General features: G+C 39.1%; 1 protein-coding gene across 2 annotated transcripts; it reads right to left on the bottom strand.

Annotated features, from left to right (window-relative positions):
- Nucleotides 1-1,053: 1,053 nt before the first annotated feature.
- On the bottom strand, nucleotides 1,054-23,955 carry INO80 (DNA helicase INO80-like protein). 2 transcript variants are annotated; one of them, XM_088862955.1, is made up of 22 exons: nucleotides 23,390-23,955; nucleotides 22,968-23,055; nucleotides 21,801-22,781; nucleotides 21,455-21,655; nucleotides 19,213-19,323; nucleotides 16,504-16,940; nucleotides 16,302-16,410; nucleotides 15,921-16,001; nucleotides 15,624-15,796; nucleotides 15,382-15,507; nucleotides 7,610-7,771; nucleotides 7,432-7,489; nucleotides 6,987-7,217; nucleotides 6,662-6,808; nucleotides 5,969-6,538; nucleotides 5,001-5,258; nucleotides 4,676-4,783; nucleotides 4,247-4,341; nucleotides 3,960-4,116; nucleotides 3,024-3,221; nucleotides 2,529-2,681; nucleotides 1,054-1,997 (listed from the first exon to the last, which is right to left on the bottom strand). In XM_088862955.1, the coding sequence occupies exons 3-22, from the start codon at nucleotides 22,752-22,754 to the stop codon at nucleotides 1,713-1,715; spliced, it is 4,614 nt and encodes a 1,537-aa protein (XP_088719081.1). In that variant the 5' UTR covers nucleotides 22,755-22,781; nucleotides 22,968-23,055; nucleotides 23,390-23,955; the 3' UTR covers nucleotides 1,054-1,712. The 2 variants fall into 2 exon arrangements, with proteins under 2 accessions (XP_088719081.1, XP_006843467.2); XM_006843404.4 differs by having other exon boundaries at nucleotides 21,801-22,693; nucleotides 23,390-23,942.
- Between the last annotated feature and the right edge of the window lie 40,578 nt (nucleotides 23,956-64,533).

Genomic DNA, 64,533 nt, shown 5'->3' on the forward strand with positions numbered 1-64,533 from the left:
TAAAGCCATCCAAAAAAATTTGAAATGAAAAAATCCTTTTAAGTCATAGATCTAAACATCTCACCAAAATGATCAGTCTATGTTAATTGGGCTAAAAAATATTTTCTAGATTGTGTTTTCAATTTTTCTTTTTTTTGTGATTCTTCATTAGAATGAAAATAGTGTATATTTCAAACTTTGGATCAAACAAATGGCAATAAGATAGTTTTTTAAAGTTGTTGCCTCATATTATTATACAACGGTTGCATGAAATCATTGCTTCTGCAAGACCAATGATTCAGTTCAATATGGCTCATTTGGCTGGAAATAAATAGTCAAGAATTATCCTGCAAAATTTTGGGATTGCAAATGCTTCTGACCAAGGTTAAAGGTCACCATCAACTCCTGAACCAGATCTTGTAAGGAGTCCAAGGACTCTACTTTTGCTGATTTTCAAGCCCATTTTTGGGAGATTACAAGGGCCACTATTCCTATAAATCGGCAAACAACCAATGGCTCCCCCCATGGGAGGATGCCCTCAAACTTAACTTTGATAGTAGTTCGGCAAGAAATCCAAACCCAACTTGCACTAGTGGGATCCTAAAGGACCACAATGAATGGACTTCTAAAGAGACAGAAGCAAGGTCACTGCCCCATCATGGATTTTTTTCCAAGTCAGGTACTGATTGAAGAGACTCGAATAATACCATCTGGTGGACCAAAGACATTGAAGAACGTCTGACACCTTCGAGAAATCTTTGATTAAATCAGAGATCTAACTCCCCTCCTGCAAGTTGAACCGTACCACTGCCACTGACAAACTACCTTAAAGAGGTAGATACATTGGCTAAGGAGGAAACATACAAATCATGCTCTGTAATTCGGCTTCAAGTTTGTAGAGTTTGAGCTCAGTTTGAAAATATGATACATTCAATTTTGAAAAGGAACTGAGAGAAAGATTGTTACGTTTTTAGTTCCTAGGAGGAGATTACCAGACCAGCCTTCAGACAGTTCAGTAACTCACTTATTCACATTCTATAAGACGAAAATTGGAACAGAGAGCTGTCGCCACCATTTGCAATTTTAACATTTCTGTTGCATTTTAAGTTATATTTATATACAAATCAGGAGAGATTTAAAATTCTCCTGATAAAAGAACCATGATTTCAGCCAGTACAGTACAGTAAAGGCCTGCTACAAAAGGAGACTGAATTTTGGGGAATGCCAAGAGTAGATTCGGATCAGCAGGGCTTACAAGGTGAGCCATTTGGTGCCACGTCCACAACACTGTTTATTTCTCCAGCAGCACAAGAACTTCCAAGGAAAGTTAACAATGCCTCATTATGGTGCTTCTTTTATCAAATAGCAGGGAGCTGCATATATATACCTCCCGTGAGAACTCACAAGCCAGCAAGCTCTACATCCCAACTCAGTGCAATACATACAAAGATGCCTCTCTCTCTCTCTCTCTCTCTCTCTCTGAGCTGTAGAATATCATACGCCAGAGAGCACATATGCACACCAACATTTACAGCTGCCCTGCTCTTGCTTCTTGTTACCCCGAATGCCATATAAACAGCTATTACAGAACCTTGCCCTCCACTTGATGATCCTTTGCATCAACCGATGCCCAACTTGGGCGTGCGTTCCGCTACTGTAAAGCCATCTTAGGAATGAGCATTCCCCCAGTTTCTGTTTGTTTAGCTAAGCAATACTTTCTCCCACTGTTCTTTTTATCTCGGTGAAGACAAACCGTGAGGCAATTTCTGGTCCTCTGCCTGTGCAAGAAGATTGGGATCATTGGAGAGAAGGAACTCAGAAGCCTCCAAATCTGGAGCTAGGGGAATCTCCACACTCTTTTTCAGCCTCTTGGGTGTCTTCCAATTCTGTTGCAATGGATCCTCGTCAAAATTGATTGGCCCAAATTCATCTTCTGCCATCGAGAAATCCGAGTTCTTGGTATTTCTCTGTTGATTACGCTGCTTTGGTGGTGTTTGCTTGTTTGCATTTGATTTTTTCTGAAAAGAATACTTATCATCAATGAATTTACAGTGAACTATCAACAAATTGTAATCTCTTGGGTTTATACTTTATATTAATAAATTATACTATCAACACTTCAAAAAACAAATTAAAAATCACAGCGAACTATTATACAAAAATTGGCCTAAGAAAACCTAGGGGTACTTTTCTTTTGTTCTCTTATAGTTTAGATATTTAGCTAGTGCAATTACTTCAGAACTGCATGCACTGGAATGATATGCATATACAAAGTGTAAATGGTGTATGTTGTCAACTGTGGAAAATCATACAGACAAGTTGGTCCATTGCAGTAGCAAACAACTTCTAATTATATTTGGAAGTTTAAGGCAATTGAACCATTATGGCACATCCGTAAGGAAATGGAGTGACCAATTTATGCAAAACACTTGAATGGGAAAATGGTGCTCTGCAGCAAATAAATATTTCCATCAGATGAGCAACTCTTTTTGAACTGGAACAAACACCCTGTCCATATAAATAAGCATTCTTGAACATTAGCCACATACCTTTTTATTTGTAGCCTTCCCATTTTCTAGCTCTGTTGCTGGATCAGCCTCCATCTGTGACTCGAAATTGGCATAATCTTCCCAAGAGGCATCTCCCTCATCATTTAGCCGCAATCCCTTTGTTCCTTGTTTCTTCTTTTGTCGATCAGTCCCCTATTTAGTGACGAAAAACAAAAGATCAAATCATATGGTATGGATGTCAACATGGTGAAATAGACCACCAACAACTAAACCAGTAACTCCAGCTCAGCTACCCATAAAACCAAATCACTTGTAACAGTAACTGTTGATGCAACTTAGACAGATTTCCTACATGGTATATATTTGGTTTGAGTTCCAAACCTCATGAGGAAAAAATGAGAACTATCATCCGAAAAAGAACAGAACCTAAAACCAAGGAGAGAGAGAGAGAGAGAGAGAGAGAGAGAGAGAGAGATAGCGAGAGCTTATAGAGATCTGACAACTCTAGAGCTTGACTACAGTGCAAGAGTATACCTGCACTGGAACTTCTTTCAATTTCTGCTCCAGCTGGGCATCATCGAGAAGCAAAGAGACAACATCCTCTGGTGCCAAAAGGTCCCCTTGAACATGGCCGCCAGTCATTACAAGTTGTTGCACCGTATTTTTCTGACTCGCTCTTAGCAAAATTTTCTCTTCAACTGTCTCTTTACAAATCAATCGATACACAGTTACCTGAACAGATGAAACAAAAGTGAAATGTTATCCTCTGATGGCTAGAACAGAAAACCTGATCAATATAACTTGAGAAGTAAGGACATAATCCAAAATCGACTCTGAACTTCAAAGAATAACACAACTCAAAATTTTGCATTATTTATGCAAAAAACATGCATAATCATGATAACTATGTCCCCTATTCTGTTGGGCTGGGAGATTAACTGAACATGCTGAAAGAATACGGTTCAGTTGGGGGTAAGTAAACAAAACACATTGACATTGGGATATAACAGAAGACTGCATAGTAGGCCTAGTTCAGATATGGATTCTTTCGTGGAAACTGGCGATGACTATGGAATTTAAGTGGCTCCCATTCTAATGACTTTGGCCTAGTATTACAAACGATTGCCAGGATAAACCCAAACAAAAGAAGACAGAGAAGTTATAAAGTAAACAATGATACAAGGAAAAGAAGATTGAAACAAAAGGAACAAATTTTCCCCAGTAAAAGAAAAATAAAACATATAAATCAGAACTATTTTTTTTTTGGGTAATTCAGTGGGGAAGACAGGCCCCTACCCGTTTTTCAAGTAGATTAGGAGTTAGCTCTAGTGAAGGTATTAGTGGGGTGGTATTAGTGGTGGGAATGGAAACCACAACGTGGTAACTAAGGCGTGGGGTGCTACCACCATGACCTTAGCCCCTTTCCCGGATCTAAATAATTGCAACTGACTAAACTACAGTTCCACCAACCTCCTTTGTCTGACCCAAACGATGCGCCCTATCCATGGCCTGCAAATCCAGGGTTGGATTCCAATCACTTTCATAGAATATAACAGTATCTGCAGCTGTCAAGTTAATTCCCAGCCCTCCAGCTCTAGTGCTCAGCAAGAATACAAATATATCGCTCCTACATAGAGAAAATTCAGTCAGAGGTAACCTAATGGTTTTGATGGCATTGAAGGTGAACTGAGTCATTCTTTCAATCCTTTTTTCTTCTATTAAATATGCTTTATAATCAATATCACAAATCTTGATACCTCGTCTGGAAGTCCCTAACCATGTCACGACGATCCATTATGGTTGAAGAACCATCAAGGCGAAGATATCGGTACTTCCTATAGTTCATGTAGTCCTGTATGTTACAATCCGTCAGTACAGGGACCAAGGATAATGAACAGAACTAAGAACAGCAAACAGATAAACAAATCTAACTATTCCATAAGCATGCAAGACAAATATCCATATATGGAACCCACTGACAATTTCCCCTCCAACTCTATAGAGCAATTGTATGACATGCTTTTTGAACCTATTGTATAACATATTGGACCTATCGATATGCATAACATATTGATAGATCATCATCATCCAAGCCTTATCTATGACATACAGATATAATAAATGATAGTAATTTTGCATATATGCACAAGGAACAATGGCAGATAAACAACAAAATGATAAATTACCTCAAGGATATTCAGCATTTTAGTCATTTGAGCAAATAAAAGTACACGATGATTTTCAGCCCGCAACCTCTTCAGCAATATATCCAGCGTCTGAAGTTTCCCAGAGTCCTTTATAAAAGTTCAAAATCAAATGAGCCCTATAGGAGAAAATAATGATCCCAAAGCCATATTGACCTCCTTACAAGCCCATGTATAAGTCACTACTATGCAATGCCAATGAAGAGCAATATACATCAATTAAAGATTAGCTGTCTTAACTATGGATACCTACAAGAGCAAAGTTATCATCCACAACTGATAAGAGGAGAAATGACGAACAACTTACAGTAAGCGTCTTTGCAGGGTCGAAGTTTCGTATTGGTGGAGTAGACCCAAAAATCTTGTAAGTCAGTTGAAGAATAGGCTCGACAGCTGGTAACTGCATGTCTATTTCTTGTATCAAAGGGTGAGGGAGATTGGGTCTTCTAGGACCGTTGGAGTCAGACGTGCGGGCAAAACCAAGAATCAGCCTTTTAACCCAAGGATGGTGCAGTTCTTCGAGCAACTTATAAACAAACCATCGATCAGAACAGTGCACATTAATCTGCAAAGGAATAATAAAATAGACCCTTAGGAAATTCTGGCTTCGGTAGCACTCAGCATAATTTCACCTCAAATTGACAGTAAAATTGAGAAAATGATGACTAGATCACATTTCAAAACATCCACTCAAAGGAACTCAAAATCATCTGTATTGTGCACAAATTGTGTAACGAAATATACAGCATTCTTAAGAAATTAACAGATAACTCAAACTGCATCACCTGCACTGTTCTAGCACCTTACCGGCAATATGGTGAAATTTCTAGGTGTGGTTGAATCAAATGATATGCCATATTTTTATTTGAATCTGTCACTACTTCCAGTGATAAAAATTTCTCAGAAAGGACAGAAGCTAATTGTGAAGTACATTGTCTAGCCAAAGAAGCGGGGGCTCTGAGACTTAATGGAAGTTTCTGTCTTCCTTACCTGAAACACGCAGAGTGGTCCTAAGCATTCTTTTTTTCTTATATACATAGTTTGAGGTTTCTCCCTTTTATTCAGGAAATATCATTTATGTCTATCTATCTATCTGCACACTCGAGTGCCACTAGATCTTTAACTTTATGGGAATGATACATCTACTTTAGATGTATCTGTGAACCAATGCTATCCGGTAAAAAGTCAAGAAAATCTATGAAACGAATCTGCAAATTCAAAGCCTTCCCAATCAAAGATTAGTGTGCCACAAAAAGAAACCAAATACAAACTTACTGGTGGAGCTCGAGTTGGTGGGATAAAAGTATATGTTGAATGAAGAAGCTTGATGTTGGAGAGAAGCCTGTCCTGGTGGGACATGACTAATCCCTCATATGGTTCTTGATCAGGGCCAGTAGCTAGTTTTCGTCTGAGTAAACTAGACTCTGAATGCGTCGGGATAAGTAGCATCCGTGCCACAGCTCTCACCTTTCCTCTTTCCAGGTTAGAATTTTGTTGAAGATCGCCACCCTCAACTTCCAAAAATAGCTCCAAAATCTCATTCAAAAACTTTCTATCCCATCTCATAATAGAAAACAGCAGCTTCTCTAAACTAGAAACCTTAGCCAAGAAAGAAACCTCTCCTGGTGACAAATCAATTAAACGAGTGAAGCCAAAACTACCACTGGTTGTGGGATGGCTGGAGTCTTCTGAGCACCCCCTTTGCAATAGTAATGACCTATGTACATTATCTGGAGAAAACATATTAAACAACTTCTCAAATGTTTCTGGTTCGATACTGGAACTTGTTGCCGAACAAGGGACTTCAGCATGTTGCACAAGCTCCTGATGGACCATTTTTGGTATCTGAAAAATGTGCAAAAACAACCAGGAATCAATAAATAAAACTGTATGAGCGTGTAACAAATAGAAAGTAGAGTGATGAAACCCAAAAAGGAGAAGCAAAAAAAAAGTGGGCAATAGATGTGCCTTGTAAGTTATAGGATTCCGACTCCCAGCATAGTATACGTCTTCTGGTTCCCCAAATGGTGGTGGTAGAAGAGAATTTGAAATCTCTCCAAAGTACAGATAAGTGCTTCCTTCGTTGCGCTCAAATAACTCAGGGTGGTTGCAAACCTAACACAATTTCAAAGCAAATCCCAGTACAAATTCAGAACGTGATAGATTGGATGCTCAAGAGAAGTTTCAACCAACTGAAATATCCTACATCCGGTCAAATAGTGAACTGGTTTATGTTCAGTCACATGAATGATGTCCATTCAGAAAACATACAGGGGAATAATTAAAACCATACCTTCCTCAACTGGATGACAATGTTCATAAGGTTTAAAATTTTCTTCTCATTGAGATGGCCACGTGTGCTATCAATCAACTCAGCAAGAGAAATCTTGTTCTTTATGGCTTGATAAAATGCCTGCTGTCGAGAACTCAATTTGCAGTACACAGTAACTTCCTTTTTACTGGTCATTTCAGTAATGACATCCTTTTTGACCCGCCGCAACATAAAAGGCTTTAATATTGCATGCTGTTATGATATACACATGGAATTAAAGTTTTGTCAAGAATTCCACAGAAGAAATTTTAAAAACTCATATCATAAATAAAAGCAAAAAGATAATTTCAACATCTTATGAATTGACTGATGATTCCATCGGAAGACACTGGTACACTATAAGCTAGTTGAAGACCCTTTTAATGAATATTACTACTAATCAGATTCCCTGAATTGTAATTCTTACCAATCTGTTCAGCTGATGTTCGTTTAGAGTACCTCCATGCTCAGCGTGATTCTCAATGCTGTCAATACACATGCAACAAAAGTCAATGCAGAAGAAACAAAAATTAAAAGCAGCAATGGGCACAACTCTCAAGGCCGTACTGGCAATAAAAGGCAAGGATACAAAATTGAAGCCATACCCTTTTGAAAACCATTCATTGAATTGCTCGTGGCTGTCAAATAAACTTGGCATTATAAAATGCAGAAGAGCCCATAGCTCGGCCATGTTGTTTTGGATAGGTGTTCCAGTTAGCAGCAAGCGGTTTCTACAGTTAAAACTTAGCAATGTCTTCCACCGTATACTGCATTGGGAAAGCAAAAGTTAATGAGGAAAGAAATTTATCACGAGCATACAATTGTAACAAAGGATAACAAGAAATAAATTGTAGAGATAACATTTGCACCTAACATGCTTAAATATGATGTTGAAATTTATGAGCTCAAGACAACTTAGAATGCCATAGATAGAAAAAATAAACATTGGATGGGTAAATCATTGGATGAATGATTTGTCTGACGTACATGACTTGCTACATCATATTTAAATAAACATGAGTAATGAGCAGATAATTCCCATAAACTGAACTACATAATGATCACACAGCCCAGTCGGTTACACCAATACACATTTAGCACCACATAGACGAAGTTAAAACAACCAATTACTGGTTTAGAAATAGCAAGTAGAATTCATTCAAAGGATGTCAAACAGACGAGAAGTTTTATCCTGGAGCTGTCCATGTTTATTCACAAGTTAGCCATCCTAACCACCCAGCTTACTTATATAAACAAAATTTGGATCATGAGAGTTAAATAAGATGTCCTCCCTCTATCACTGAACAGATTCCAGCCAGTCTCCATGGAACTGGAGAGTCTTTTTGAGCCATGTAATCATGTCAAGAGAAATGCCTCTAGGATTTTCTTTTTCTTGAGGAAAAATTTGTCATTAGCAATTGTTGGAGCATTAAATTGCTAGGTCAGAAATCAATTATGTAGATGTAGTGAGTAAATTACTTCCAAAAAATTAAATTTACTAGGTCAGAGGCCAAAGAAAGGATGTTTTGAGTTCATGCAAGGAAGACTGCTAGACATGCCCTAGCAGAGGATGGAGCATTGGGGCTAATGGATACAGGGACGTTTTATAAGAAAGACCAAACCACTTTGTTCATAGGCTAGGCAAATAACTTTGTACAATTAAATTTACTAGGTCCGAAGCCAAAGCAAGGATGTTTTTAGTTCATGCAAGGAAGATTATTAGACATGTCCTAGCAAAGCATGGAAGCATTGGGGCTAATGGATACAGGGACGTTTTATAAGAAAGTCCAAACTGCTTTGCTCATAGACTAGGCAAATAGCTGTGTATCTGATAAAGGAACCAAGGGGCTAGAGGAAAATGAAGCTAAATTAGAAAATATGATGGAGGAGATGAATGAGTGTTTTGTAGAGAATACAAATAGCCTGGGTGGAAAGCTGAAAAATAGAGATGAGACAGCTCACAAAAGTGGAAGGTCTGGGACTCATCAGTAACATAAGGGAGTCGACTGGCCAAATTCAAAGAGATAAGAGGTAAAATTAGAATCTGAACGAAATCTTGTTTCCAAAGCACCAACTAACAAACCATCCCACGGATTGGAATTGTTCGCATTGGGTATGTTAAGCATTAGAACCTTTTCTTAAAACGACCATGAGGGATGCTGAACTCAGGCTTGTCTTGATCTAAGTTGGACAAAAATAGGAGGATAGAACAGTGTGGTCTCTTGAGCATTTGACTGGATGTCTGGTGGCATATTGTTTTTCATGGTATGAAAATATCCATATGAGTCCCAATCAGAAAGGGCCAGTCTGAAGAACCTCCCCAAGGAATGTTCTTATGAATCCCTATAAAATATAGAACATGGAGATTGCTTTCTGCAATATAGTATGACCACGGACATTGTGAGCTTTTTCTGTATGTATATAATACTATTAAAGGATCTCCAAAAGCGCTATGGGGCATGGCTATTGACTTGTCCAATTGATCTGTGTGTAATGGTTGATATACAGTATGTTACTTAGAAGAAAAAAGATATTCAGTTTAGACCACCTTTAAATTTTTCCTTCTTACCTATACCAATAAAATGTTTTGCTAAATTCCACAAAATGAGAGTCTCCTTAGGGAAGAGATATTTTTCCTAAACACTCTCCAACTTCTTTGTTGTGGGCAAATAACCAATATCATGCTTCTTTTGCAAGCCATCCTCTTGAAGCCCCACAAAAAAGCAATTATAACCATCTCTATTTAAAAGTTTCCTTTGACAGTCCAATTCTTACCTTCTACAGCCACTATTTAACCAAGGAAAAGCACTAGGGACTATAGTTACCGGGATCTCCCAAGAAGGTCGACACTCCAGCACTGTAAGCTCTATTCTGTGCTCCGGGAGAAGGGATCTTGATTTCAGGTATTTTTTTTAAATTTCTGGATCTCGATTCCCAAAATTGGGGATCTCGATCCCTGTTAATGAGATCCAAAGCCCTCTCATCCAAATCATGGGTCCATGAGTAAGTGAAATCAAGCATCCACCAACGTGGAACCGAGTTTCTTTTACATTAGCATCGATATTCACCAGCACATTTCGAGGCTCCTGCACTGACCAACCCCCTCTTCCCCCACCCATCCTCTCTCCATTCCCTAGCCCATAATCTCTTCTCTCTCTCTCTCCCCCCTCCCTCCCTCTCTCTTCTCTCTCTCTCTCTCTCTGTACGTAGTGTATTTCTATAAAAGTTCTGAAATCTGAATTTTCATTCAATATAAAGATCAACCAGTTGAGAAAGAATCCCAATGCCCACAATGGCAGCCAAGGTTTGAAGCTTGGAGTTTTAACTGACAGTCATAAAAATCAACATCATAACATATAAGGTGCTGCGATATTACATTATGGCGAGTACCTAAATTTCTGCCATGTTGTATCCTAAATTATTTTCATCTCACTTGCTGGAAGCTCTATAAGCTTTATAATTTAATATAAATGATCTTTGCCTCCAATGGCCTCTCATTGACCATATCAACCATTACAGAGACCTTTTCAGGGTTGATGCTTCTTTGCCTCTAGACCCTTTTCTTTTCCTCTGAATGTAGAGAGCATTTCTCCAGTTGCATACCCAATCACATGTAAGTGAATGGACCCAACTGAAGGAAAATTAGAACACCGCATTTCCATCAAACACTAGAGCCTCTTTCATGCCTGAGGGTTGAAATTTGAATCATCATTTTGGGTTTTCAGTTTCACTTCTCGCTTATGAACACATTCCAATATTAACAAAAAAATAAAAAGTATTTTAAGAACAGGATTCTTTGCATTTAATGATACTTTGATTTTTGAATTTCAAAAAAAATTAATCATACCGTTTATCGGACTTCATTCCCAAGCTAGAGAACCCTACTTGGGTAGCCGATTCTAAGTTGGACGGACCTCGATCCCACATACTTTATCATTCAATTCTCAACAAATTTGGCTCGTGCTTCCTTCATATTAGGATCACAATCCCTTTAACTCATGGCGTAAATATCTCGATTCCTGTCCCATGGATCACCGTACATCTATGGATCCCGCATTCCCAATCCCAATCCGGGAACTGACCTTGCTCCTGATCCTGATAACCATGCTCGGGACCCTAATGCTCAACAGCTTCCCTTTGAAGCCCCAAGCCAAACCACACCCTAATGCCTCAAAAGCCAAATTGAGGTTCCCGCCACTATCCCAAAATTCATAGGGGTGAAAACTAATACTCATAAGGAAACCAATGAAATAGAAGATGGAGTATCTTGTTCTATCAGTAAATGCCCTATGGACCGAGATGCTCCACTTGCATAACTGCCAAACCTCCAGAACTCTTAGTAGAATTACCAGGAGATAAAAAAAACCAATAGAAGACGAGCAACAAAGATAGCATCTAGCTGGATTAGAGTAACCTAAAGGCAAGGTACACATAAGTTGATAGAGTGCAGCTGTTAAGATCCTCAGGAACCATAACAATTATAAGCTCGATAGCTTGTGCATCTCTTAACATCCTAGGAACTGAAAGGAGTGGATATGTGGAACTCAAGTTATTAAATTTTAAAAAATTTATTTTTCTTTTATGCAATATTCCTGAATTTCACTTAAATGGGACACTATATACTACTGTAAATCAAAATTAATGCCCTAGACACAACCTAGGATCTTTACTTTTACTACTAAAGCAAATAAAAACCATCCGAGAGCAGTCAGCAATCTTCCACTTATCCACAATGACTTTTAAGTACAAAATATGTTCCTGAAAATTTACAGAAAAATATGAAAGATGGCTCAAAATTAATTTAGTCAGCTGGGAATCTTACTAGAAGATGTATGGAGTCACCATCACCAGTCTTGATACACCCCACACCTGATTCCTTGACCTATGGTTCACTTTTAGTCCTTTAGGTCTTGCTAGAATTTATGATATAGGGAAGATTTACAGGCAATACCTTTCATTCTAGGGTCTTAGAGAGCATGGAAACCTAACCGGAGTTTGTAGGAACCCTTAAGAACAAATTAGGGCTGAGCTTGAAGGCATAGAATCCTCTTATGGCTCGGCATACTTCTCCAAACAACAAAACCCTAATTAGGCTTTCAATGCGGCACCTTGTCTTATCAAAGTTTGGGTTGCATGACCATATTTAGATGGGAGGAGAGAGAAAATTGAATTTTAATGATGAGAGATTTGGTGCATGGAGGAGAGAGAAATATCCTTTTTTTTTGAGAGAGAGGGGCCCAATGTGTTTAAATAGAAACAAATCTATTTCCTATATGGAGTAGGATTTCATCTAGGTATGCCTTATCTTATTTCCCCGCATTACCTTTAGGATAATTAGGAAATTTGTGAGGTGAGAGAAATTGAATCAGAGTCATCCATCCTACAAATTAGGCATCATGATTTTGGGTGAAAATTAGGAACCTTATCCCCTTATAATTTGACCCAAGTCCAACTTCTATTTAAATAATAACCACTTTCAGCATATCTAGATCTTCCATAAAAGTCAAAAGATCATATTTATTTTTAAAAATCCCAGTTGAATACGAAATCAAATTTATTTTACAATTAAAATATTCCCTATCCAACAAAAAGATGGCATATTTTAAAAAAAATGGGGAGTGCCACCCTAAGGGATCACATGGGCCCCACACATGGGTGGCACACACATGTGGTGGTTAAATCCTTGGTCCCCACATGTGCCTTCTCAAGTTCTGAAAATTTCAAAAATGCCCTCTTTATGAATTTTACAGCAGAAATAAAATGCTAACATTTTGAAAAATGTGTAAAAATTATAATAACATTTCTAATACCAAAATAAAATAATTTAGAAGTGGACTAGTACGAAAAAGTCAAAATTAGCCACAATAAGGGCACTCCCCTTGACCCAAGAACTGTGATTTACTACTATTTTCTTATCCAACCCAACTACGACCCATGACCGAGAGTCTCAATGCAAGAGTTCATGATTGGTTTGTCAAAGTTCGATAATAAACAGTAAAACTATGATCTTGGAATGTAGATTTCAACCCCTCCTATAAGAGCAAGTCTAGCACTTGTGTATCTACCCTGCGAATGGTTATTGAGGTTTTGGCCATTGCTCTCAAAGGCCTACAATTGCACACAGGTGACCACACAGTTCTCCTGGCCTACAAACATCATCCCTGGACATATCTCCAACCTCAACTACGGATGACCCACTATAAACCCTTCTCAGTAGTGCCACATGCCCAGATATAAAGGTTTCGACATAACCAGTGTCATAAACCACCCACTGAAGTGCATATTCCACTATAAAATATCAATCAACACAAATTCTTCCACTGAAGTGCATATTCCACTTTAAAATATCATTTTTACAAGTGCTCACTAAGATTATATCTAAGACATTCAGCTTCATAATCCTGATGAAGAGGAATTACAGTTACCTCTCTACCTTAGAAAATGACCAAACATGTGGCAACATCCAAGATGTACATCATAGTCGCCCAGTGAAAAAAAGCATCATTGTAACGGCATTCACTTATTCTAAACAAGAGAACCGTGTAGAAGAACTTCAAAAGGCATAAGTATTGATAAATACACCATCAAACCCAGCTTATGATGCCCAGATACATTTCAGTGCCAGTTTCATACCATGTCAACACCAATATTAATACTAGATACTGCTAGGATACTTGTATTTATAAAATTACATAGTTGTAAAAATTGTGATATGAATAAAATATAATATTATACAAGATATAAAATATATTTAAGTGTTAGACATGAGACTCATAACCATATCCATATCCTAGATTTTGATGGATGACGAGTTGCACCTTTGCTCTCTATATATGCGTCCACATCCATACCAGAATGTTTACATCTTAGGACCCATCAATCAATAAGCAGTGTCCCTAGGTTCCAAAACCATCCTTTGTGTAATGGGTGTAAGCTATTGAGCCAACTTGTGAAGCAATCAATCATCAAAAAGAATTAGGAACACAAATTCACTGAGTTGAAACCATTGGAAGTGATCAAGAACAGTAAATACCTTAACAGTTATGATAACCTTAAGGTAACCTTTAAAAAAAACAGGAGTTATGGTAAACTTTAATAAAGCATATCAAGGTCATACTCTAGACATCTTTTTCTCAAAGAAAACCGTTTAGCATCCTATTCATTTTCCATCATCATTAAGGCTATGCCCAAAATGGCGTCAACACAAAGTTAGAACTTTAGAGAGATGGTCTAGAATTTAAAGGTTTTAAAATTTGCCGGACTACGACAAAATATATGAAATACAAGTTTAGTAACACTAGGAGTAGAGACAAGGAAGTAGTTAAGATTGACGCCCAGAAATTACCAAAAAGATCACACTTTCGATATTTTGGGTCGATAATCCAGGAAAATTGAGAGATTGAGGAAGACATCGCACATAGAATTACAGATGGGCAGGCAAAGTACTGATGTGCAACCAAAATTTTATGTGATCGCCGCACACCAATGAAGCTGAAGGGCAAGTTCTATAAGACAGCTGTGAGACCAGCTTTGCTCTATGGGGTAGAATATTGGGCGGTCATAAAATAATATACCCATAAAATGAGTGTAGCAGAGACGATACATTCGAAAAAATTTAGGTGTGGCACCAATAGGTGATAAGATGAGAGAGAGTAAACTTAGGTGGGCTGGCCATATGTGGCGCAGACCCAATACAGCACCTGTTAGGAGGTCCGAGTTAGCTCAAGTAGACGGCTCAAAAAGGGCAAAGAGTAGGCCCAAAAGAACATGGTTGAAGTAGTGAGAAAAGATATGTGGACCTATGGTCTCACTAAGGGTATGGCCCTTAATAGAGCAGAATTACGGACTAAGATTCGTGTAGCCGACCCCAATTAGTTCGGAAAAGCCTTTGACAATGATGATGATGAATATGGCCATTCCCAATTGATGGAACCAAAGCCCAAGTAATCACCAAGATCTAATTATGCTTGAACCTCCTTGCTTCATCTTCTAGCATTCCTGCGCTTATCTAGTTCATCTGAATTTACAACCTTATCAAAAATGGAATCACTAAGGCCACGTTTACAACTTATAATTTTGCATAAGGTGCTCAATTTGATTGGTGTCATAGTATCACAGATGCCAATTGTCAAAAAGGACTCAAAATTATGCCACTAATATCAATAGCACAGTAATATAAGCATATATTCCTTTCAAGAAGAACTTGCTTGATGGAATTAATTCCCAAAGTTATCCATTTACATAAAAAACTGACTCGGCAAAATGTAACACACAAACATTATCTAAATTATAAAACTTTCCTACAGCTAGAAAGAATAAATTTTCTTAATTATTCTCTTCATAAGTGCTATCATATTGATGCAATTAGTAGCAGTACCTTTGTGCACTTTTAATGGCTTGGGCTTCATCTAACACCATATATTGCCATTTCACACGCCGAAAGTACTTCTCATCAGACACCAGCAGCTGGTAGCTTGTAATCAGGATGTGAAAACCAGCCTCCCTAGAAAAGTTTCCGAAAATAATATGAATCAGTATCAAGGGAAGAATACTAGGCACAAACAAACCAAAACAAATTTATTAAATCAAAGAGCCCAGATATTAAAAAAAATATCTCACCTACGATATAAACGCTTGGGATTAATGTTTTTCCTTAGTATTGTTCTATCTTGAAGTCCGCCCCAATAAGGAAGCGTTTTGAAATCAGGACAGAAACGGCTAAATTCATCCACCCAATTACTCAAGACAGAGGCAGGTGCAACAACCAAAAATGGTCCCCATATATTCTTCTCCTGTATAGAGTAAAGTTGATAAATACAACCAGAATGATACACAATAAGAGGTCATTTGGCATTGTTGGCATCTCTGGAAGAAAATAGAAGAAACAACGCATAAATTAGCAATTCTTTATGAGACCTCAGCTAGATGAGCCAGGAATGCAATTGCTTGAATCGTCTTCCCCAAACCCATCTCATCAGCTAGGATTCCATTCAAACCCTGCAAGCAACATTTCCAAAAACCACAATTCTCAATAGTAGAAGGGATTATTCAGCATAGTTGATGTATGTCATCTCCACAAGCTCCTGCTAACAATAGATAGCAGTGATGAACAAATCTTGAACTTTAGCAAATAATGGCAAACTCAAGTGCAAGCGTGGTTCATGTCCAACGTCCATTTTTTTTAGTATAGATGGTGGTGATGACATGTAAAACAACCAGCACTACACATAGTGCACTATGCAATTAAAAAATAAAAAAGAAACCCATATAGCCAGGAAACCTCAGTCCCAGTTTTACCTGCTCATAACAATTAACTAGCCATTGCAGACCCTTGAGCTGATATTCCTTCAGACTTCCGTTAAACAATTGTGGTGTCTGCACTGATGAGGTTATAGGCATTGTAGAACTGAAAGCACAAAAGTTTTTATTAGGCTTAACCATCTGAAAAAAACAACATTTAATGAAGAATATATAGATTCAATCAAATCTATGGACTCACGGATGAAGGAGGTCTATGTTACTAGATCCTGCGATTGAAGTATCATCGGATAACCCCTGGGGTTCAGCAGCTTCACGCAGTTTCAAGCATTCATTGTCAAATGCACTTGTCAATTTCTTCTGCTGAGATACTGCACGGTGAGCAGCCTTAAATGCTTCTCTTTTCATCGCAGCCTCCTCAGGGTCCTCTTCTTCTTCTGAGGGCTTATAATCTTCCAAGTTCAATAAAGAATTTTCTGGATCTTCATTATCTCCATCTACTAAGGCTGAAGGGTCTGATGCTTGGGAAGTTGATTTATTCTGCATGAAATGACTGTAAAGCTCTGTTTGAGTCAGCAGAAAGTTTAGCCTCTGTTGTTGCCTCTTTGCTTCACGAAGCTCCTCCTCTCGTTTCAGGGCTTCTGCTGCATCTCTTTCTTCTTTCTTTCTAAGTTCAGCCTGTAATCATGAAGCAAACTCAATATATTTATGTAGCTTTTAATATTCTGTTTGCATAATCAAATGACTCACACTCTGATGCAAAATCAAGTTGAAACACCCAGATAATTTATAGCACAAACATAGGTAACTTTCTGAAGTAGAAATTCAGAAGTTAGCTTGCAAAGACTAACCAAACATTTCTTGCTGCATGGAAACACTGTGAAACAGCAGGGACATTTGCATTCTTGAAGCAGAAAAGCTTAACATAAAGAACATAACACACTCTAGCAAGACACTTGCATTGATATAGCCTACTTTCACCAAAAATCATGGACTTCTAATAGAATATAGAAAAACAGATCCTACCCAGGAACCTCACCAAAAAAGGAGGCCCAAGAACTTGAAGAACCATTGTCTTGCCTCAGCACTCATTACATCCCCCAACAAGGCCAAGATAGAATGGTATGGGAACCAGCTAAATCTGGCATATTCTCTGGGGTTCTCTCTGCAGCCACTGCACACAGAGTCAACCAACCTTGGTGGTGGCCAGCACAGCCTGGTTTGCTCCTGTTCCCCGTAAAAACCAGGCTCTTAGCTGACTGATAATTCACAAGAAGACCCTGACTGTGGAGTGACTTCAGCTATAGAGGTTAGCACTAGTCAAATGTTGTACTATATGAAAAACGAGTGACCATCTATTCCTACACTACTGATTGGCTAGCCAGCTGTGGTCATTCCTATTAAAAATGTTTGGAACTGATTGGGCGACCCCAGGTTGCAGGGTTCAAGCCGACAGCTCTTCCACAGCAAACGTTTCACCTCCCTCCCAGCGATGGCCCTCCTCCTGTGGAAAGCATCTGTAGTGCCCCTAGTTTGGACAATTTAGATCGAGTGTAACAGGAGAATTATTAATGTCAGAAAGCCCATATTATAGCCTTAAAAAATAGGCTAATCACAACAGTCAATGCTGGGCCGGGCTCTGGAAGGAGTTTGTTATTTTGTTTCTTTCTCTTCCTCCAGTTTTTGTTGAACTGGCATGCCATATTGAGATCCAATCCCAGGAATCGCTAGAGCCCCGCAAGGGACCCCCCCAACACCAGGCACCATGAAATTCAATTTTGATTCATGTTCATCCATCAATCAGGGAAGGGCCAGAATAGGAATTGTGTATGGCAGAGGGAAGCATCCACACTCTTTATCTTTTTTCAGGGCATTACGGCAACAGAACTGCAACTGTTGCCGAGGCGCAGGCCTTGTCTGCATGGCCCAAGTTGTTAAATGAATCATGGGGCTTCTCCCTGCAGGTTGAGGGAGACTCTGTGATTGTTATTAATCAGCACACAAAAGCCCTCTCCTGCCCTTGGTCAAAGGAGCATGAAATCAAAGAACTCAGTCAACCCATGAACATCTCCTACTGCCATGCGTGGAGACAGGCAAATGCCACTGCAGATGGCTTTGCAAAACAGGGAGCCAACCACATTAGTCTGTCCATATCACAAACTACGCCCTCATAAAAGTAAACCAAAGCCCGGGATCTCTGGAAAACAACCCTTTGTGACTATAGAGCACACTCCAGTTGTCCAATTGATTCTGTAAATAGATCCTGTGCTGTTACTCTATCTTTTTTTTTTACCCAAACAGATGTACCGAGTGTTAATTTTGTTAGTGACAACTGCCACTTGTTTGTGCCATGAAAGTTTGCACTATATCTATAATAAAGCTGACTTCTATCAATATAAAAAAAATAAAAAATTCCTACCACGAATCTATATCAGTACATGCAAATATCTGAAAATATATCAGTTATCAATAATAAGAGGGAGTGAACAGTCCAACAAAATAATCAATATGACTAAATTCTAGAGATTTCCACAAGCAAAAAACCCCACAAGCTAAAAAACTAGTCAATTACATCTCATAAATTTGAACAAGAATTAAATGTGGTGCTTCACAGATAAGTCCAGATGCAAAAACTTACAAAGCATAACTAAAGTGGGGAAACATTGCAGAGTTACAAATTTTCAAGGTCTCCTGCTTAGAAAGGTAAGACACATTGTTTCTATAAAGTTCTACTCTATGTCCAACAAACATTCCATTTTCTTTTTTTAAAATCAATGTCCAAAAAATATTCCTTCAGAATAAAATAGACTGAATTTATTCATTTATTTTTTTATTAAGCAATAAGTGTGCACCGAACGAGTCCCTTTTATAGCATGACTCATATTCAAAAATATCACCATGAATATAGGCAAAGTGACTATATCTGGGTTCATGTAAGAAGGAACTGAACCTGCTCTTTGTCTACTCTTTTCCAGAACACCAACATATCTCTAGCCATTTTCCTGGTGCGCACAGCTGCTCCCTTCATCATTTTCAGTGATCTGGTAATCTTTGCCTTTACCTGACATGTATAATCTAAAGAAAATCAAACACCAATCAAGCTAAATATAAGAAAGAATAAACTAAACCCATTCAAAACATTCTTGCACAAGTTTTCCTCTGTGCAAGCATAAATATCGACGGACATGAACATGGGTAGAAAAAACTAGGATAGCAAGCATTTTTGCTAGCTGCTTGATGTCAAAGAAGAGTAAACATATCGAAAATGGTGTGTTCATCAGAATCATTGATTAGTTACCCACACGTGCCCCACACAACTTATATATTAGCATATGGTATCAGAACCTTTACATTACTAAAAGTTTCTCTCCATAGAAACCATCTTAACAAACTTCTACGTTCATAACATATACAAAGAAGAAAGCAAAAATAATATTAGACCATATAAAGAGCTCACATTTATGAATTATATGGAATATTTACTAAAAGTAGTCATACTCATAACATAATGGATGCTGCATGAAAAAAATATAAGGCAAGATCATATATATTACATCAATATTTTCAAGGTCAAGCTAAGCCTGCTTGACGCATGTGATGATTTTCAAGCAGGAGCAGCAGCATCTCAACTTGTAAGCCTACAAAATGCTACTCTGGAATAAGACGATGAAATCAAATTTGAATCCCTCGACTGATTCTCAACTTTTTGTTGGCATTTTCCTTGTTTCAAAGTTTTCTAGATTGTGTTCACGAACTTGAAAATTTGTATCATGTTTCAGTTACGAGGGTGAAAGATATGGCTCACTCATGCAATCTTCATATATGTAATTATGTGAGTTTATTAATTCACAGCAAAGATCCATAACATGTAAGTGTGCATCATGCATCATGTATTTAGATGCATTATGGGTTTTGTAACATAATGCCCTAGAATCTAAAAATTCCAAAATATATTGAAAAATTACTAATTTATAACAATATCATTCAATATTAAATTACTAGGGTTCTTTACAAGTGGCACCACCCACATATACAACATGTTTGCCTGCTATAACAGCCGTCCGATCTAAATGGTAATGTCACACCTAACACTATTTTATTTTTAAGTTTTGTTTACATATATCATCTTGAAATGAAATTTGGTGTATGCCCACTCCTAATAGAAGCATACCAAACAAAAAATTATATATATGTACATGTGTGTGTGTGTGTGCATGTGTGTGTGTGTCTCTATATATATGGGGAGTGATTTCATGCAACAGTGGTAATATAATGAAACAATCTTCAGAAACCATGTCAGGGCCATTTGTTTGACCCAAACTATAAAAGACACTCTTTTCATTCTAATAAATAATCACAAAAAAAGAAAGTTTGAAAACACAACCTAGAAATAGTTTTTTAGCCCAATTAACATAGGCCGTCCATTTTGGTGAGATACTTAGATCTAGCCTTAGAAGGATCTTTTTTCTTTCCAAAATTTTTAAAAAACTTTATTATCATTAGATTAACAATGTTAAAAAAGAAAAAATTGATTATGAATTCATAAAGGCATAGATCTTGAAATTCACCAAATGGACGGTCTAGATTCATCGTTGGACGGGACTCATTTTGACCATATATAGGGTGAAAATTTTATTTTATATTTTTGAGATTGATTATTGAGATGAAGAGAGTGGGTGTGCAAAATACCACAAACATGGTTTTCTAAAAGTGTGGTTTCATTATATTATAATGGCATGGTGACATGATATCATTTCCCTATATACATAGATATAAATATATGCGCAGAGGCTAACTTGTAACATTATGACTAAAGCGAACATTAAATATGTAAATGACATAGCAATGTTTATTTCATCGTTATAGTGTTATATACAATCAGCATAGAACATTAATGTATCTTTTGTGCAATAGGAATGCAATAATTTACATAATAATACATTAATCAGTACAAAAAGTAGGTTTATTTAATTATCTTTCCATTTCTCATATTTTCAAAGATGAATAAAAAAAATAAAAAGAGTTGCTAAGTCGTGAGTTTGTAAAATTTGGCATTGGGCCAAGCCACTAGGCCACTTCGACTTTTAAAAAGTTAACAGTTACATTGACTATCCATTATTATTTTTGAAGAAGTTAACAGTTACATTGACTATCCATTATTAATATGAAATACTTTACAAATAAGCACTAACCTCCCTTTGACAGGAATCTGAATACTTCTTAGCATCAAGAAGTTGTTTCCTATGTAAAGCAACAAATGTTCGATAATGTTTGGGAAAATCTCTCCGAACAATAGTTGTCCAAGCTCGACCAACCTTCTCCATGTCTTCTTTTTCAATCTGGGCCGGATCTTTCTTAGCCACTTGCTTCTTAGGCAATGCTCGCTCAATGATCTACCAATTGAGGTCCAATGAAAGAAAAAAGGATCATGCTCTTTGGAAATAAACCAGAAACGAAGAAGAAATAATGAAACAGAGTTTCAATTTCCCAAGAACAAAACAAGAAAAATTTAAATTATGCCATAAAAATCATACCAACCTCATAAGCGTCTCCTTTCTCCAAAACTTTGACATAGTAAACCTGCAAATTCCCTGATTCAGACAAGATCATCCGCTTAATGTTACCTGCCGCCCCTTCAGGGATCGAAGATGAGTCTATATCAAAAACTTGAAGACTAAACTTTTGGACTGAGTTAGAAGCCGACAATGCCTTCAACTTCGCCTGAAGCGACTCATGAGTAAGAGGAGCATCACCCATCGCTTGACGACTTCGAGGCCCAAACTTCTTATCCGACCCCACCATCGTGGCCAGAGCTCCCAAATCCACCTTACCCTTTACAAAACACTCTTCTATCCCAGTATCTGAGAAATTGGGTAAGTTCAGAGTCATCACAAGCCTATCATAAGAGGGAGGAATCCTATATGTAATACCCTCTCCAATGTCCAGATACGCATACTCTAGGGTGCTAGAAAGCTTATCGTAGTTGAATTCTCGGCCTACATCCGACTCAAAATAGTAACCTCCTTGCTTCAAGGGGCTCATGTACTCGGGTGGGGTTTCCATTCCATGAATCAATCTATCTTCCTTTGTAGAATTCATAGCCAGGGATTCACTACCCGAATTCACTCGAGACTTGGCGTTATGGGCATTTCTTTTGGGGGCAAACACCGGAGTTCTAACTGTGGTAGAATTATCTTTATGCTTGGACCTCCTGTATTTCATTACATGCTCACCTAGCATTGATCTATAGTGATCTTCAGAGATGTGGGTGCCATAATTATCATTATCATCTTCATCATTGCTATCTGTTTCTCTCCTAGCTGAAGAAAAGGAGCCAATTTCACCTCCTTCTCCATGAAGCCTCTTCTTTCTCTTGGTGGATCTCTCCCCCAAATTCCCATTCCCATGATCGACTGCCATCCCAACTTGACCTGATCGATTCAAGATATTAATCACAGTTTGGGGATTTGAGCTTTCAGGGCTATCCTTCATAACCCCAATTCAAATAGCAGACATGTTCTACAATTCAACAACAACGGAATTTGAAAGAGGAAAACAAATAAAGGAGCATATCCAACTAGACTAAATTGTACATGCTCAAAGAATATTTTTAGCAATTTCTCTTCAAAATTAGAGGCTAAAGTATAAGAAGAAGAGGCGATAACAGAGGGGAGAAGAGAGAGAGAGAAAGCGAATATTGTGCACCTAGGCTGCCTCCGCTTTCATCCTGACTACTGCTTGCATAATCTTCGAGATCCTCGTCTTGTTGTGGAAGTTGAAAGTTCATCAAAGACTAGATAGAGAATACAATCACCAAAACACGACCATAATCATCAACATAAGATTTCAGAGAGAAAAAGTCTCGCCCCAAAATCAAGGAATAGCAACACAATCACCCAAGCCAAAATTAAGAAACTACGCTATCAAATACTAGAGAGAAAACAAAAAGGGAATAATAAAAACTAGAGAACACTAGAAAATAACAGAATCAACGATGCCCTAATTGCAGAAAGAACAAGTCTTGCCAAAAACCGAAAACAAGGGACTCCAAAAACAACGAGCAATGCACTAGAAAAACACCATTGAAACAAACAACAAACGAAGAAAAGCAGCAATCAAAAACATACATCGAGGTTGAAGAGATTAGAGTAAGAAAACGAGTTGTTATTTGGAAAGTGGTAGCCATTGTTGCTGGGGCGCTTCTGCTCCATTCGAAACCCTAAGTTCAGGTCATGTGGGGCACAAATATCGGCAGAGAGAGAAAGGAAATAGAGAGAAGAGAATTTTAGAGAGAGAAGAAATATGACTCGTGTAAATCTAAAAGACTAAAAACCTAATCTTGAACGCGGACATTGGTGGTTTTGGAGAGAGAGAGAGAGAAGAGGGAAGAGAGGAGAGAGAAAGGGGAAGGGAAAAGAGAGGAGAAGAGAGGAAGAGAGCAAGGGCTGTGGCGAACGTCCGTCTATGAAATCAACGGCCATGATGGACGGGATGCCTGCGTTCTGGGACTGTGATGATTGCACGTGCCAACAGGACAGAACGCACGTGTGGTATTTGGCGTTGCAGATTTGTGTTGGATCATGAACGCCGTGGGATTTTGGTCATTCATGGTATGTGAGGGTAAAAAAGGAAAAAAAAGAGGGGATCGAAGGGCCTGAAAATGTTGCCTTAATCCAAGTCAGTCATGGTTATTAAGGACTGTTCCAATTTTAGTGGAAATTTATGGAGAAGCAGACGTTTACTCTTCAACAACCCCTTATGCCCTCCCTATTTTACCTTCAAATCCGATAGTTCTTACAACGGTTCCCAAAATCGAAGTTAACCGGATGTAGGCCCGGAAGCGGTTTAATCAGTCTAACCCGTAAATTCAGCCGATTCAACCACTTTAACTAAGCAAGTCCAAGGCGCTCAAAAAAGTGTTGAAAAAAATAATATAGATGCAAAAAAAACTACTAAAATATGAAAAATCTATAAAGAATGATTAAAACAAAACATATTCAAATGAAGTTCAAAATTAATGGAAAAAAATGGATTTTAATGAATCGATCTGTGTTTAGGGGTTTTAAAATTTTCTGAAGAAGATGGAAAAATATAAAACTGAGCATTAATAACCGAAACAATTTTTAATCTTAATGTAAAGAATATTAAAAATGTATTACAAATCAAATTCTTTATTTTTGAGAATTTATATACATTTTAAAAGAAAAAAATTAAGTAACCAAAACCGCCCAAAATCGAAACCAGCCAGTGGCCGATTCCGATCTAGCCGGACAGTTATCGGTTAGCAGTTAGATCGCCCTGGGGTTTCGGGGTAGAGAAAGAACTTGAGGATTTTAATGGTGGATGAAGTGAATCGAACTGGATAGGCCTTGTTTTCCAACATTAACGAGGGTTTTGAGCCCTGTAGTGGTACCAGATATTGGTTATTTTCTGTGTAGAGGGCATTACTTGGGATTTTGATGGTGGACGATATAAATCGAATTACCTTGTTTTCAGCCATTTACAAGGGTTTTGAGCTCTATTGCCTTGCATTTCTAAATCAACGGATGAACTCTGCTCGTGCCCCCTCCCTCTCTCTCTCTCTCCACTCTTCTCCATGTATTTATTTCTCTAGTTTTATGTCTATCCCCATATCCTTTGGATCTGGGTAGGGTTCGGGTCGGGTCCAAATATTAGACACATTCCCGGCCCCGTGTCGGATATTCCTGACGGGTCCCGGGTCGAGTCCGGATCCATTTTCACCCTTATCCCTATAAAAACATCCCATCTTAGCATATGAAAGGCCTACAACCATACAAAAATCCATGGAGGATGGATGAAAGCACATAAATAGACACTTGAATATGTTTTGAGTATAGAGATAACTTTATATATGACTACTTGTACGACCCTTTGTATCATGTTGTTTCGCTTTCCATGCTTGCATATATGACAATGACACCACAAATTCGAGTTGAACATCATTCGTAATATCTTTGGTAGTGACACTCATCTAGTTAGCCAAACGGGCGATAATTTTTTTGGCAAGCCACTTGCTTCGTGTTAATGGTTGATGAGCTATTCCCATTAGTCCTGTATATGTGTGGTCATTTACCAACTCTCTACTTTAAAATACTTTATGTAAGCCGAGAGCAATGTGCTTGCCAAGTGCACCCCTCTCCAGCACAGATTGCAACTACATGCTCTTGATCATTTTTCATGTACTTCATTCATGACAAAATTTCGATATATGGAATAATCTACCAAGTGGTCCTGGAGTAGTTTGACATTCTTGAAATATTGTCCGATATACAGATGAACTTGCGAGCGAACTAAACCACATGGACTTTCGTATAGATATTGGTCATCAAGATCACATGCAATCTCTACGTCCTCGCATGCATGTGCTTCATTCTGGACGGCGGGGACGGCGTTGGTCCAATGGGGCGGCGGGGAAGTGATGTTCAAAGGAATCAATAATTATTAAATACCAAGAATAAAATGTAAATAAAATATACAATTCAAAATTATTACATGATCCTAGTTGATGGACCAGATGACGAACCGACGGTAGCCACACTTGATTGATATTCCATGTATAGCATATCCATGTACATTACAGCCATCAATTCATACACGTCACATCACGATCATCATTTAGTTCTACTAAATCATCTTTCTTTTTTATACGTAATTGTCATATTGCTAAGGTCACAACGCATGATAATTCCCATCTATGTCTTTAGTTACTCTATTGAGTTAATTGAGGGAATAGTAAAATCAATAAGAAATAAAGCTTACCACAAGCATAAGTCAAAGAAACCTAGGGTTTCTTCTCCAAACCCGAAACTAGGATTCCAAAAGCCTAAGTTTTTTAAAAAATAATGTGGAATTGACCCTCTTAGGGCCCCACACATCTCTTATATATTATAATTCAATATTCAAATAAACATTACATGTCTATTCAATAATTAAAATGACCTATATGTCCTAACTTAAACTTAAATTTTGTAATGACAGTTTTACCCATATAAACAATACCCGTAAACTATACTCACGAATAGTATTCATGAAATAAATAAAAAACTATAAAACATTAAAATTCTTAAAAAAAACTAAAAATCTTAAAACTAAAATCAAAATATACATCCTTTAAAATTGAATAAAATTAAAATAAATATAATTTTTCGTTCCATCAATTATGGATGTCAAATTCCTGCCCTTATAGTAAATCCATCTATCGTTTTAACTTCACGCGAACGAACCACTGTATCAACATAGTTGCCTCACTCCAGCAGTGAACATTGTTAGTCAACAAGGGCTTTGTAGAGGAGCCCTAAGGAGACATCCGAAAACTAAAATTCAAAGTATAATTCAAGATAAAAAGAGGAATATTATGCATTAAAATCAAATAAACACTTACATGATTTCTTAAAATGTGAAATGGCTTACATCAAATTTCTCAAATGGAGAAAATGAATGAACATAACCCAATTTCTCAAATATTGAAAATGGGTAAAATATAATCATTCAAAATAAGAGAGAAAGATCAGCAATGCACAACCAAAATCACCCACTATAATCAAGTAATCCACATTAATTATTTAAAATTCGAATAAAGTCCAACCCTAAACCCAATGCCATGAAAACCCTAAATTGAAATTAGTCTCATCAATGTTCATGACCAATCAAAGTAAAACCTATATAAAATCACACAACCACATTGATAAAAAGAAATAAATGGGGGTTGGGGGGGGGGGGGGGGGGGGGGCGCAAAAAGGTACCTTATAGCTCCGACCCCTACAATAGAAATCAAATTAATTGAAAATTTAAAATGGATAATTATTTTTATAAATAGCAAATTAAATATATAATAAGCTCTAGAAAAGGAATACAAAAAGGAAAAATACTGCATAACCCTACAAATTCCTCTACAGTCAAGTAATCAACGAAAAGATTGAATTAAATAGAAATAAAAAAGACCTACCTGATACAAAGAGGTTGCAAAGCTCATTGTAAAAGGAGTTCCAGGGTAGGACAGCAAGAGCATGACTTTCTTTGTGATAAAAAGTGAAATAAAATGGGCCTTTTATGCCCCCTATCACTTTCATGTTCAACGGAAAAACAAACAAAAAAAAATCATGCAAAAACCACTTTAATATTTCTATTTTCATACCATAATAACTAGGATATCAGGTCGATCCGATATTAGGAACATCGAACATATATGTCGTCTATACATTGAACACAACCTGACGCCCCTTACATGGGGCAGTATGATTTTGAACATTGGACTGCCCCAGATAAACCCTCCCCTACATTCCTAAGAGCCATACACTTACACACAAAAAAATAGACCAGTTTGATATTAAATTTATCAGACCAAGGGGAAATTTTGATTAAAAAAATGGCCAGATCTCTACATAAAGTTCTCATAAAAATGTACCAGTCCATAAATCATAAATTTAAAAATGGTTGGACTTAACTTTTCCATTTGCAGAATCATAATGCATGAAGCAATAGGTAGAAAAGACTCTTTCTATAAACTTGCATGTGATATTTGTATGCAAACTTCCAAGTGACATCCTCAATTGAAAGTATGCGTGTAGCATGTTCTGACTGAAGTATACTATCTATTAATTCTCTCGGGAGGAAGAGTTACGTAAGGGAATTTTTATTTTAAATTTTGGGATCCACCTGAGAATTACTATCTAGATTATTCTCGGGAAAAAATTGTCAATTGAAACCCCTTAAAAATTATTAAAAGGATCGAATAATTCCAATTAACAGTTGAGGGATTGCTTTGTATTTCCATTTTACTTAGGCAACTCCTCAAAAAGATTTCTAAAAATTCCCAAATTGCCTTTGCTCATGTCTGAACAATCAAGAAATTGTATGACGTACTTCAATTGTCAGAAGAATGAAGTTCCAGCCCATAATCAAGTTTTAAGTTTAGTTAGTGTGGTGCTACGAGGTGCGAGGAGTTCACCTAACCCAAAAACATGAAGTGCGGTCCTCCACTCCACCCCATGAAGAGCCGTATTTCACTCATACATATTACTGTCCCAAAACCTAACCAGTCTCATGAAGAATGGGAGAGAGAGATCAAAGACAAGAGAGTGTGGGCATGCCCCCTTTGGGCTTTCATGAGAGAGAGAAACTTTTTTAGGAGAGAGATAGAAAGATAAAGTGTAGAGATTTTGGGTAGAGACAATCCATTTTTTATTGGTTTTAAACAATATTAGGGTTTCTTAAGGTTTTCTTTGGCTTGCCTCTTTTTGTGAAATAGAATATGAACGATTGATCTTGGGTGACTTGTGGGGTGAGAGATTTGAGCTATCCATTCCATGGGTCATCAACATTATGGAAGGTGCTATAACATTTATCCCCCTCTTTCCTTTGACTATTATCCTATCAATATAAATCAAATAAAATAATACCAACCATTATGTTGTTTTTTATCCAAAAATATGCACAAACCTTTTAAAATATTCACTCAAATCTTCTTTAACTACTTATCCCATGAAAGACAGGAAACCGCTTAAAAGTAGGGCGTGCCACCCCATGGGAATAGGAAGCCTCAAAAATTGGGGCAAGCCACCCATGTGGTGGCTTTTGTTGCCCCCACCAATTTAGGGCATGGTGGGCCCATATGCACAATGGGCCTCCAATGTATTTTTAAATATTTAAAAATCAATAAATGATTTTAGAATTAACTTGAATATTTAAAATATTAAAAATCAATATCTTTGTTTTTTAAAATCTAAATTTTGTAAATAAAATATCCAGAGATCTAGAAAAATTCAAATAATAATTCTAAAATCATATCATCATAAAATAAACATAATTAAATTCATTAGATGGGATAATGATCCATATGGTCTAGGAATAAATAATCTGGAGCATTTCACCTTCAATTGTGGACTACGGACCATACTCTCTTTGTCAAACCGACCTAGCATTTCCTATGACCCACAATCCATTTAGGAGGTCATTAGGTGGTCACCAAAGTCTGACCAATGAGCCAATGAGTCATAATCCCAGTCTGTGGATTTCAAGTTCATCCTTAGAGACAGGCCAAGATCACTTAGACCTGATACGACCACAATTCTATGGCGCAGAAAGGTATCTCTCACACATGCATAAGCTTAACCCTGAAAGGTGGTTTGCTTTTCCGAAATGGTCATCATTATACATGTTGTGTGATGGTACATGGATGAGGCTTTGGCCCCCGTCTTTGAAGGGTATCTCTCGCACATGCATAAGCTTCACCCTGAAAGGTGGTTCGTTTTCCCAAAACGGTCTATCATTATGAATGTTATGTGATGGTACATAGATGAGGCTTTGGCCCCATCTCTAAAGGCCACCATCACACACAAGGGTCACACAGTCCATCGGCTTACTCATTTGAGCATACTCTGACATCATCAAGGGATGACCGATTAGAACCCTTATCGGTTTATACTCCATGCCCAGAAAACATGGATTTTTTCCAACTGACTAGCCTAGACCATGAAGCACAGTCCGGTATTAGCAAACATTGTTTGCTTAGTATGGTTCACAAGGGATTACACTCCCACGGAGTTTTCGTTTCAATATATCATTTCATTTTACAAACAATCATAAAGCCTTTAATGACTACACTCACCCAACAAGTTTCACCCACAAGCCCAAACCTAGCTCTCTCTATAACCTTCTCTCCTCTTTTTATAACCTTCTTATGACCTCTCCTCACTGAGCTCTCTTTCTAACCTTTATTTGGCATTTTCCTTGACCAAAACCCAATTAATACTCGATTTCAAAGTAGTGCAACATAATGTAGGGTCCAAAAGCAAAATTTGCCCTTTATGTTTTGGTTGTCTAGATGTTTGAAACATGTAGCTTCTTTGTTGCTTATTTTGGTTGGATTGTAGCTCTTAGGATGCATCTCAATAACTCCTCCGATGTTGTTCTACTTTTTCTCTTTGTGCTTCTAGAGATTTGGCTTTTAGATATTTGAAATTCCTTGCTATTTTTTATTCTTTAGCCCCAAACTTATTAAGGACACACACCCTCGATTTTTGAATGATTCATGTCAGAAATCGGTTTCTTTTATTGCTTTTCTAGCTCGTTGCATATTTTTTCATGTTCTTTATCATTTGGTTGAGTTTTGATGATTGCTTATGAGAGGCCTATTTTTTTCATGTTGTTTTTTAGGTTTAGTTCTGTCAATCTGCGCATCGTTTTTTACATTTTGTTAGCATTATGAATTTTTTGTCATACTTTCTCATAACTAATTGTTTGCTCATTAATGGTTAAAGTCATGCCCCTTGTTGATTGCCTTGTCATTTGTTGTTTGTTTTAGTGATCTTTTACCACTCGTTCTTCTCTTATATCTAATTGTTTAAAATCATGATTCTTGTTGATTTCTATAGATATATAGCGTTACTTTGATCAGAATTCCTATTTTGGTAGGAATTCCTTCTGTTGACTTATCATATAGAATATTTTCGAAATGGCTTTAAGTTTTAATGCTATTTTATATTTCCCATTCAATTTCTTCACTCTAATATATTCTTATTAAAAATAGTTCTAGATAATAAATGAGATAGATTTTTAAGTGGAGATAGCGTAAAATATTTTTGCAAAATGTCATAGATTTAAAAAATTTAAACAAATTAGACATTAATATATCATTTTTTAGTATTATATAATTACAAGTCCACAGTATATGTGATGCAAAAGCATAACTAATTAAATTATAAAAAAAATTTCAACTTCATATTATTAAATTATAAAAAATTGTCAACTTCATATTTTAAAATGGGAAAAAGTTTATATAAGGATGCTACCTTATAATGTAGAACTACGGATGCCCCTCAAAAATCCATCGGAAAATGTAGTTTTAATGTTGAAAAACCCTTTGATTGATCATCTCGACCTCGAGATGTATGACTATGAAAAATAAAAAGATTTTAAGTCTAAGAAATAGTGCATTTTACAATATATTATTTACACCATCCATTTTAAGATTTTCATATGTTTATAGATCTACTTGATTTTAACCATTTTTTAAATTTAAAATTTTATAATTAGATATAAAAATAGATTTTGAAATAATCCTAAGAACATTTTACATCACAATTATATACCATAATAAAATTTGAAGGCGCACATTACCTCTACAACTACGGATGCATCTGTATGCCAATTGCACCCTTTAAAATGATGCAAGATAAGATATTAAGAATATTTTGAAAATACAAAATTCTTATAAATGTTCCCTAATTTCATATGAAAGCAAAACTTTTATGGAATCAGATATAATTTTGATATTTATTACACCTATTAGGACTATAGTATAAGGATAAATTATTTTTATATCTATTATTAAAATGGCATTTTTTAAAACAATAAAATATAAGAAAAATGAAAAGCTAAGAAAGTGTTAGGGTTCCTTATTTTAAAAACCAAAAGAAGAAAAAAAACTAAGAAATTTGGTGTAGTCCCATAATCGCATGGAAACCACACTTTTAAGCCTATACAAGAACCACATGTCTTTCATACTCATTATTTTAAAATAACATATATTAAATAAAAAATTATAATGAAAAAGTAATTTTTGAAAGTGGCATTTTTTTGTAAATAAAAAATAAACAATCTTTATCTTTTACATGTATAGAAGCCTTATTTATTAGGGCTATATAATAAAGGATTCCTAGTCAAAATCTTTGGTGCACTCTTGATTCGGATTACCAAATTATACCAAATCTATTCGTATTGAGAGTATTTATCTCATACAATAATAAAGCTCATTTATTTCAAATGGATATGATGAAATTAGTTGAAATTTTAAAAATTCACTTCATTGAGTTTAAAAAAGAATTATCACTATATTAAGAGTTCTATCAAAATAACTACATACTTTTTGTAACAAATTCTATATCTATTTTTAAAATATAAAAATTTAGAGTCTAGAAATATAATTAGAGATAAAAAGATAACAAAAGTAATATGTAACTTAAATATATACTACACATTAAGTTTCTTGTCATGTTATTTGTTATTATCATCACGCACTTATGGCACTCCATTTCAACTAAGGGATATCCAATTTGATGAAAAATGTATGTAGTTATTTTGATAGAATTCTTAATATAGTGATAATTATTTTTTAAAACTTAATGAAGAGTATTTCTAAAATTTATGATATTCCTTTTTTTGTTTCTCTCATTTCTATTTTTTCTATATGTTTAAAAGATAAATTTTACACAATAAACTAGAATGATTTTTTTATAGGAGATAAAAGTGGCCTTTTTTGGCCAATTGTTGTTAGGTTCGAGTAAATGATATGGATGAGAGAGAGAGTAGGTTTGAATAAATAATATATCTGATGAGAGAGAGATAGCGATGGATTTTAGGACATCTGGAGGGAAAAGGAGACAAGTTATGATATAACAATTGGACATTTTAGATATTCTTGAAAATTTTCCAATTTATGAAGTTTTATATGTAACATATTTTCAAAAAACTTAAGCTCCAAATTTTTTATTTAAACTAATTCTAATTTAAAATAACATATTTGAAATTTAAGAAAGGCATGAGATGAAGTCCTGCTCTATCCTATTATTTCTTTTCTTTTTCTTCAAATTTATGGTGTTTTTTATTTTTATTTAATTTGTATCGTGAAAAAAATGAATATTTTTAACCTAGTACATAAAAATTTCTTATTCTTAACAAATGTTTAAAGAATTCAGCTGGGTGGTTGTAGCGGCTGGCCGATATTCTAAAATCTCAAATACCTCTTATTTCAAAACAATTACTATCAATTTAAATTAAAATATTTAAAATTTTAGGAAATGTATGGGATGAGAACTACACTTTTGAAAAAGAGATTATACAGATTGATTGCAATTAGAGGTGTGGTTAAATTTAAGGAACGTGCTTAGAGACTGAGATTTAGAATGGAATACAGGAGAAAAATAGTCTAGAAATTCTAACTTACTTATCTTAAAGAGATTTTAGATAAGGAGAGAAAAATGAATCATAGAAAGGAATTAAAAAATCACACTTTTATTTTCTTCAAATTATATATAAACTAAAACAAAGCATGTGCTTTACATATGATTAAAAAATCATTGACTATCAAAGGAAAAATTAAAACTCTCTAGATACAAAATATAAAAGCAAGACAAAACATAGAAATAAGTGCAATGATAAGTTCAGTATGATTAACTAATAGGAAAATGGACTTTGAAGTATTAATATCAGTCATCTACTTACAAAGGTAACATAAAAATTTATAACTAAAAAAATTAAAATTTTTAAAAATAATTTAAAAATAATTATGAAGTATGGGAATCTATGAATAGGAAGTTCATAAATATTGGGAAATAATAGGCTTAATTATTTTGAACAAACATAGATTTGGTTAGTTGTTCATATTCGAAATTGTGGGTAGGGAATTTCGCCCCCGCCTTGGTTTTAGGTGCAAACAAATCAATAAGTTGATAGAGTATGGGTCCCGTTAAATTATCCTCCGAGGGAGAATCAGGTCCTAAGACCTTATCCCTCTCGGATTGCCGACAAAGTTGGCTTCCCTCTTATTTCAACCTTGGAACTCAACAAAGAAAGCTTTCGAAAAGAGGTTTAAGATAAAATGAAGATTTTAGAAAAATAGATTTAGAAAGAGAATAAGAGAAGATAACCACAAGTAAGGGACTAAACTAGGGAGATAGAAATAAACATGAGTAAAGAATCTAACTACAAGATACAAGAGGAGTAAGAAAGTAAAAAGCATAAAGATAAGTAACTCTAAGCTACTATCTATGAAAGAGAAAGAGAAAGAGAGAGAGAGAGAGAGAGAGAGAGAGAGAGAGAGAGAGGACTGTGGAGATGCAAGAATGATTATAAAGAAGAAAGGAGAAGAGGTCATCCTCAATGAGGTAAATAGATATAAGTATCCGATGAGAATAAAGATGATAGTACAACATAGAAGGGAATAAAATGAGAGAAATAAGCAAAAAAATTAATAATAATAAATAACACGCAATGAAGTAATAAAACGAGATATAACAGAGAGATAAAAATGTTAAGATAAATGAGATAGAGAGAAAGAAAGAAAGACAAATTAGAAAAGGGGAAGATGGGAGATGAATACAAGGTACTAATAAAAGATAATAAAAGACAAGAAAAGTAAATACAACAAGAAGAGAATATGAGAGACTAGGCTATTGAATAAAATATTAAGAGAAAGAGATAAAGTAGATATAAAAGAACGCAAGGACTGAGAGGGATGGAGGAGATAAGATTCACACTACAAGATAGGAGGAAAAAAAAGAGATTAAAGTAAATATCCTTAACTAAGATGGAAAAAGCATAATAAAGAAAAGTAGATAAGCATTAGGTAGAGAAGACAAGAGATGGGAGATACCTACATTATTGAATGAGTAAGGAGGGAAAATGGAAACAAACACAACTAATTCAAGAAATAAATACAATAAGAAAAGAAAAAACATTCACACAATAAAAGAGATGAAAGATTGGAGTGAGAAGAGAGAGTCAATACTATCACATGGGAGAAGCAAGGAAGACATAGAAATGTAGCAAACCAAAAGAATATCCATTACAAAGAAAAAGAAAATCATTATTTAATGAAAAGGAAAGGAGAGAGAGAGAGAGAGAGAGAGAGAGAGAGAGAGAAAGAGCAACATTATCAAACGAATGAAATGAGAAAGATGATCAAATACAACAATCCTAACTAGAAATAATCTTACCAAGAAAAGAAGAAAGACTCCCTAATGAAAAAGATTAGAGATAGGGGTGAGAGAAAAAGATCTACATTATTAAATGAGGGAGATAAGGAAAAGAGATAAATACAACCAACCAAAAAAAATAAATGTAAAACAACAAGAAAAGAGAATGATCGTGCAATAAAGTAGATAAAAGAAGAAAGAAAAGATTAAATATAACTAACTATGCAAATTAAATAATACATTAAATGAAAAGCACGAAGACAAAATAAGATCATAAATAAGGAAAATAAGGGAAAACATATTAAAATAGTTGAGAGAAATAAATATGAGAAGTAAAGAAAGAGAAAAAGGGAGAGCTACATCAAAGAATGAAGAAGAAAATGAAGGAAATCATAAATACTATTGATAAATGCAAATAAATGTTAGAAAACAAATGAAAAGAAAATGAAAAGAACATTTAGGCCGGGCCTGGCACCGATTCAGATTGTATAGTTGCACAATCAATCCCAAAACTTTATTGATTTTTAACGAGGCAAGTAGAAATAGGAGGAAGATGGCCTAGAAGGTCTGATTATCCAGACCTCTTTCGGTTGATAGTATAGCTTGAAGGAGTTTAGTAGTTTTAGTTTTGGATTGAATTGTTTGGATAAAGTGGAGATTGTTCAAATGGGCTTACCTTGAGGTTTTTCTCTCAAGCTCAAACTTGGGATCAAGACTAAGGGAATTTGGCCATAATCTAGGCTCAAAATCCTTGAGAGTCTGGACCTTTCGAATGAGATAAAATGGGTTATTTATAGGCAAAATAGACCCATGACAGCCTATAAATCGGTTTTGTGCAATTTTCATACCATCAAAACTCTAACGACATTTGGAATGGCGCTAGTGCTAGTGGAAATGACGCCATGTCATTAATGCAGTAATAATGACGGTCAACAATACATTAACTACTCATTAATGTGGTTGATACGACCCTGTCAGTATCTGGCTCCATGGCAATGGCATCGGTCGCATTCTGACTGCTTTCAGACACATGTCACGTTCTGGTGACTATGATTTGGTTCAAATGGACCAATAACAGCTTCAAGCTATTCCGATTAGTGCCGACGACATTTAGAATGGTGATAGATATCAGCTGGCCTGCTATCTTGGTTATACCCTTATTAGTTCTTTGTTCAATGGAAATTCGACAACCTTGAGCCGTACTGATGTCTGACATGTCAATACAGGTCTGTCATCTCGGCACGTACGGACTAACATGTTAGCACATCACTTCAGTCACGTCGAGTGACTAGTCTCCTAGGTTGTCCACTCAGTAACTGAGGTGTCTTCAAACTTTCGATAGGGCTTTAGTGGCCGTTGGGGTAACATCAGAGCCTTTCCTCCTAAATACTTCATGCTTAGGCGCTCTAAGTCTGATGGATAATTTATTGGTCATCGATTTCACATGTCATAAAGCATCCATATCTTAAGCACTTGAATTCTCCCTCTCTCACACTATGAAGAAAAACTATTCCTCATCCCATCATTCCAAATATCATAAATTCGATTCTCCTACTATCTTTAGAGTTTCTATATTGCCAGCAAGTCTCTTTATAAAACCCTTCATTTTGAAGAAACCAATATGCTTTCATATGTAGTGTGTTTCTTCTTATTTCTGTTATTCCCAGATCGAACACTGTTTACATAGAGTGTCATAGCTCGCCAACTTTGTATTTCATCTCTGAAATTTTACTATAAGAAACCTTATTAATAACACGCTATAAAAATTTTAAAATGAACCCTAAAAAGGTCTCTATTATGAGGAGTCCAAATATGTGCCTTAACATGCCACATCTTTTAATTTACTGCAGAATAGATATGAGCATCTCATGATAAAAATATGATATCTCTCAACTCATAAAGATTTTATCTATGAATCCTTTTGAGGATTGAAATAGACTAAAAAATACAAATAGTGATCAGTTCCATCCCTAAATCACACCATTTAATGGGTCTACGATTTAGTGACATTCATATCAAAATACAATTTTCTTAATAGAAAATCAGGTTGTGTCCCTTTCAATAAAATATTTGTTTTTCTCAATTCACAAAGGATTTCTTCCTGAAATCTTTTCTGTTGAAAACTAGACTTAAAACCAAAGCATAAAATCACGGTGTGAATCCCAAATAATACTTCTTAAAAATTCAATTGAGAAACAAATAAGTGACATTCATGTCACAAAATAATCATACTGCAGAATTCCAAGATGAATATTATCTAGTAAAATTCTCTTTTCTCTTCGCCCACAAGGAATTTCATTTTTAAACTTATTTTATTTGAAAGTAGGCACAAAATGGCAATAAATATATTTCTACAGGGCATCATATCACTTTGTTAAGTAAGCTTGATAAATATGGCTATTCACATCTCAATCAAAACACATCAAATTGCAAAAAATTCAGGATGACCTCTCTTCAATCCAAAATTTTTATTCCTTACTTACCATAGATATTTCTCTCTCGTATAAATTTTATTAGAAATTAGACTCATAATGGTAGACTAAAACCATAGTGTGGGCCATAGCACATTCTGAAAATAAAATTATGACTTCCAAGTCATTGAAACAGTTTTTGTTGCAGAAAACATCACTTGCGCATTTTTCAATAAAATGACTATATATTTCAACAAGGATTTTCTTCATGAAATTATTTTGATTGAAAGTAGATTCAATTTGATGAGTTATAGCCAAATTTTAGTTAAAAATAAAATTATATGATTGGTGGAAAAATTCATGGAACTCGATAGACAATTCTCGAATTTTGCAAGGCAGAACTGACACCTTTCAATGATGAGTCCATAACTCTCAATCACCCTAGGATATCCTATACAAATTTTGCAGGTAGATCCTACACTAAAAAATACATAATATCACTGATGTATGTAATAGATAAATACCTCATTATCATTTTCATATCATTGCTCCAAAATAACACAGAATATCATATTCTGCAAAGTGCCTTTTCGGTGTTCGAATGTTCCAATATTTATTTCGAAGGTGTATCACTTGATCACAAAGGTCATTAGCTTTCTTATATCTTATTCCCAACTCACCAAAATAGTGAAATAAAAGAAATAGGGCATAAAGTTTAACTTTGCTCTGATACCAACAAAAGAAAGGACTCGTGTGATATAGCCGGAGAATATATTCTTTTTTTTCCCCTCTTTTTCAATTCTATTTCTTTTTTTTTTTGGCTTAGATCACTTACAAGTAGTCATTGTACAATAAAATAACTTCAAAAAAAATAAAGAAAAGAGTACAACTAGTATCTCAATAACTTACAGCTATTCAAAACCTTTCTTTCAATTTCAAGGAAAAGACCCAACCTATGTTAGGGAATAAGAGACACAATAAATAAACACTCATGAAACAAAAGAGGTTGCTGAAGATTACCTCAACTGGACTTCTTACACCTCATACCGAGTCACCACCTTTCGATGGCTTGGGATCAATGGTCAACGTTCAATTTCAACCAGGAAAGCAAGTTTAAGTCAAGCCAAACCAATGGAATATGAACCCCTTTTCAATCACAAAACTCAAACATAAGTGAACCGCCTTGATAACCTAGTTGAGAGAGATAAAGTCACATTTACTATACCCTAAACCTTAGCCCCAATACAAGATGAGAGATGGGAGAGATGAAAGAACTCCATGAGAGCAAGAGAGTGGGGCGTGCCCCTTAGTTTGCATAAGGGGGAGAGAGAGAAACGATCTAAGAGAGATAGATATTTTAAGAGTGGGGTGTGCCCCTACAAGAGATATGAGAGAGACCCTTAGTTTGCATAAGGGGGAGAGAGAGAAACTTTCTAAGAGAGAGAGATATTCTAAGAGTGGGGTGTGATCGTATGAGAGATATGAGAGAGATAGAAACTTTAAGTGTAGATAATATTGGGTAGGGTGCTCCCCATTTTATAGTGCATTAAGGGTTTTAGGGTTTTTTAGGGTTTTTCATGGCTTGCATCTTCTTGTAAGATTGAATATAAACTATTGATCTTAGGTGACTTGTGCGGTGAGAGATATGAGCCTCCATTTTATAGATAAGCCATCAAGATCATATGAAGGTGTTTAAACTATTATCCCTCACTTCTTAAACCAATTTCCTATCAATTAATTCAAATAAGAATATAATATATAATAATAGTATGCATTCTTATTTCATGCTTAAGCCTTCTCATACATACCAAAATTTGATTAAAAATTTTCTCAAGGCATAAGCTTTCCAAAACACAAATTACTTAACCATTAAGCAAAGAGCTTGAGCTCTTCAAAATTGGAAAGCCCTCTAGGTGGGGTGTGCAACCCTAGATGGCACATAGTGGGCCCCACTCAAATTGTCATGGTGGGCTCATTTATATTATCGGGCCTCCCATGTAATATAGAAATATAAAAATAAATATTATGATTTTTAAAAATTTATAAAACCATATTTGAATAATTAAATTAATATAAAATTAATATCTATGTCTTTACAAATCAAAATTTAATAAATAAAATATCCAAAGATTTAGAAATATTCAATTAACAATTCAAAAAATCATATACCATTAAAAAAACATAATTAAATACTTTGATGGGAAATGATTGTTGGACGACATTTTTCATCATCACGGGTCCCTTATGCGGAATAAAGGGAGAAGCCAGTCAATAAAGCCTACTATACAGTGGAAATTTCAATAGCCTTAAATGACCCTAAAACTGGTCAAGATCTTCCTAGGGACTCTTAAAAGTCTCCTGCCAAATTTTATCGCATTTTGACATATCTAAGGCAGTACAAACTAAGAAGCAATTTTGGTAGAATCAACCTCTAGCACATTGAAACGAACCCCGTAACTAGAACTATATTTTCGTTGCGTCAAACAACTATGAGACCTCGATATAGTTGAAAACATTTATGGGTCAAGTTTCGGCTTAATCAGGCACTCCACGATGAAGTTATGGGTGAAAGACAAAAAAGGGGTAGGCCGAGCACTATTCTCGTGTGGCCTCACTGCACCAAATCACCATTAATGGTGACTTTGTTTATAGTTTTGGGCAGTAACTTTAGAGACCCAGATCTCCCTCGTTCCGAGTCGGATCATCCTTAAAACTTTGTGAGCGTGTTCGTCTTATCGAGACGAGTGTTTCAATATGTGGCACGCCCCGTGAAGACGCCCGAGCGGGAAGAAAAGCTAAAGAGAAGTTGTTGATCCATGAGAAAGTTGCAGGAAAATCAGCAGCGTCACACCTCACCCAAATAGCCAATTCACGGCGTTCGTGAACCCGATAGACATGAAACCAATTTTCATCGTATGCGTAAGGTCCATGGCTATCACTGGCCCAAACCTCGTACATGATGAACGGTCATATTTTTTACATGAAGCCGATGAAGTGACTGTAAATTATGGCGCCGAAATTTCAAATTTTGGCCAAAACTCCAAAGTTGCAAAATCCTTGTATGGACACGAAATTGAGTTGCGTTTGTTGCCACGGGATTATGAATGGCATGCTCAGTGTGATCCAGCAAAGAAATCACAGAAAAACATCAAGGAACGAGCACACTATCGATCCAAAGTTTCAAGATTCATCTAAATTTCAAGTCGCATGATCGTGGCCTAAAAACACGATCCATGGCTCAAAGTTGGTATCAAATCCATCGCCATGCTGAGCCCTACAAGAAAACAATCGTCTTTTGATAAAACAGGCACTAGAGCAACCTTGGATCATCTATGGAAGATCACACACGTTCGAAGGCAGCATAGGGATTGTTCTAGAATTCTATAAATTGTTAGAAAGGGGCAATCTATCATTTGGCACCCTATTTTCTAATTTATTTTAATTCAATTAAATCTTAATTTCCAGCATTTAGGTTTACTTTTGATTAATCCACCCATGTTTGGGCACAACTCTATATATATCACATACTATCATTATACTCGGGGGCTAGAAACCTTGGGCAAGACAAACTTTTTCTTAATAAAATCTCTATTTCTTCTTACTGTTGAGTTACGTTTTTGAAAGAGAGGAAGGAGAGAGAAACTTTTGGAGCGGTACCCTTAGGTTCAAGGTAAGTCTCTCTCTCTCTTCTTTTCTTTTATGTTATTTATTTTCCTCTTCTCTTTCTTCTTCTCTCTGTTCTTCTATTTCGTCTCCTTCGTCTAAGATTCTCTCAGAGGCCATGCATGGCAGTGGCAGTGCCTTGCATGCCTCTTTCCATCTTCCCTCTCTACGGTTTCATAGGTCGCATATGGCAATGGCAGCGCCACGCGCGAACTCCTTTCTTCCTTCTTTTTGTTCGCCTCTATCTCTTAGCGAAGTTTACAGACAGTGCTGCTCATCGCCGTCCGTAAATATGTCCTCGACGTCTCGACGAAGAGCACAGATGGCGAAACCTGTTGCCGCCTGCAAAGGTCTTCCCTTGTTGTGCGCCTATTGCAGACGGCGATGCCTATCGCCGCTCGCAAAGGGTCGCTGTAACACCTATCGTTGTCTGCAAGTTTTCTTCGTGCACTTGGCTCCTATCGCTATCCTCGAGCTTCCTTCTCTTGTTCGGTGCCGCAAGCTTACTTTGTGCGCTCGGCGCCTTTCATCATCCGCAAGCTTCCTTTGCGCATTCGGTGCCTATCATCATTCGCGAGTTTCCTTCGTGCGCTCGGTGCCTATCGGCGTCCGCGAGCTTCCTTCATGTGCTCGGTGCCTATCGTCGTTTTCTAGCCTCTTTCTTGCATCCCACACCTATCGTCGAGTGCCTCATAAGGAACTATCACCGTACGCTTCACAAGTGGCTATCGTCGCGCACTTCACAAGAGGCGCTCGACGCCCGTGAGGGGGTGTGGTGCCTTCACATGTTGCCAAACGGCGATGCCTAACGTCGCATGTAATTCATTGCTCACCCTCCAGCCATGAGCAGTAGTGTCTAGCGTCGTCCCGGGCGTGACATTGCTACTCCACAATTGAAGGTGGCGAGACTTAGCGTCGTTGGGATTCCATTTCTTCACCGTCTCGTGCTTTCTTTCCATTCTCTTCTCTTCTCATTTGACTGAGGGTAGACTCAGTCTAGCACTGCTATAGTGGTCTGGATATCGAGCAATATTGCCACCATGCTGATCTTGAGTACCATGCCCGTCTTGCTGCCACGCTAGATTAGGACAATCCTATCGGCCTCGTTGTTGAGTAGTATTGCCGTCGCGTTGGTCTTGAGTATCATGCCCGTCTTGCTACCACTCCGAGTCATTGTCTAGCTATCATGCTAGTCTAGTCCCTTCATGAAGTTCTCTTCTCTTCATTTGAACCTTTCACTTCATCACCCTCTCATACGAACGTACATTGCCCTAATATAAGGGTTGGTCCCTATAGCCCACTTGTCTTGAAAATTAACCATGTCAGTGATGTGCAGAAAACAAGGTGATCACAGGTCAAGGGAGGCGATTACGAATCAGTTAAATCAGCTGGAGCGCTTTCTTCGTGATCTAAGAGGGCCCCCACATGAGTCTGCCCGAGTAAGTCCTAAAACCATCTTAAATTCCTTTCATCGGTTAGTATACCTGCCCTTGCTCTTGAGAAAGGTTCCAAAGAGAGCGATCTCAAGTCCCGAGTTCCCTAGAAACCCATGATACGTGCGGCCAGATCATCTAGATCCAGAGGGCGAGATCGAGGCACCTAACCAACTTGGTGACTCCCTTGGGGATTTACTACCCCTTCGTCGGTTCTCTCTTGTTTGATCAGTTTCATCTTTTACTTTCTGCATTGCATTCTATGACATCTAGATTATGCAATCTGTTCATCCGAGTCGGCGACTTTTTTATCCCCGCACTTGTGACTGTCTCAGGGAAACGTGCTGCTCAAGCCTCCTTCCTTACACTCCGTCTGAGTCGGGATTCACAGTCCAGCTCCTAGGTTCTTTCCTGGATTGGTGAGAGAAGGGACTTGAAGGTTCCTGACTCCCCTCCTCCTCGCCCTGGTGGACCCTTCGTCAAGGCCTCTTGCATTGGTAGCACATCTGCTACCGCACACAGCATGCATCCTGCTACCGACAAGTCCATTACCGGTCATATTGTTGAGGTATGTCGGAAGGCTGCCCTGACCGCTTTTGCGAGAGGCAAGCATGTTGTCGTCGCTCCTGAGGGTTGCGACAAGGCAACGCCCATACTTCTTCCCCACTTCGAACCTCTATGCTTAGATAGAGACCCTACAGCCTCCACCTCTCGGACACACCTGAAGGCTCATGGTCCAACCACTCAAGCCACACCTTGGGGCAACTTTCATGCTGCCTTGAGCTCACGTCTAGGGCTAGGCCTTCTCAGGCCAAACCCCGCACGCGCCATGCTTTTTGCACCCCACAGCTTGAAGCATCGCTAGTTCTGCGCCAAGGTCGACCGCTCTGTCCTCCCTCTCAGCACACACAGCTTCACTTTGTGAGAGATAAGCTCTCGTTTGGTCCCCCACAGGCACAAGCCCGTGGGTCTCGACCTCCTAAGGTCGAACCAGTTGACCGAGCCCGGGCTGACCCCTCAAGTCACCCGGATAACTAACCTTAAAGGTGCATACGCACTAACTTTGCATGTTCCTCCCCAATCTCGACTCAGGCGGAGTCATGAACTAGTTCCTTCTTCTGCCGCTCTTCCTTCACCAGGTAAGCACCTCGAGACCTGGTACTCAAAGGTTTTCCCTAAGAGCACCATCTTGAGTCAGCCTCCTCAAGTCAGGCATGCATCTGGGCCCCACAAGGGAGTTCGAGGCAATGACATGATGTCAAACAGAGGCCTCCTGCCTCCAAGGCAGAAACCCAGGTTGCCTTTTATCCTTGGACCCCATTCTCTGCTCCAATTATTAGACACAACCCTCACATGCTCAAGACAAGCGGGGCAGTCTAAATCTCAGGCCCAGCTCTAGGGCGAAGTCCACAATAGCCTCAAGATTAAGCAGAAGAGAGGCATGCAGATTCTGACTAGAGGAACCTCTAAGGTAGTTGACGCCACCACTCTTGGTGACCTCCTGCCTCATAATCCTTTCTTCCCTCTGGGAATCTCAAAACCCGAGCAAGTCCAAGAATATTGCTCAGTGATTACTACTAAGAAGTCACGGTCCCAAGACCGTCAAGAACCGGTCGTCACACGGTCCGGCTCGAGTCCAATCGGGACATACTGAGCCCCTGTAGACTGACCTGCCACGTATGACTCGCCAACCCCGGCAGTCCGCTACTACACTTGGCTCTGACCCTAAAGAAGAAACAGTCACTGTCATGGTGTTCAACGAGTCAGATGATGCCCAAGCAGAGCAGATGAACAGGTTCGAGGTAATGATGCAATCCATCCTCGAAAAGATGGATCACTTGGAAGCCTCTAAATCCCCTGCTTCTTCTCCTCATCATGAGGCCAACTCTCAGCCTAGAGTAGATACAACTCCCAGGCAAACTCCCCCAGCAGTCTCACAAGACAGCTTTGTACAGTCTCGCAAGCTGATATCGATGCCATGGTGACCCACAGTATCACGAACAACGTCCCGGGCATGCAAGAGATGCCACTTTACCAGAAGCTATACCCATCGTATATCGATCAAGTGTCGTTTCCCCCAAACTACCAAAAAGGGAAGCTCACATTGTTCAATGGTACTACGTCCCCTCACCAGCATACTGCTCACTTTCAAGCAGCTTGTTGAGAGACAGCAACTGATGGGCGACTTCTCCTTCGTCAGTTCGCCGAGACTCTTGAAGGGCTAGCCTTCCAGTGGTATGCTCGGCTGCTTCTAAACTCGGTGCACACATGGTAAGAAATGGAGCAATTGTTTTACCAATGCTTCTATGAAGTTCAGAGGAACGTGGAAACCATCGAGCTCCTCACTTTGACTCAGGACCCTGGTGAGCCAGTTTACAAGTTCATCACCCGATGGAGAGAGTTGGCAACCTTTCATACCACTCCCATGACTGAAAAATAAGCAGTTTAGACCTGCATGCAGAATATGCTGCCCGAGATAGCCTTGCATGTCGAGGCCTCCAATCCACCCTCAATGTCTGAGCTCATCTCTAAAGCAATTCGTATCGAAGGTCTGTCCAAGCACCATAGTGGATGTCGTCAGCAACCTTATGGCTCGATCTCCCACTCCAACAATTGGGGCATCCAGCAAAAAGCGATGATTAGTGTGGCCGTCACCATGATTGACACTAAGAATGCCGCCCCTCAAATCTTGGACCTCTCCAAGGCACAGACGCCTCAGGTCGGAGGCAAGCAACAGTTCTACAACAGGGTCCCGCCCCTAAGAATATACATCGAAATGACTTCTGGATCCAGCACCAAAACAAGGTGTACCCCCTTCGAGAAGGAGTGGGCTCCTGCGTTGCTTCGGTTACTGCTAGAGCAGGACATGATCCAGCTGTCAAAGGCCAAAACTCTAGAGCTGGCCGGGCTGGAGACAAACGCGAGGTATTGCGCCTATCACTGGAGAGTAGGCCACCCCACTCAAGACTGTTATACACTCAAAATACATTATCGAAGCCCTTATTAACGAGAGCCAAATAAAGCTAGAAGAGTTAAAGAAAGCATTCGGGGCAACTGAGGCTTCCCACAGTGAAAATCTAAGAGGGTGATGAAGCATCAGCTATCCTCTGTGTACTTTTCTCCATAATGCTCGAAGAAGGACTCAACACACCTAAGCTGACAAGGCAGCCCAAGTTCCTACCCCCAGGAACTGAGAACCTTTGGTGCTCATATCATTTGGTATGAGGCCACGACCTGAGTGAATGCACTAGCCTTCACGAGATATTGACAAAGATGTAGCAGTGCCAAGAAGTTCGTAACAACCCAGAAGGACACCCTCAAGTCCCTGCTCCATGGGTACAAGAAGAGCTCCCGACGCAAGCCCAGGGAAGCACTAAGCTAGATCCTCTACAAGCCCTCTTCGACACAATGCTCCAACAGGGTCTCGTCACTTCCAAACCTGCCAGACAGCTTAGGTGTCTTACCCAAGGTATAGAAAAGATCTGGTGCCCATATCGCCAAGTATGGGGTCATGAGTTGAAGGAATGCTCTGGTTTTGAAGCTATAGTCTTAAAGAAAGTACAGAAAGGCCACATTGTTTGTATCATTCTCCCAGAACACTTCCAAGCCATCGCTCCCGTTCAAGAGGAATCCCCACTACAGTCCCCTTATGAGCATACACTGGACCCGCCAGAGCCCTTGACTTCTCAGCCATGGGAAGTCTACCATGGACGAAGTAGGCTTAAGTCCTTGAAGCGTAAGGCAGTCCACCAAGCTAGGGCTACTCATCAGCCCGATAGGACAGTCCAAACCCGAGAGGTCCATAAGGAGACGAGCACCCAGGTCAGCTGGCCGAAGGAATCGTATTCCTCAGCCACCAGTCGAGGAAGAATTTCTCCGGCCCCTTCCTCCACTGCCAACCTTATGGGACTTCATCCCAGGCGCAGCTCACCTCATCCCTTCGTCCAAATAGGCGAATGTCCCTAAGCCATCAATAGCTCAGGATTCGTCCAATATAGGTGAGGACACTAAAAGCACCCCACAATGGTCAAAGTTAGGGCAAGACCTAAAATACCCCCCGCACACGTCCAATCCTAGTGATGACATAAAAAGCTTCCCGAACCTAACTCTTCTTCTTCTTATCCTCCCTCCTCTTCTATTTCTTCCACATGTGCAGCTCTATAGTACCCAGACTTCGACACTCTAAACAGAGAGCTCGGAGGCACCAACCTGAGCAGGTCGCAGCGGAAACACCTAAGAAAGATGCTGGCATAAGCAGAGGGATTCTTGATAGTCGCCAATGCCCTGGTAGTCCAAGCCAAGACCGAGCCATCTTCAAGCTCCTATTCCCATGAGGCCTGTCACATGATCCAAGTTCATGAAGCGTCACCCAGCTCAGGGCAAGTGCCGAGTGACCCTAGTCACGAGGTCATGGACTCCCCGTTCGAAGCTGATCGTTTCATTACCTGGTCCAGCCATGGACTGGAAATCGTCTCCCACAATGGGCCCCTCCTAGAAGCCGAAATGTCGAGATCATGGGTATCTACACTCGAGATTAATGAAAAGCCTTGTGAGTCCCCTGACGAAGAGTTGCAAGAGGCTCTAGAAGAGTGGGAAGAAGGTGGAGCTTGAAGAGATAAACTTAGGGGAAGAGACCGACTTAAGGCTAACTTTCATCTCAGCAAAAATGGCCCTAGAGGAGAAAGAAAGTTATATTTCCCTCCTCCGAGAAAATCGGGATGTCTTCGTCTAGTATTATCATGAGATATCCGGTCTAGACCCTCAAATTATTGTCCATCGTCTCGGTATTGATCCAACCATCAAACCCATGAAACAAAAATCAAGAAGGTTTAGACCTGACCTCGAGATGCAAATCGCCGTTGAGGTGAACAAGCTCAGGTAAGCCGGATTCATATGTGAAGTCAAATACCTAAGATGGTTGGCAAATGTTGTCCCAGTCAAGAAGAAGAATGGCCAAATTAGGATCTATATTGACTTTCGCGACTTGAACATCGCCTGCCCCAAGGACGACTTTCCCCTGCCGTTCACCGAGATGCTTATCGATACCACAGCAAATTGTCAAATCTTCTCCTTTATGTTATTTTGGGTATAATCAGATCAGAATGGCACCAAAGGATGAAGAGGCCACTGCATTCTTGACCCCAAAAGGTGTCTTTTGCTACATTATGATGCCTTTCGAGTTAAAGAACGCCGGTGCCACGTACCAGTGAGCCATGACAACCATCTTCAAGGATATGATCCAAAAGGAGGTCGAGTGCTATGTGGATGACTTGGTGGTGAAATCTGAAACAAAAGATGCTCACATGCAAAAAGGTATTTCAACGGCTGTGGCGTCACCAACTCAAGATGAACCCCTTGAAATGTGCCTTTGGTGTACGCTCAGAAAAATTCTTAGGGTTCATCGTGAAGTACCGTTGGTTGGAGATCGAGCGGGTCAAAATCAAGGCAATCAAGACATGCCACCGCCTACAACCCTTCATGAGTTGCGGTCTCTCCAAGGATAGCTGGCCTACATTCGAAGGTTCATCTCAAACCTTTCAGGATGGTGCAGGCCCTTTTCACGAAGGATACTCCCTTTATATGGGATGAGGCATGCCAAGCTGCACTCGATGACATCAAGCAGTACATGTGGAATCCCCCAGTACTCTCTACTCCAGAGTTAAGAAGGCCTCTCATCCTATACGTGACCGCTCTTGATGAGTCCCTCAAGGCACTTCTAGTGTAGAACAATGATGGGGGGAAAGAAAAAGCGCTCTATTATCTCAACCGCAGGATGCAAGGAACCGAGAATAATTACCCTCCCATCGAAAAGATGTACCTAGCCTTGATCTTTGCGGTACAGAAGCTTCGCTATTACTTGCTCGGTCACGAGGTCAAGTTAATCTCAAAGGCGGACCCAGTCAAGTTCCTTATGACCCGGCCATGTCTGTCAGGACGTTTGGTCAAGTGGGCATTATTGCTGATGGAGTTCGATATCACGTATGTACCACAGAAGGCAGTCAAGGGTCAAGCCGTAGCAGACTTTCTCGCCGCTCACCCAGTCCCTGCAAAATCTCCCCTGTCAAGTGATCTCCCGGATGAAGAAGTTTTCTATACGGTGGTAACTCGGTCATGGGAGATGTACTTCGACAAAGCATTCCAGTCTGATAGAGGGGGTGCTGGAGTCATGTTCTTAACTCTCGACGGTGGAATGATCCCTCTATCCTTCTTACTTGCATAAACATTTTCTCATAATGAGGCTGAATATCAAGCCCTCGTAATCGGATTGGAGATTGTCCAAGAGCTAGACCTGGAGTAGCTAAACATCTTCGGTGACTCTAAGCTAGTCATCCGACAGCTTAAGGGAATTTATGACGTAAGGAAGGATACTCTCATGCCTTATCATGACACGACCAAATCTTATATGGCCCAGTTCGATGATTTCTCCCTGAGTCATATCCCTAGAAGGCTAAACTCGTAGGCCGATGCGCTCTCAAAGCTAGGGGCCACCATTCAGCTGTCTTCATCAGGGCCCATGCCTATCTGGGCAACAAATGGAGACATGTCGACTTGAGAACTGAAGTTGATGCAGAAGATGAGAGGGATGTTTTCCCTGAATGCCGCCTTATCCATTTGGAGCACTCCTTACGGCCAAGGATGCCACTAAGGTAGAATAGGAAATGTTTCGAGGTAAAGAACCCAAGGCTGAGAAGTAGGAGCCTGAATTCTTCGACCCGATATGTGCAGAGCTTGAACAAGTGGAAGACTGGAGGTAGCTTATCATAAACTTCATAAAGCATTGAAGGCTGCTTGCGGATCGGGCGAAACGCAACGGGATACGACATATGTCTACCATGTACACCCTTCTCGATGGAGATATGCTCTTTCGTCAATCATTTGACGAAATTCTCCTCAGATGCGTTGATACACAAGAAGCATGCAAAGTACTCAAAGAAGTGCATTCAAGTATCGGCGGGCTACATCAGTCTAGCCCTAAGCACTACGAGCACATACGCAAACTTGGCTATTATTAGCCTTCAATGGTGGCTGACGCCCAAAACTATGCTAAAAGATGCCAGGTGTGCCAAATGCACTAATGCCTCATTCATGTACCCCTGAAGCCTCTCCATCCTACATTGACATCATGGCCCTTTTCCTAGTGGGGAATGGATATTGCAGAACCCATTGACCCTCCTTCCACTTTGGGTCATGCCTTCATTCTAGCAGTGACTTTCTAAATGGGCTGAAGTGGTCCCTCTCAAGCAGGTTCCAGGGACCACTGTGGCCAACTTCATGCGTCACCACATCATATACCGGTTCGGGGTTATGGATCGAATAATCTGTGATAATGGCCCTCAATTCAGAAGTCATCATGTTGATTGCTTAGTAAACCAGTTCGATTTCGAATGGAAGTACTCCACCATGTACTACCCTTGAGCCAACGATTTAGCTGAGGCGTTGAACAAAACCCTGTGTGGAGTGATCCGGAAGTCAGTTTCGAAATCAATGAAGAATTGGCATGAGAAGCTACTTGAAGCTATGTTGGCCTATCGCACCACATATCGCTACACATTAGGGACTAACTGAAGATGAGAGGGTCAAACTCCATTACCAGGAGTTGGATGCCCTTGACGAGAAGAGACTAGAGGCCCAGCAGAACCTTGAGCTCAAATCAAGGAAGAATGAAGAGAACCTTTGACAAGTCTGTCAAGGTTCACTCCTTCGCTCGTGGGGATCTAGTCTTAATAGTAAAGAGATTGATTGTCATGCATGGACGTCGTAAAGGAAAGTTCGAACCTAAGTGGGAAGGTCCCTTCATAGTCAAGAAGGTCACACCAAACGAGGCCTACATACTGGCAAACTCTGACGGAGAAGAGGTGATGCCCCCTATCAATGGGCGATACTTAAAGAAGTACTATCCCTGACATATCCCTACAATGTGGTGCGTGCAGGAAAAAGAAAGAAATGAAGATGAAGAACATTAAGCCGTCTCAAAGGAAGTTCATTTCTTTTACTGCATTAGAAAAAGTTACAAGTTACAATCAAAAGCCCATTATTAGGGAAGTTACAAAGCTCTTGCATCCGAGGATAAGACAATGGTTACATGTCAAAAAGAAACACCCTCATCATGAAGAAGAAGCAAAACCACTTGCAAGTCAGCTTCAATTCATCTGCAGGTTGTTCTCAAAGAGGATGACTACAAGCCAAAGGAAGAAGCCAACCATTTTCGAGTCAGCTTCAATTCGTTTGACATACAAAACAGACTTCTCTGGCAAGGAACTGGCCCATGATGGATTCCCTTCCTCCAAAACAACATGGACTTCATTGTTGTGTTGGAGGACTTGGCTTACAACAAACGACACGCGGCGAGCTTTCTGTTTATCATCACTCTTGCCCCCCCACAAGACATTGTCGTCCATGGTTATTGCGGCGCACAACCCAATGTAGTGCGCAACCATCGTCGTGCACAACTCAATGCCACGTTCTATCATCACCATGGGCAGGCCAACACCAAGCGCTACCATTGCCGTTAGTGGCATGCTACCGAGCATGGTTGTCGTCATGTGAAGCTTAACGCCGCGTGAAGGAAGCAATGCATGCAACTTAATGCCATGCATCCCCTTGTCGTGCTCTGGTTCCCACTATCCCCAATTCCTAGGGGCATTAACCCTTGTGCCTCTTCGGTTTCCTCAACCGTCACCCCTCGGTGATGGTCCACCTACTCACGACTTTTTGACTCCCCCTCAACTCTTCAAATCTTGTTGGGAGCTCACCCCTATTCACCGAAAAACCCTTTCCCACCTTCTACTCATGACCAGAGTTGGCGAAAAACTATCGGGGTTCCCCCGAAAGCTCCCCTGTGGCCCTACGGGTTTCCCTTCTTCCTTCTTTGCACTTTTACAGTTCACCACAACTCACCAAAATTTTATTGTGTTTCCGGTGAGCCAACCACTGCTCCTCCTTCTTCTCTCTTGGTAACTAGATGACTGACAGAGCCCCCCTGACCCTTCTACAACCTACCAGTAGTTGCGAAAACTAATGAAAAAGCACTAGAACTTTGGCAAGGAGCACCACTGCGACTCTCGTAGTTTCACCAAAAAGTCTCAACAAAACTCTAAGTAGCCCCTGTTCCCTGCTCCAAAAATCTTGGCACCCTTCGAAAACACTCGTAAGCACGTTGCGAAGCCCCACGACCTGCTCAAGCTTGCCAGAAAACTCCTGAAGGCCTGAATGCTGCGAGTATTGACCGTGAACCTCTTGCCGGAAGTCTCTTGGTGGAAGCCCCGACTCTCTCTCTCTAAAACCTCTCTTCACTTTTTTATCTTTCTGTAAAATAGTAAAATGGGGTTTTTCCCCTTTTAATACTCAGCAATATCTCGAAGTGCCCCTCACAAGTTCAAAATGACGCTCTAGTCCTGGTCTCCATACGACGATAAGTTCAGGCCGGGGCAGGTGAGCGCGATGCCCAGACCCAAAGGTGAGCGCGATGCCACTTGTGCCTCTTGAGCCCACTGCCGACGCCATGCCCTATCGCCGTGCACTTTATCAGGGGCTACCGCCGTGCACTTCACCAGGGGTTATCGTCACACTCTTCGTCAAAGGGGCTAACGCCGCACACTTTGCAAGGGATAAACGTCGCGCACTCCATCAAGAGACTAACGTCGCGTGCTTCCCAAGGGCTTAACGCCATGTGCTCCATCAAGAGACTATTACCGCGCGCCTCACCAAGGGGTATCACCGCATCCCTCGTCCAGGAGCCTAACACTGCGTGCGCTTCATCAAAGGCCTAATACTGCATGTGCCACCCAAGACCTAGCGTCGTGCACCACCCAAGACCTAATACCGCATGGATTATCGTTCTGCCTCCTTAGGAAGTTCATTCGCTGCACCACAGTCTCACTCCTCAGGAACTCCAGTCTCTAGTGACGGCTCTTCACCCCAGGGAGTCACATTCCCTTACCACATAATGGTCTGTGCTGCATGATCTTAAATGGTATAGCCATGGTCCGTGCTACATGACCTTAACCATGGTCTAGATGCACGACCCTAAACTGCATGGTCCAAACTATATGGCCTTAAACTATAGCGGAGGTCTAGTTGCACGACCTTAAACTACATGGTCCTAGCTGCAGGACTTAAAAACTGCATAGCCATGGTCCGAGCTACAAGACCTTAAAACTGTTACGCACATAGTCCATTCACATGACTTTAAGCTCGAAATGGACGTCACTGTCCCTAGTGGGGTTACACCTCTGCTCCCGACTATAGTTCTCAATGGAGTTGCATGCAGGCCACTATCCCTCATCCCCAGTAGGAGTCACATCCCTATTGCAGCCCATTATTCCTGTGGAGTTGTGATTACCCATTCAGTCCCCTGTGGGCCGGTCCCACACCAAGCTATTCTAGCCCCAGGAGTCAGAATGCTTTCCATGACCCATGGAGTTCCATCTTTCACCTTAGGGAGTCATACTTGCCCCTTAATCCCCAGTGAATCCTACTTCTCCATTCAAACCCCTGGCGGGTATTAACCATTTTAGCCCCAGGGAGTCCATAGACTTATCCTCCATGGAGCTTCACCTACATGGTGACCCACACAATGGTCCTAGCTACATGACGTTAAACTGCACAGCCATGGTTCGAACTATATGACCTTAAACTATAGCGAAGGTCTAGTTGCAAGACCTTAAACTGCATGGTCATAGATACAAGACTTTAAACTGCATAGCCATGGTCCGAACTATATGACCTTAAATTGTATCGGAGGTCTAGTTGCACGACCTTAAACTGCATGGTCCTAGATGCAAGACTTTAAACTGCATAGCCATGTAACAAGCTATATGACCTTAAACCATAGTGCATGTTCTGGCCGCATGACGTTAAACTGCTTTGCCCAGGTCCAAGAGGCACGACCTTAAAGACGCCCCCACACATGTGCACACCCGCTTTACGTGCATCTTCACGCACGCCTTCCCTAACCGACCCATTTGTATGCACACATCGCCTTCATTACTTCCCCGTGAGTTCGTTCATTTCATTACCAACTATCATTCCCCGGTGAGTTTCACCTATGCTCACAAAATGACGAACCATCCCGCCATCCATACTCGCCGTCAGCTAGTAGGTGACCACTTTTCACCTGCCATTCATATATCATCAATCTTTCATAGGTAGCCTCACGCTATCTGCCCAAAGTGAGTCAAAACCACCACCATACTCACTCCATGGCCTCCACAAGCTACCATTCATCACCATCATGGTCTAGCAGTATGACCTTAAACCATAGTGCATGTCCTGACCGCATTACCTTAAACACGCATTCACAAAATAATAACGGGCATGGTGTATATCTAGATAAGGGAACGACATGAGTAAAATGATGGACGGGCATGGTCACGAAACCATGAGTAAAAGAGTTCCGTGAATAAAAAACTCAAGCACGGTGAAAACCACGAAAGGGCACTGTGAGTAAAAACAGATGAAAAGGGTGGACATGATCACAAAAGTCATGAGTAAAAGAGCCCAAAAATTAAGAAAGTTGGTGAAAACCATCTCTATGGTGCCACTTTCCTAGTCCAGGTGAAGACCCGTAAAACGCTTGGGCCAATAAAGGTTGACGAAGCACTATAGCCTCAGCCGACACCCAATTAACGAATAGGCGTAATTCTGGCTATCGAGGTCCACACAAAATCCTCAATTGCCAGCCTCCAATCACAACACAAAAGGACTCATTCAGGAGTGAGAGCCCCAATAGATCTCCATCACTACAACACAAAAAACAAAACGAGTGATCGAAAGATCCCTCAAAAATGCTAAAGGCCCCCACGAAGGAAAGAAACTGACAAAGCCAGGGCCCAACCTGCTAGAGACTTCAGGGTGATGCCTCGACATGATATCGCCTCGCCAAAAACCTTCCTTAGTCTACTGACCTAAACCTTCGGGATAGGCCCATAAAAAGCCCCCAACTGGACCCGGTAGGATGGGGCCCACAAGGCCACCTCTTCAAAATTCCCTTAGCCGACAAGCCTAGACCTTCGTGACAGGCCACAAAAGCCCCCGACTGAACCTCGCTAGATGGGACCTACAGAGGTACCTTGATCATCAAAATCAAACCTGGCGTAGCAGCAAACAATGTCATCCAAAGATTCATAGCACTTAGCCTCCAAATAGGTAAGATTCTGACCAATGAGGTCCCTACAAAATCCTCAAGCTGTCAGAATCGCCAATAGTCCTTGAGGGTGAGGACTTCGATAGATCCCTCAAAAGTCTCTTCTTCCCCTGAAGTCTCCACGGATGGGCCTGCACATTTCATCCAAAAGTCTGAGCATCCTAGTTATAGCATTGCGTGAATCTCCTCAGCGTTCGTGTAGTCTTGTGACTAGGAAGAAAAAAGAAATAATGCCTGAGGAAATTTTTCGAATGATTGTAATACTCACTTCTCTCAAAGAAAAACATTTGGTGGGGCATGCTGTTGGAAGATATTTTTCATCATCACGGGTCCCCGATGTGGAATAAAGGGAGAAGCCTGTCAATAAAACCTAACATACAGTGGAAATTTTGACAGTCTCATAAGAACCTCAGAACTGGTCATGATCTTCATGAGGACTCCTAAAAGTATCCTGCCAAGTTTTGTCGTATTCTGACATGTCTAAGGCATGCAGACAGAGAAGCAGTTTCGGCAGAATCAACCTCTAGCACACTGAAATAGATCCCGTAACTGGAGATATATTTTTGGTGCGTCAAACAGCTATGGGACCACATCCATTGGATCTGATAGGGTCGAAAACTTTATTGGGTCAAGTTTCGGCTTAATCGGGTACTCCACGATGAAATTATGGGTGAATGACCAAAAATGGGTAGGCTGCACACTATTCCCGTGCAGCCTCACTGCACCAAATCATCATAAATGGTGACTGTTTTCACAGTTTCGAGCAGTAACTTCAGAGACCCATATCTCACTCATTCTGAGTCAGATCATGCATATTCATCTTGTCGAGACGAGCGTTTCGATATGTAGCATGCCTCACGAAGACGCCCGAGTGCGAAGAAAAGCTAGAGAGAAATTGCTGATCCATGAGAAAGTTGCAAGAAAAATCAGCAATGTCACGCCTCGCTCAAGCAGCCAAATCATGGCGCTTGCGAACCCGATCGTTGTGAAACCAATTCCATCGTTTGCGTATGGTCCATGGCTATCACTGGCCCAACCCCATACATGATGAACTATTAGATTTTGCACATGAAGCCGATGAAGTAACTGTTAATTTCGATGTCGAAATTCCATATTCGGGCCAAAACTCAAAAGTTGCAAAATCCTCGTTCAGACATAAAATCGAGTTGCCTTTGTTGCCATGCAATTATGATAGCATGCTCAGTGTGATCCAAAGAAAAAATCACATAAAAACATCAAGGAACGAGCACACTATCAATCCAAAGTTTCAAGATTCATTTAAATTTCAAGTCGCATGATCGTGGCTTAAAAACAGGATTCATGGCTCGAAGTTGGTATCAAATCGAACGCCATGCCGAGCCCTACAAGAAAACAATTATCTTTGATAAAACGGGCACTAGAGCAACCTCGAATCATCCATGGAAGATCACGCACGTTCTAGAGCAGCACAAGGACTGTTATGAAATTCCACAAATTATTAGGAAGGGGAAAATCTTTCATTTTTCACTCTATTTTCTAATTTCTTTTAATTCAATTAAATCTTAATTTCCAATAATTAGGTTTACTTTTGATCAATCCAGCCATATTTGGGCACAACTCTATATATATCATGTACTATCATTATACTCGGGGGCTGGAAACCTTGGGCAAGACGAACTTTTGCTTAATAAAACCTCTATTTTTTCTTACTGTTGAGTTACGTTTTTGAGAGAGAGGAAGGAGAGAGAAACTTTTGGGGCGGTACCCCTAGGTTCAAGGTAAATCTCTCTCTCTTCTTTCTTTTCCTCTTCTCTTTCTTCTTCTCTCTACTATTTTGTTTCGTCTCCTTCGTGTTAGATTCTCTTAGAGGCCATGCACGGCAGTGGCAGTGCCGTGCATGCCTCTTTCCTTCTTCCCTCCCTGTGGTTTCATAGGTCGTACATGGCAATGGCAGTGTCATGCGCGAACTCCTTTCTTCCTTCTTTTTGTTCACCTCTATCCCTCAGCGAAGTTTGCAGACGGCGCTGCTCATCGCCGTCCGTAAATGTGTCCTCAATATCTTGACAAAGAGCATAGACAGCGAAACCTGTTGCTTCCCGCAGGGGTCTTCCCTTGTTGCGCACCTATTACAGACGACGATGCCTATCGCCACCTACAAAGGGTTGTAGCAACACTTATCGCCATCCGCAAGCTTCCTTTGTGCGCTCGACGCTTATCGTTGTCTGTGAGCTTCCTTTGCGCGTTTGGTGCCTTTTGCCATATGTGAGCTTCCTTCGTGCGCTCGGCGCCTATCGCCATCCGCGAGCTTCCTTTGCGTGTTGGGTGCCTATCGCCGTCCTTGAGTTTTCTTTGTGCACTCGGTGCCTATCGCCGTCCGTGAGCTTTCTTCGTGCGCTTGGTGCCTATCGCCATCCGCTAGCCTATTTTTTGTGTCCCGCTCCTATCATCCTGAAAGGTAGTTTACTTTCTCGAAAACAGCTATCAGTGTGCATGTCGTGTGATGGTACGCGGATGAGGCTTTGACCCCATCTCTGAAGGCCTCTATTACACACAAGGGTTACACAATCCCTCAGCTCACTTTTTCGGGCACACTTCAACCTCATAAAGGGATGACTCATCGTAAACTTTATCTGTTTGTTTTCTATGCTCAGTTAACATGGGTTTTTCCCAACCAAATTGACTTAGCTCGTGAAGGTCAGTCCAGTATCAGTAAACATAGTTTGCTTAGTATGGTCCACATAGGACCACACTCCCACTGAGTTCATGTTTCACTATATAAATTGGTTTATAAGCACCTCTAATAGCCACACACACCCAACAATTTTAAGGTTGCAACGTCATATAAACTTTTTCCATTAACAAAAATACTCATATACATATATATGGAACTTAAAATTGGCAATTATAAAAGTATAATTGTAACAATCCTAAAATTTCAAAAAAAAAAAAAAAAAAAAAAGGAGAAAAGATGCTTTTAAATAGGTGATGGTCTGTTTGAGTATGATGGTCCTTGGGGACCATCACTATTTTCAAAAGTTTTTACTTGGTTTAAACTTTTGCTTGCTGCTGCTTGCCACGTCCTTTAGTGGACGTGGTTTTCGTATGTTACAAGCAGACACTTAACGCGACACCTCAGATATGAGGTAGAGCGTAACAAAATAATATAATAATACGTTATAAGAATTTAAATAGGGGAGGTGAGCACTCCCACCCTAGAAAATTTTGAGATCTCTCTCTCTCTCTGATCGAACACAGTGAACTCCTCTCTCGAACCGAATGTTTATCGGAAGCTCCCTCTCAAATATTTGTGAGTAAGTGACATCGTCTTCCTGAAAAATAGTCTGTTTTTAATAAATAGTGATATTTCCGTTCAGGATCTTTATTTTATAAGTTTGCTGTGTAAGTGACCCCATTGTCTCAAAAAATAATCCATTCTTTTTAAAAATGAAATGAAATAATTATTTCTGCTTATTATCATGAATTTTAGGCGCGATAAATTTTATGCGCACGTGACCTCATTATCTTGAAAAATAATCTTTTTAATAAAAATTGTGATATTTTATCTATGTTAGAAATTTTGAATGCTGTAAATTAGAAAAATAAATTTATTTATTTTTCTTGTTTATTGTTAGAAATAAATGTGATATTTCTGCTTTTAGTAAAAGTGTGATATTTCTTTCTACTGTTTTGAATATTTAGACATTGTAAAATTCATGTGCAAATGACTGCCTTATTATTTAAAAAAATTGACATTTTTGCAATTGATTTTAGTATTGTTGTGAAATGTTTATTTGTGGATTGATATCCCATAAATTGTGATAATTCCGTATTTTTGAATTTTTATAAGAGTTTTTCTATACATATTAAATTGGCAATTATGCTAGAATGCCTTTACAAACTGCTACCCTTCTAAATTTGAGCCAAAAATATTTGATGGGTTATTTTTGAAATGTTATAGAGAGTGACTGTTATTAATGGTTTAAGTGAAATTCATATTAATGATTTCAGTGATATGTTGAGTACATGATATTGCTGCTTTCGAATGTTTAAAGAGATTTAGAAATAATTTAAGTATGCAAGTGGACTCATACGGTTCGCCGGTGGGGTATAAGTGGACCTATCTGGGACGTCGGTAGGGATTAAGTGGACTCATCCGGTACGCCGGTGAGGTATAAGTGGACATGCAGGGATTAAGTGGACCTATCTGGGATGCCGATAGGGATTAAGTGAACTCATCAGGACGTTGATGAGGCATATAGGTGACCTACTTGGGACGTCAGTAGGGTATTTTGTGAAATCTTTTGAATTATGTACTGCCGTTATAAGTGTTATAAGCATTTCAATTACTCGGATTATACTTAATTATGCACTTATTGAAAGTGAAACTGTTGATGCATTTCTGTTAATAGATCTCATTTTGAAAAATATTGATATCTTTCAATCATGATTATTTTTAGGATTATGATGATCACTTACTGAGTAGCTAAACTCATCAAACTATGGTAAACATTTTTTCAGGATAACTGCGGCTTCATTTTGAGTGCTAATCAAGATCAACCTTGGAAGATACTGTTGTTGTGCTAGCTTTTTTTATTTACTTTGTAAGACCTCGCCACTGTGAATTTGTCCTATCAATAGATGTATATATGTTTTGTCTGTCACATCTCAGGAATAACAGTATTGTAAATTCTTGGGGTGTGACAATTATGGTATCAGAGCAATAGTTTTAAGATATTTAGGAAATTTAAAAAGAATGTACTTAAAATCACATTTATTGTGTGTACAGACCGGGATAAAGTCAAGATCCAGAATAGCTGAAGCCAATATGGAAGGAATTCACAAAGCCTTGAAAAATATGGTTGCTCTAATGCAACATCAGATGGAAAACAACAATCCACCCAGGCAGTCAGTTACAGGAAATGGTGGGAGTAATATCGAACAATTTAAGAAATTAAACCTACCTTTTTTTAAGGGTGCTGTAAACCCACTGGAAGCCGAGGGATGGATTATGCAATTGGAAAAAATATTCGAGGTTATGGAATGTCCTGATGATAGGAAGGTGGCCTTGGCAGTTTTTATGTTAGAAGGTGAGGCACAATACTGGTGGCGAATGGCAAAAGGAGTATTGGTCAAAGAAAATAAAACCTTGACTTGGGAAGTATTTCTAGAGGCATTTAATGAAAAATATTTCCTAGATTTTATTCGAGACCAAAAAGAAATGGAATTTCTAGAATTAATCCAAGGAAATAGGACATTAGCACAGTACGAGGCCAAGTTTACTGAATTGGCCAGGTTTGCACCACATATGATTAACAATGAGGCAAGAAAGGTGAAGAAATTTGAAAGGGGTCTCAGGCCAGCTATTAGAAGCAGAATATCAGTCTTGAAATTAAGAACTTATGCTGAAATAGTGGATCGTGCCCAAATTGTCGAAAAAGATTTTGAAGATTACCAAAAGACGAAAAATCAGAACAGTCATGTTAGACCTCCATCATCTAATCGACAACAGTTTGAAAGGCCAAACAAGAAGCCAAGGCCCTCGCCATTTCAAAACCCAATAGAACCATGTAGAAAATGTGGGAAAAATCATGGATCAAGCCCTTGTTATTGGAATACCGGAGCCTATTTTAAATGTGGAAAATTGGGACACCAGATTAAACAATGTCCTAGCTTACAGACACAACAGCTTCCAAAGCAGGGAGAGATAACTCCAAAGCCTCAGATGAAGGGAAGAGTATTTGCGAGTACCGAGCAAGACGCTCAGGCCTCAAAATCAGTGATCCAAGATACTCTTACTATCTTCCAAAAAGTAGCTCATGTTTTGATTGATCCTGGATCTACTCATTCATTTGTGTCACAACACTTTGCATGCCACTTAAAGGTAGAACCAGAACAATTAGAATACATTCTAGAGGTAGCCACACCGATGGGAGATTCAATTAACACTAATATAATGTACAAATCATGTATAATAAAGATAGAAGAAAAGGAACTGTTGGTTGATTTAATACTCCTGGAAATTCAAGATTTTGATGTAATCTTAGGCATGGATTGGCTTTCTGCATACCATGCGAGTATTGATTGTTATAAGAAAATTGTTACCTTTAGTATTCCGGATCAACCAGTATTTTACTTCAATGGTGTCAAAGAAGACTCCTCATCATATTTAATCTCTTGTATTCGAGCTAATCGCCTCCTTCGAAAAGGGTGTCAAGGCTTTCTTGCCTATATCAAAGAAGATAGGAAGGAAGAAATAAATTTGGATACCACTCCGGTTATCCGAGAATTTCCCGACGTTTTTTCTGAAGAATTGCCAGGATTACCGCCTGACAGGGAAATTGAATTCTCCATTGAATTATTGCCAGGGGTAGCACCAATTTCTAAGGCACCTTACAGAATGGCTCCTGCAGAACTTAAAGAACTGAAACAACAATTAGAAGAATTATTAGATAAAGGTTTTATTAGGCCCAGTGTGTCACCTTGGGGTGCTCCTGTACTGTTAGTCAAAAAGAGAGATGGGACTATGAGATTGTGTATTGATTATAGACAGTTGAACCAAGTGACAGTGAAAAATAAGTATCCATTACCTAGAATTGATGATTTATTTGATCAATTACAAGGATCACAAGTGTTTTAAAAAATTGATCTTAGAACTGGATACCATCAGCTTATGATTAAAAGTGAAGATGTACTCAAGACAGCTTTCAGAACAATGTATGGCCATTATGAATTTTTAGTCATGCCTTTTGGATTAACCAATGCACCTGCTGCATTTATGGATTTGATGAATCATATCTTTAAGCCCTTTTTGGATAAATTTATTGTGGTATTCATCGATGATATTTTAATTTATTTCAAGAATCAGAAGGAACATGAGCAGCATGTAAGAATGGTATTGTAAATATTAAGAGAGAAGAAATTGTATGCCAAACTTAGTAAATGTGAATTTTGGCTTGAACAAGTGATATTTTTAGGACATGCCATATCAAAAGAAGGTCTATCAGTTGGTCCCTCAAAGGTTGAAGCCGTTGTTAATTGGAAACAACCAAGTAATGTGACTGAAGTTCGAAGCTTTTTGGGATTGGCAGGATATTACAGAAAATTTGTAGAAGGATTTTCTCGAATCGCAACCCCATTGACTCGATTGACACAGAAAAATGTCAAATTTGAGTGGACAAGTGAATGTGAGGAGAGTTTTCAAGAACTAAAAGTTCGATTAACTTCAGCACCTATTTTAACTATTCCTGAGGGGAGTGGGGGATTTGTGATTTATAGTGATGCTTCACATAAAGGTTTGGGCTGTGTATTAATGCAATATGGGAAAGTAGTGGCATATGCATCCAGACAGTTGAAAGAATATGAGAAAAAATATCCAATTCATGATTTGGAGCTAGCTGCAATAGTATTCGCTTTGAAAATATGGAGGCATTATCTATATGGTGAGCAATTCGTAATATACAGGGATCATAAGAGTTTGAAGTACCTTTTCTCTCAGAAGGATTTAAATATGCGGCAGATAAGATGGATGGATTTCTTAAAAGATTATGATTGTACAATCCATTATCATTCAGGAAAAGCTAACGTTGTGGCCGACGCTCTAAGTAGAAAATCTACGGGAGTCTTAGCTCATCTAATGATCCAAGAAATGCGATTATTAGAGGAAATAGTGGATTGACATCCAACTCCGTCCATTAATGGTGTGGTAAGTATGATTGCCAATATTAAGGCGGAACCCCAATTAATCCAACATATTCGATTGGCACAAAAAAAAGACCCTCAGCTTATAACAATTATAGAAGAGGTGAAGCAAGGAAAGAGAGATGAATTCTCTATATGTAGTGAGGATTTGCTAAGATTCAGAGGTCGGGTTTGTGTCCCGAATGATGAGAGTGTAAAGAAAGCTATCTTAGAAGAAGCACATCCTCGTTATACAATACATCCCGGAAGTATTAAAATGTATCAGGACCTGAAGAAAACCTTTTGGTGGAATAATATGAAAAAAGAGGTAGCACTATTTGTGTCTAAATGCTTAACATGCCAGCAAGTAAAAGCTGAACATCAAAGGCCCGCTGGGTTGTTGCAGCCTTTACCGGTGTCAGAATGGAAGTGAGAGCACATCTCTATGGATTTTGTCTCTGGCTTGCTTAGAACAAATTAAGGACATGATAGCATTTGGGTCATTGTGGATCGGTTAACCAAAGCTGCCCACTTTCTACCGATTCGCACGACGTACACTTTGGATCGACTGGCTCAGTTGTACATTAAGGAAATAGTGCGGTTACATGGAGTTCTTGTCAGTATTGTATCGGACAGGGATACTCGGTTTACTTCTAAATTTTGGGCTAGACTACAGTCAGCCATGGGGACGAGACTCACCTTTAGTACTGCCTTTCACCCCCAAACTGATGGACAATCGGAGAGGACCATCCAAACCTTGGAAGATATGCTGAGGGCCTGTGTTATTGACCTTACAGGAAGCTGGGATGACCATTTACCCCTGATTGAGTTTGCTTATAATAATAGCTTCCAAGCCAGTATTTAGATGGCACCATATGAAGCTCTGTATAGAAGGAAATGCTGGTCACTCATATGTTGGGACGAGGTTGGTGAAAGAAAGCTTTTGAGGCCAGAAATTGTTCAGATAACCACAGATAAAATAGCATTAATTCGTGAAAGGCTCAGGACAGCTCAGTGTCGGCAAAAGAGTTATGTTGATAACCGAAGGAGAGATCTTGAATTTGAGAAAAGTGATCGAGTTTTCCTAAAAATCTCACCAATAAAAGGCATTATGAGATTCGGCAAGAAAGGAAAGTTGAGCCCACGTTACATCGGACCATTTGAAATCCTGGAAAGAATCGGAGGTGTCGCTTATAGACTTGCCTTACCACCCGAATTGGCAAATATCCATAATGTCTTTTGTGTATCTTCACTACGAAAATACCAGCCCAACCCATCCCATATCTTAAAATATGAACCTTTACTGATCAGGAATGACCTATCCTTCATTGAGCAGCCAATTTTGATACTGGATAGAAGGGTGCAAGTGTTGCGTAACAAGGAGATTCCTTTGGTCCGTGTATTATGACAGTACCATTCAAGAGAAGAGTCGACTTGGGAACGAGAAGACGAAATCAGAGAAAAATACCCCTATCTTTTTCAGTAATCAGGTAAACAAATTTAGAGGACTAAATTTCTTTAAGGGGGGAAGATGTAACAATCCTAAAATTTCAAAAAAAAAAAAAAAAAAGAAGGAGAAAAGATGCTTTTAAATAGGTGATGGTCTGTTTGAGTATGATGGTCCTTGGGGACCATCACTATTTTCAAAAGTTTTTACTTGGTTTAAACTTTTGCTTGCTGCTGCTTTTGCCTGCTGTTGCTTGCTGCTTGCCACGTCCTTTAGTGGACGTGGTTTTCGTATGTTAAAAGCAGACTCTTAACGCGACACCTCAGGTATGAGGTAGAGCGTAATAAAATAATATAATAATACGTTATAAGAATTTAAATAGGGGAGGTGAGCACTCCCACCCTAGAAAATTTTGAGATCTCTCTCTCTTTGGTCGAAACACAGTGAACTCCTCTCTCGAACTGAATTTTTATCGGAAGTTCCCTGTCAAATATTTGTGAGTAAGTGACATCGTCTTCTTGAAAAATAGTCTGTTTTTAATAAATAGTGATATTTCCGTCCAGGATCTTCATTTTATAAGTTTTGTGTAAGTGACCCCATTGTCTCAAAAAATAATCCATTCTTTTTAAAAATAAAATGAAATAATTATTTTTGCTTATTATCATGAATTTTGGGCGCGATAAATTTTATGCGCACGTGACCTCATTATCTTGAAAAATAATCTTTTTAATAAAAATTGTGATATTTTATCTATGTTAGAAATTTTGAATGCTGTAAATTAGAAAAATAAATTTATTTATTTT

This window comes from Amborella trichopoda, chromosome 1 (assembly GCF_054954075.1).
Source record: "Amborella trichopoda isolate Santa Cruz 75 chromosome 1, AtrichopodaSantaCruz75HAP2 v2.0, whole genome shotgun sequence".
In the NCBI taxonomy this organism is placed as follows: domain Eukaryota; kingdom Viridiplantae; phylum Streptophyta; class Magnoliopsida; order Amborellales; family Amborellaceae; genus Amborella; species Amborella trichopoda.

Bases quoted from the DNA above. Each gene is read 5' to 3' on its own strand.
- INO80 (XM_006843404.4), bottom strand. From the start codon at position 23,473: ATGGAGCAGAAGCGCCCCAGCAACAATGGCTACCACTTTCCAAATAAC. The intron at 16,002-16,301 runs GTAAAACTGGGA...TGTTGCTTGCAG, and splicing joins TAGTTAATTGTTATGAGCAG to GGTTTGAATGGAATCCTAGC. The intron at 4,117-4,246 runs GTATCAAGATTT...TTCTCTATGTAG, and splicing joins GTTAGGGACTTCCAGACGAG to GAGCGATATATTTGTATTCT.